This window comes from Mobula birostris, chromosome 2 (assembly GCF_030028105.1).
Source record: "Mobula birostris isolate sMobBir1 chromosome 2, sMobBir1.hap1, whole genome shotgun sequence".
Classification (NCBI taxonomy): domain Eukaryota; kingdom Metazoa; phylum Chordata; class Chondrichthyes; order Myliobatiformes; family Myliobatidae; genus Mobula; species Mobula birostris.
The window spans coordinates 191,209,498-191,281,586 of NC_092371.1; the positions used below are offsets into that span (position 1 = coordinate 191,209,498).

Sequence of the window (72,089 nt, forward strand, 5' to 3'; positions counted from 1 at the left end):
TCAGGAAGGGATTGAGTGGTTTTTTATCAAGGGTTTTGAGTCCGTGAAGGAGGGGTCACCCCTAGTTCCAGTGAGAATCTGGCGCGATTCTGGAGCCTTTCAGTCACTGATATTAAGTGATGTCTTAGAATTTGGTGACGAGACAAAAACGGACCAAGTGAATATTCTGGAAGGTATTGGCAAGGGAACAGAGGTCACACCTTTGCACAAAATAATTTTGAAATGTGACTTAGTGTCTGGACCAGTTGAGATAGGGATAGGACCTAAATTACCGATAGCTAACGTGGACATCTTGTTAGGAAATGAACTGGCAGGAAAAGATGTATACCCAGGGTTACAGCTAACAAGCCAGCCCACTGTTAGTGAGACAAGCACAGACAGCGAACTTTATCCCGCATGCGCGGTCACAAGAAGTATGACAAGGAAGGCTGCAGAAGTGAAGCGATTAGGACGGGAGGGGTCAGGTGCCTGCGATAGCAAAGACAGGGGTACAGATCCTACTGACTTATCTGAAACTTTTCTACCATCTGTGTTCGACCAGGACTCAGGTAGTGAGGCAGATAAGAGGGGTTTATCATTGTCCAGGCGGAAGCTTGTGGAAGAGCAGGATAGGGATCCTGAGGCTGCAGTTTTAAAAGAGACAGCTCTTTCTGAGGATGAAATTCAGAGGAAGTCAATGGGTTACTATCTGAAGGATGGGGTATTAATGAGGAAGTGGAGGCCACCAACAGTACCTGCCGATGAGGATTGGGCCATGGTGCACCAGGTGGTGGTTCCAAAGGGTTACCGTACAAAAAATTTAAAGATGGCTCATACAATGCCTTTAGGGGGGCATCTTGGAGTTAGAAAGACAGGGCACAAGATTATGAAATAACTTAATTGGCCGGGTATAAGAAAGGATGTAGTGATTTTTTGTAAAACTTGTCACACATGTCGAGTGGTAGGGAAACCAAATCAGACTATCCCAAAAGCGCCACTTCGCCCCATACCAGCTTTTGGCGAACCTTTCTCCAGGGTCAGTGTGGATTGTGTTGGCCCACTGCCAAAGGCTGCAGGTGGCCACCAATACTTGTTAACCATTATGTGCGCTGCCTCTAGGTTCCCAGAAGCAATACCCCTCAGGAACCCAAAGGCTAAAACAGTGGTGCAGCCACTTATTAAGTTCTTCACATTAGTGGGTCTGCCCAAGGAGATACAATCGGATCAGAGCAGTAATTTTACATCGGGTGTATTCCAACAGATAGTTACGGAACTGGGAGCGAAACAAAATTTTGTCCACGGCATACCATCCCCAATCCCAGGGAGTGATAGAGAGGTTTCACTCTACCCTCAAAACCATGACTAAAACGTGCTGTATGGAAAACGAAAAACATTGGGATGAGGGTATACTTTTACTCCTATTTGCAATAAGAGATTCGATCCAGGAATCGTTGGGGTTCAGTCCGTTTGAGCTCATGTTCGGTCATAGGCCTCGAGGACCTTTGACCTTACTGAGAGAGCAATGCTCTGATAAGGAAGTGCAAATTGGTGTATTGGATTATGTCTTAGGGTTTTGAGACAGGCTGAGCAGGGCTTGTGACCTTGCGAAACACAATCTCCAAGACTCCCAGGCTGATGTGAAGCACTGGTATGACAGACAGATGAGGGAGCTAAACTATGAGGTAGGAGATAAGGTCTTGGTTTTGTTTCCCTTGGAGAATAACCCTCTCCAGGCTCAATTTAGTGGACCTTATGAAATAATGAGGAAAATTGATGAGCTGAACTATGTTATCAGGACACCTGGTAGAAGGAAGACCACTCAAATAGTGCATGTGAACCTAATCAAACCTTATTTTGATTCTAAATCCGTATCAGTTGGGGTCACAACCAGACAAGACCCAACTGCAAAGACTAGCCCAGAGATAACGGGGGAGTGTAATGAGCAGTGTCTGGTTTCAGCTCGACTCAAGAATGCTAGTGTTTTGGAGAACATAGACAGTAAAATTAACCACCTGGAACCGAAACAACAGCAACAGATAAAGGAGCTAATTGGCAAACATTCCGATCTATTCCCAGATACACCGAGGCAGTATAGTATAGCTACCCATGATGTCATTGTGGGGCAGGCCGATCCAGTGAACCAGCACCCAACAGGATGAACTTAGAACATAGTAAAGTAGTGGATCAGGAGATCGAATATATGTTGGGCAATGGTATAATCAGGCCATCCACCTCTGTGTGGGCTTCCCCAGGTGTGATAGTTCCCAAGCCCGATGGTACAATGAGATTTTGCACCGATTATAGAAAGCTCAATGCAATAACTAAAACAGATGCTTACCCTATTCCCAGAATAGATGACTGCATTGAAGGGTGGGAAAGGCTAAGTACCTAACAAAAATTGACCTGTTAAAAGGGTACTGATGCGTTCCCTTAACCAATAGGGCTCGAGGAATATCGGCATTCGTCACCCCCTCGGGGTTGTACGAGTATAATGTGATGCCTTTTAGGATGAAAACTGCCCCTGGGACATTCCAACATATGATAAACTCTATAATTCAAGGCTTGAAGAATACTGGGGCATACATTGATGATTTAGTAGTATGGAACGACACGTGGGAGGAACACATTGTAACAGTAGAGAAATTATTTGATCAGCTCTCTAAAGCTAACCTGACAGCGAACCTTGCCAAGAGTGAGTTTGGTCATGCCAGTCACATATCTTGGTTATGTAGTGGGCCAGGGTCAACTGGCTCCTGTGAAAGGGGAAGTTCAGGCTATCACTGATGTACCCATTCCAACAGGTAAGAGAGCATTGAGAAGGTTTTTAGGTAGGGTGGGGTATTACCAAAAATTTTGCAAGAACTTTGCAGATATTGCCCTTCCACTGACAAGACCGTTGAGAAAGAATGAACGATTTGTGTGGGATGAGCGCTGCCAAGAGGCGTTCGAACTGTTAAAGGGTATTCTGTGTCACCATCCAGTGCTAAAGGCACCGGACTTCACTAAGCTATTCTCCCTAGCAACGGACGCTAGCGATGAAACTGCAGGGGCTGTGCTATTACAGCGAGGAGATGATGGTATTGAACATCCATTTATTGTTATGCAACAACAATACAGTACAATGACAAAAACATAAATCACAATGATATATAAAATTAATAGTGCAAAAAGAGAGCAAAAAATTATTGAGGTAGTTCAAGGGTTGGTACATTGTCCATTCAGGAAGCTGTTCCTAAAATTTTAATGTGTGTCTTCAGCCTGCTGTACCTAATATTAGCAACGGGAAGAGGGCATGTCCTGGGTGATGGGGATACTGAATATTGTAACTGCTTTTCTGAGGCATTGCCTTCTGAAGATCTCCTCAATGCTAGGAGGCTAGTGGCTGTATATATTATCTGCACACTATCCAGGATAATTAGGAATCTGAAGACCTTGATAGCCATTTGAAAGCAAGTATCTGAGTTGGTGTGGACAATTAACCAATGCTTGTTGGTTTATGTAGGGCATCAAGCTATTTTGTATTGCCTCCTCATTTATAACTGGCACTGATGGAAGAAACTTGCGATTACAGTTGAATGACTTGTTCTCAGACAGCCATTAACATGCAACAGTAGTAGTGAATAATCACAGCTAAGGCAATGCCAGCTGCTGTGTTATTGCAACGTTGTTTAAAAGATGTGAAGTTGCAGAGTCCATCTCTCCACAGAAAGCAACAGCAAGAAAGCTACCCTGTCACTGTAAACTTTTATTTACGTAATAAAGTACCCTTTGTGTTAATTTGACTATTTATCATCAACTTTGAAGGTGATAATAGACTCATAGCAATAGAGCTGCTAGCTAATGAAACTATTAACTTTGTATGTCATGAAGTATTGAACACCAAGTATGATTCTTCCTACGGACAGAACACATGGATGTGTACAAAAAGTTTGCCAGTGTCTTCAATTGAGATAGGACATGATGAAGCAACTACCGTTTCCAGAGACATTAGATTTTCAGAGAATCATTTGAGGCAGATAATTTGAAAATACATCAATCCTGCACAGTGCTGTAGTAATTTTTTGTATTGCACTGTACTGCTGCTGCTGAAAACAAATTTCATTGCATTTGTGAGTGATGATAAACCGATTCAGATATGAATTTCTATTGTGGACTGAGAGTGGAAAAAGTACAAGGAGACTGTATCATGGTTGGAAAAAGGAGAGGGGTGGGAGCAGGAAGCACCAGGGAGACATTCTGCAATGACTAAAAAACCAATTGTTGGAATCAAATGCCTGGTGTCTCAGGGCTGGATGTGCCTGCACCCACGCTAAACCCCTGCCCTGGAACTCCTTCTCTGCCACCTGTCCCACACCCCTCCCACAGCGCTCCACCCTCACCATTCCCAACATCCTTAACTCCCGCCAGATTTACAAACTCACTCTCCACGTTGACAAATACACTATTGTGTAAAGTTCTTAGGCATGCTAGCTATATGTCTGTGCCTTGGCACAGTACTGTATGTTGAGCTGGCCATTGCAGATAAATCTTATCAGACAGAAGTAACAATGTATTGCATCACATTATCCAGAAGCAGAGAGAACTTTATTTTATTCATTTTTACTGAGATACAGCATGCCTACCGACTCAATGAACCCATGCTGCCCAATTACACCTTTGTGACCAATTAACCTATTAACTTGTTTGTCCTTGTGGGAGGAAACCAGATTACCTAGAACAGTGGTCCCCAACCTCCAGGCGGCAAAGCATGCAGGGGTGCAGTGGTAGCCAGAGTGCACCTTGCACATCTTTAAGAAAAAAGCTGAAATAAACAAGCTAATTAATTATGTGCCACCCGGCACATAAATGTCGGCCCAGACCAGAGACGATTACCAATTTCACTTGCTCTACGCGATGTTCACTCCTCTTTCCAGGGTGCTGGAGCCTTTAGCTGTTCCATTGTTGGTTGATTTAAACGGCAGCCCAGACAGGCTGAAAAGACAGGGCTGTCAGGATCGCGGTGAAATGTTGAGTCTACACAAACTTCTAATAAAGTATAGGCGCTGCCATGCTTTCTTTGTAATGACAGTTATGTGCTGGTCCCAGGACAGATCCTCTGACACTTTTCGGAGAGAGAAACGTCGATCCTTAATGCTGAAGAATTTAAAGTTACTGACCATCTCCACCTCAGTTCCTCTAATGAAGACTGGCTTCTGGGCGGCATCCAGTTAATTAGCTTGTTTATTTTGGCTTTTTTCTTAAAGATGTGCTGGGTGCAATCTGACTACCGCTGCACCCCTGCATGCTTCGCGGCCCGGTATCGGTCTGTGGCCCGGAAGTTGGGGACCACTGACCTAGAGAACATCCTATCATACCTCAAAGCTCACAAATGAGGTCCTAGCCTTAAATACATTGGAATGATATTGCAACCCATTCAGAAATGGAGCAACTGACCATTACTGGTTCTTTACTTGCAATAAGGAGTAAGAAGAAGCTTTTGATATTCACGGCTCTGAGTTTATCAGCAAATAGTGCATTTTCATTGACTTAAAGGACTTGCTCATCAGAGGTTGGATTAATTGTGGTGACACAGTCCAACATGATCAAATGGCTACTGCCAGAGATGGACACACATGTAACTCTGTGGAACTATGCAAAACCAGGCTAGAAATGTTGGATGACCAACACAAAAAAACCCCACATAACAAGGAAAGAAAAGGGAGAGCATTGCCTGAGCTTGGTTAAAATTTTGAAAATATTGATAATTGCAAGAACAGAGATGAATATAGCCTGGTCTGAAATAGGCTGTCATCCTTAAACCATTCCCCCCCCCCCACTACTTGTGTGGGCAAATAATTAATAACAAGCCCACACTCTCATGTTGGCAACATTATGAAGCACCATGACACCTCAAATTGCAACAGCTACACTATCAAGTATTTCAGTTTTCCTTCAGGACCATCAATCCAAGGGTGGCAAGCCTATGGCACGTGTGCCCAAGGTGGCACATGCAACACTTTTGAAGGCATGTGGCATACAGTGGTGCCCCTTGATCTTTAATCTCCATCTGTACAAAAAAGATACATCATGATTAGCTTTACTGCCAAATGAAAGAGTGAATGAATTTTTACAACCCAAGAGCAATGATTTTTTTAAATTGTTCAACTTTTCAACTTGTTCAGAATGTCAGATACACAAGGAAAGAAACAAATGATAGGAGAAGAGCAAAGATTTTCAGCAGTGGTGGAGTGAAAGATAGGTATGATTAAGAAGGGTGATAGAACACCTTATGTCCCTTCACAGTGGTGTGCATTACTTGCTTTGTAAAGCACCATTTTGAAATTGTCTGTAAATGGCTTTGCTATAATAGTGAGCAAGAACAAAAGGAAACACCATTCTCGAAAAATCAGCAACAAGAATGCAGTAAAATATTCTTATGATATTTATTTCAGGTAGTTGCAAATTAGTTGCTGCTAGTCTTACGGTTTCAAAGATTATTGCTCAACATGGAAAACCACTCACTGATGGGTAACATGTTAAAGAATCATGGCTAGAGTGTGCTCCTTTCCTTATTGACAGTTTCCAGGGGGGGAGAAAAACAATATCCACTGCAATAAGGATTTGTCAGTGAGCAGAAACTAAGTAAAGGCCAGAATATTAATGATGGGAATAAAATAGCAGAACAACAAAGATATGTATATTCCATGTATATTTCTTTCCATTTTTCTTGATGAGAGCAGTGAAGTTATGCCATCCACTAGCTAGCCATTATTTCTCAATTTTGCACGGATGATGAAATACATGAAGAACTGGGTAACTCAGTAACACTCCCTGAACACACCACAGGGTATCAAATGTGTCAGGCAGTAGTAATTATCTGGTTGACAAGTTAACCTTTCAAAAATAGTTTCCATCAAAACTGGTGGTGCATCCAGCATGATTTGTAATGAGGAAGGTTTTGTCAATCTGTTTGCAAAATATATTGGATAACCATTGATAGACTTTCATTATATAGTAACGAGGTGGCTTTGCATTCAAAAGCTGGCCTTAGGGAACTTGAAGAAGTGATAAAAAGTTATAACCAGGACGATTAACTTACTTCTGGGCATGCCCTGTAAAAATGCCAATTTCAACGTTTACTGAGAGAGGTGGCTTTGGAGTACACAAGACTACTCATGTACAACAATGTTTGTTGGCTTAGTAGCCGTTCAGTCTTATTGCTTGTTTGGTGTTTGATGAAATTCATCTGTTTTTGATGAATGAAAAAATTTATTTTCATAGGTTTTATGATGTATTCATTTGTAAATTGATCTTTTATTTTGCCAATTTCTCCTCACCTTTAAATGGCTTGAACACTAAATTACAGGGTTCTGGCAAAACACTTAATGTTATGTCTGATAACATAAAAGCCTTTGCAATCACTCTGGAACTATTTAAACATGATGTGAAAATGGCACTTTTAAATATTAGCAAAACCAAAAAAAAAACACATTTAGAAGATTATGATTATGAAGACACGTAGTCCTCTTTTATTGTCATTTAGTAATGCACCAATTTATCACCAATTATCCTTATCACCAATTTAGGCACATGTTTTCAAAAAGGTTCACTGCCCTGGCCTATTCAGTGCTCTGCTAAACTAAACTTGAGACGTTGCTCCATGTATGCAGCCCAGAATCCTTGGCTGGCACATTAGAATCATGAGCCACATAACTGGTAGTGCATAGATCTTCATTGTATCGTACATGAAGAGGCTTTATGTTTAAAAGAAACACAGAAACAGGCCCTTCAGCCCAGCTTGTCCATGCTGACCCAGTTGCCCACCTGCACTTGTCTCATTTACCTGTGCTGACTTACATCCCTCTTAACCTTTCCCATCCATGTACCTGTTTCAAAGATTTCAAAGTTACATTTAAAGTCAGAGAAATGTATACAATATAGATCCTAAAATGTTTTTTCTTCACAACCATCCACAAAACCAGAGGAGTGCCCCCAAAGAATGAATGACAGTTAAATGTTAGAACCCCAAAGCTTCCCCCACCAGCTCCCCTCCCTCCTGCATGTAAGCGGCAGCAAGCAAAGATCTCCCTTCCCTCCACCATCAAAAAAAGCATCGACACCCACCACCAAGCACTCAAGTGTGCAGCAAAGACACAGACTTGAAGTTCCCCAAAGACAACTCATTCACCCAGTATCTGACATACCACAGGCTCTCTCTCTCCCTAATAAGGGAGAAAGAGGTGTCTCCGTTTCAAAGCTTTAAATGTCTTTAAAGCTTTGTGGTTGCACCTGCCCCTACAGCTCCCTGAGGCAGCTTGTTCCATATATTCATCACAAACTGTGTGAAAATGTTGCCCACGGATCCCTTTCAAACCTATCCGTGGGAAAAAAGACCGTGACCATTCAACTTATCCATGCCCCTCCTTATGTTATAAACCTCAATAAGGTCACCTTTCTACCTATTCTGCTGCAGCAAAATAGGTCCCAAACTATTTGGCCTCTCTTAGTAATTCAAACTCTCCAGTCCTGATAACTTAATTGAGATCTTCTGTGCATCTTTTCCATTTTAATGCCATCTTCCTCAAGCTGGGTGACCAGGACAGCATACCAAGTATGGTCTCACCAGTGTCTTCTTCAATGCTATATCTCTGACTGAGACTCCACTTTTAGTCTACTCTATTACTAAGGTGCTCTCAACACTCTCAAGCCCCTTACTGTTTCCTGTGTCAATCCTGCCCTGGTTTAACTTACCAATGCGGAACATCTTGTAATTGTTTGAGTTAAATTCCATTTGCCATTCTTTGGCCCACTTCCCCAGCTGATGGTAGATGCCGTTATAATCTTAGGTAATGATCTTTGCTGTCCACTATATTATCCATGGTGTCATCCGCATGCCTTTCACATCCTCATCCATATTGGTAATAGGAGATGACAAACTACAGTAACATTGATCCCTGCAGCATGCCGCTGATCACAGGCCTCCAATCAAAGTTTAAAGTAAATTTATTATCAAAGTACCCATCACCATATACCAACTTGGAGACAATTTGTAGACATTTACAGGAAAATAAAGAAATACAAAGGAATTTATGAAAAACTATACATAAATTAAGACAGACAAACAACCTGTGTGCAAAGTCCAAATAAAAAATAATACTGGGATCAGGAGCTGTAGACTCCTTGATTGTGCAACCAGCTCAGCATTGAGGTGAGTGAAGTTATCCACACTCGATCGGAAGCCTGGTGGTTGTAGGGTAATAACTATTCCTGAACATGGTGGTGTGGGACCTAAAGCTGTTGTACCTGCTCCCCAATGGTAGTAGCAAGTAGAGAGCATGACCTGGATGGTGGGAGATATTGATGATGACTCCTTGTGGCAGTGCTCCTTGTAAATGTGCTCAGTGATGGGGAGGGCTTTGCAAGTGATGGAGTGGGCTGAATCCACCACTTTTTGGAGACTTTTCCATTCCTGGACACTGGTGTTTCTGTACCAGGTTATGAATCAATCAGCCAGGATACTACCCACTGTACACCTATAGAGATTTGTCAAAGTTTTAAATGACATGTCAATCTATGCAAACTCTAAGAAAGTACAAGTGCTATTGTGCCTTCTTTGTGATGGCCCTTGTCCCAGGTCAGTTCCTCAGAAATGATAGTGCCAAGCAATTTAAAGTTACTGACCCTCTCCAGCTCCAATCTCCTAATGAGGATTGGCTCGTCAATCTCTGAACAACATCCACTTACTCAATGTCAGCAAGACCAAAGAGCTGATTACTGACCGGGGGGGGGGGGCAGGGGGGGAAACAGAGTTCTCAATAATGGGGGATCAGAGGTGGAGAGAGTCAGCAGCTTTAAATTCCTCAACGTTATCATTTCAGAGGACCTGTCCTGAACCCGGAATGTAAGTGCAATTATGAAGAAAGCATGGCAGCGCCTCTACTTTGTTAGAAGTATGCGAAGATTCAGCATGACATCTAAAATTTTGACAAACTTCTATAGATGCTGTGGTGGAGAGGATTTCGACTGGTTGTATCACAGCCTGGTATGGAAACACCAACACCCTTAAACAGAAAATCCTACAAAAATAGTGGATATGCCCCAAACCATCATGGGTAAAGCCCTTCCTTCCATTGAGCACATCCACATGGAGCATTGTGATAGGAAGCAGCATCCATCATCAGGGACCCCCCAGCACCCAAGTCATAGAAACATAGAAAATAGGTGCAGGAGTAGGCCATTCGGCCCTTCGAGCCTGCACCGCCATTCAGTATGATCATGGCTGATCATCCAACTCAGAACCCCGCCCCAGCCTTCCCTTCATACCCCCTGACCCCCGTAGCCACAAGGGCCATATCTAACTCCCTCTTAAATATAGCCAATGAACTGGCCTCAACTGTTTCCTGTGGCAGAGAATTCCACAGATTCACCACTCTCTGTGTGAAGAAGTTTTTCCTAATCTCGGTCCTAAAAGGCTTCCCCTCTATCCTCAAACTGTGGCCCCTCGTTCTGGACTTCCCCAACATCGGGAACAATCTTCCTGCATCTAGCCTGTCCAATCCCTTTAGGATCTTATACGTTTCAATCAGATCCCCCCTCAATCTTCTAAATTCCAACGAGTACAAGCCCAGTTCATCCAGTCTTTCTTCATATGGAAGTCCTGCCATCCCAGGAATCAATCTGGTGAACCTTCTTTGTACTCCCTCTTTGGCAAGGATGTCTTTCCTCAGATTAGGGGACCAAAACTGCACACAATACTCCAGGTGTGGTCTCACCAAGGCCTTGTACAACTGCAGTAGTACCTCCCTGCTCCTGTACTCGAATCCTCTCGCTATAAATGCCAGCATACCATTCGCCTTTTTCACCGCCTGCTGTACCTGCATGCCCACTTTCAATGACTGGTGTATAATGACACCCAGGTCTCGTTGCACCTCCCCTTTTCCTAATCGGCCACCATTCAAATAATAATCTGTTTTCCTATTTTTGCCACCAAACTGGATAACTTCACATTTATCCACATTAAATTGCATCTGCCATGAATTTGCCCACTCACCCAACCTATCCAAGTCACCCTGCATCCTCTTAGCATCCTCCTCACAGCTAACACTGCCGCCCAGCTTCGTGTCATCCGCAAACTTGGAGATGCTGCATTTAATTCCCTCATCCAAGTCATTAATATATATTGTAAACAACTGAGGTCCCAGCACTGAGCCTTGCGGTACCCCACTAGTCATGATCTCCTCTCACTGCTACTGTCAGGAAGATACTACAGGAGACTCAGGACTCACGCCACCAGGGTCCAGCACAGTTATTATCCCTCAGTTATCAGGCTTGTGAACCAGAGGGAATAACTTCACTCGCCCCATCACCAAACTGTTCCCACAACTTGTGGACTCACTTTCAAGGTCTTTTCATCTCATGTGCCCAATATTTATTGCTGATTTATTTAGAACCATAGAACCATAGAAACTACAGCACAGAAACAGGCCTTTTGGCCCTTCTTGGCTGTGCCGAACCATTTTCTGCCTAGTCCCACTGACCTGCACACGGACCATATCCTTCCATACACCCCCCATCCATGTATCTGTCCAATTTATTCTTAAATGTTAAAAAAGAACCCGCATTTACCACCTCGTCTGGCAGCTCATTCCATACTCCCACCACTCTCTGTGTGAAGAAGCCCCCACTAATGATCCCTTTAAACTTTTCCCCCCTCACCCTTAACCCATGTCCTCTGGTTTTTTTCTCCCCTTGCCTCAGTGGAAAAAGCCTGCTTGCATTCACTCTATCTATATCCATCATAATTTTATATACCTCTATCAAATCTCCCCTCATTCTTCTACGCTCCAGGGAATAAAGTCCTAACCTATTCAACCTTTCTCTGTAACTGAGTTTCTCAAGTCCCGGCAACATCCTTGTAAACCTTCTCCGCACTCTTTCAACCTTATTTATATCCTTCCTGTAATTTGGTGACCAAAACTGAACACAATACTCCAGATTCGGCCTCACCAATGCCTTATACAACCTCATCATAACATTCCAGCTCTTATACTCAATACTTCGATTAATAAAGGCCAATGTACCAAAAGCTCTCTTTACGACTCTATCTACCTGTGACGACACATTTAGGGAATTTTGTATCTGTATTCCCAGATCCCTCTGTTCCACTGCACTCCTCAGTGCCTTACCATTAACCCTGTATGTTCTACATTGGTTTGTCCTTCCAATGTGCAATACCTCACACTTGTCAGTATTAATCTCCATCTGCCATTTTTCAGCCCATTTTTCCAGCTGGTCCAAGTCCCTCTGCAGGCTCTGAAAACCTTCCTCACTGTCTACTACACCTCCAATCTTTGTATCATCAGCAAACTTGCTGATATAATTTACCACATTATCATCCAGATCATTGATATAGATGACAAATAACAATGGACCCAGCACTGATCCCTGTGGCACACCACTAGTCACAGGCCTCCACTCAGAGAAGCAATTCTCTACCACCACTCTCTGGCTTCTTCCATCGAGCCAATGTCTAATCCAATTTACCACCTCTCCGTGTATATCTAGCGACTGAATTTTCCTAACTAACCTCCCATGCGGGACCTTGTCAAAGGCCTTACTGAAGTCCATGTAGACAATATCCACTGCCTTCTCTTCATCCACTTTCCTGGTAACCTCCTTGAAAAACTCCAACAGATTGGTCAAACATGACCTACCACACACAAAGCCATTTTGACTCTCCCTAATAAGCCCCTGTCTATCCAAATGCTTGTAGGTTCTGTCTCTTAGTACTCCCTCCAATAACCTACCTACTACTGACGTTAAACTCACCGGCCTATAATTTCCCGGATTACTTTTCGATCCTTTTTTAAACAACGGAACAACATGAGCCAGTCTCCAATCCTCTGGCACTTCACCCGTAGACAGCGACATTTTAAATATTTCTGCCAGGGTCCCTGCAATTTCAACACTAGTCTCCTTCAAGGTCCGAGGGAACACCCTGTCAGGTCCCGGGGATTTATCCACTTTAATTTTCCTCAAGACAGCAAGCACCTCCTCCTTTTCAATCTGTACAGTTTCCATGGTCTCACTACTCGATTCCCTCAATTCCATAGATTTCATGCCAGCTTCCTTAGTAAATACAGACGCAAAAAACCTATTTAAGATCTCCCCCATTTCCTTTGGTTCCGCACAAAGCCGACCACTCTGATCTTCAAGAGGACCAATTTTATCCCTTACAATCCTTTTGCTCTTAAGATACTTGTAAAAGCTCTTTGGATTATCCTTCACTTTGACTGCCAAGGCAACCTCATGTCTCCTTTTAGCCCTCCTGATTTCTTTCTTAAGTATTTTCTTGCACTTCTTATACTCCTCAAGCACCTGATTTACCTCCTGTTCCCTATACATTTCATACAACTCCCTCTTCTTCTTTATCAGAGTTGCAATATCCCTTGAGAACCAAGGTTCCTTATTCCTATTCAATTTGCCTTTAATCCTGACAGGAACATACAAACTCTGCGCTCTCAAAATTTCCCCTTTGAAGGCTTCCCACCTACCAATCACATCTTTGCCAGAGAACAACCTGTCCCAATCCACGCTTTTTAGGTCCTTTCTCATTTCTTCAAATTTGGCCTTCTTCCAGTTCAGAACCTCAACCCTAGGACCAGATTTATCCTTGTCCATGATCAAATTGAAACTGATGGTGTTATAATCACTGGAACCAAAGTGCTCGCCTACACAGACTTCCGTCACTTGCCCTAATTCGTTACCTAACAGGAGATCTAATATTGCATCCCCTCTAGTTGGTCCCTCTATATATTGATTTAGAAAACTTTCCTGAACACATTTTACAAACTTTAAACCATCTAGACCCCTAACAGTATGGGAGTCCCAATCAATGTATGGAAAATTAAAATCCCCTACCACCACAACTTTATGTTTCCTGCAGTTGCCTGCTATCTCTCTGCAGATTTGCTCTTCCAAGTCTCGTTGACTATTGGGTGGTCTGTAATACAATCCCACTAATGTGGCCATACCTTTCCTGTTTCTCAGCTCCACCCATAAGGACTCAGTAGACAAGCCCTCTAATCTGTCCTGCCTGAGCACTGCTGAAATATTTTCCCTAACAAGCAATGCTACTCCCCCACCTTTCATTCCTCTGCCTCGATCACATCTGAAACATCGGAACCCTGGAATATTAAGCTGCCAGTCCTGCCCCTCCTGTAGCCAAGTTTCACTAATTGCTACAACATCATAATTCCATGTGTCAATCCACGCCCTCAACTCATCCGCCTTCCCCGCAATACTCCTAGCATTGAAATATATACACCTCAGAAGATTTTTACCACCACCCACAACCTTTCTATCAGCGGATTTGCTTAAACTTTCAACATCATTTATTTTCACCCCAGCCACACTGTCAGCTCTGGCACTCTGGTTCCCATCCCCCTGCAAATCTAGTTTAAAGCCTCCCCAACAGCACTAACAAACCTCCCTGAAAGGATATTGGTCCCCCTGTGGTTCAAGTGTAACCCGTCTCTCTTGTACAGGTCCCACCTGCCCCAGAAGAGGTCCCAATGATCCTGAAATCTGAAACCCTGCCCCCTACACCAGTTCCTCAGCCACTTGTTCCTCCTCCAAAGCATCCTATTCCTACCCTCACTGGCACCTAGCACAGGTAGCAATCCTGAGATTACCACCCTTGAGGTCCTGCTTTTCAACTTCCTACCAAGCTCTCTATACTCACTGTCCAGGACCTCTTCACTCTTCCTTGCTATGTCATTGGTACCGATGTGCACCACGACATCTGGCTGGTCACCCTCCCACTTCAGAATGTCATGCAATCGATCAGAGACATCCTTGACCCTGGCACCTGGGAGGCAACAAACCATCCTGGATTCTCTGTCACCACCACAGAACCTTCTATCTGCACCTCTAACTATCGAGTCCCCTATCACTACTGCTCTCCTCTTTCTCCCTCCCTCCCTTCTGCACTGCAGAGCCAGACTCAGTGCCAGAGATCCAGCTACTGCAGCTAGTCCCAGGTAAGTCATCCCCCCCAACAGTATCCAATGCGGTATACTTGTTGTTGAGATGAAAGGGCAGGCAGAGCAGGGTTGAGGGAACCCTGCTCTGCCTGCCCTTTCCTCTTCCCTCGCCTGACAGTGACCCAATTTCCTGTCCTCTGCTCCTTTGGCGTAACTACCTCCCTGTAGCTACGATCTATAATCTCCTCATTCTCCCAAATGATCCGCAGGTCATCCAGCTCCTGCTCCAGTTCCCTAACGCGGTTTGTCAGGAGCTGCAGCTGGATGCACTTCTTGCAGGTGTCGTTGTCAGGGACACTGGAGGGCTCTCTGACTTCCCACATCCTGCAAGAGGAGCATTCCAACATCCTGCCTGGCATTCTCTCTACTCTAAACAATCTGAACAAAAAAAATTTACCGGAACCTACCCTGGCCTCTGCCTGTTCTCGCCGAAGCCTGTTTGAGCCAAAGCTGTCCCACTCTGACTCAGTCCACTCCGACGATGGCCGCTGCATATGGTGGTCTGCTTTTTAAATCTTGGCGCGCTACGTCATGCGCCTGCGCAGTGCAGACCCTTCTCCCCGAGCAGTGTTTAAAAAAAAAATGACTTTTTCTACCCGATTTCTTCACTCCTTCTCAGCTGCTTGCTTCGACTATTATTATTATTTCTTATTTTTTCTTTTGTTGTCTTTTGCACACTGGATGTCCACCCTATTGGGTGCGGTCTTTCATTGATTCCATTATGGTTATTGGATTTATTGAGTTGCTCACAAGAAAACAAATCTCAGGGTTGTATATGGTGACATACAGTCTATGTACTTTGATAATAAATTTACTTTTGAACTTTTTCTTCCCCCTGTAGTCAATAATCAATATTTTGGTTCTGATGACGAGTGAGAGGCTGTTGTTGTGGCACCACTCAACTAGATTTACAATCTCCCTCCTATATACCGATTCCTCACCACCTTTGATTCGCCCAACAACAGCGGTGCCATCAGCAAACTTAAATATGGCTTTATCGTTGTACTTAGCCACCCAATTATATGCATAAAACAAGTAGAGGAGGGGACTCAGCACCTACGCTGTAGGTGAACACAAGGGGGACTGTGTTTCAGTTCTGTCCGAGGAGCAGCAGGACAGAAATGTAGGAAATCAATGAGAAGCTGTCAGCAACCCTGTTTGGGAAGAACAAAGTCACTTGTGTAGAACAAAATGCGATTTAAAAAGAATTGACACCTTAGAAAAGGCCGGATGGGAGGAAGTATAGTCAAGATGACCTATTAAAAGTTGCCCAATTGAGTCTCTGGAGAAGTTACACTTCCTCGAATTGAGTGTTTAACTGCAAAGACCGGCTCAGCCGCCGCTCGGAGCCACTGAGCTCGGTTCATGTTGGGTTCTTCCACTTTTCTTCCTTGTCACTGAAGTTCGTTTTTCCTCTCTCGGCTGCGTACGGGTCGTGCTAAAGGCCGAAATTCGTTTCAAGGCGTATCCGGAAAACCTTCTTTATTTCCATTAATTTTACAGGAAAGAGCTCGACACCGAGTGGTTTGGAACTTTTGGGGTGTCGCGATGGAGCTGGAGCTTGTGCTGACGCTGGCCCACTCCACCACTTTAATAGTGTGCATGGTGCTGAAGTTCCCGCAAATTGTTACAGTTATTCACGCAAAAAATGCCTGGGGACTCAGTGTCCGGAGTTTGCTGCTGGAACTGATTGGGTGAGTGAAGGTAACGGCGGGCTGGAGCGCAAGCTGTGCGGAACCTCGGCCGTGTGAGTAGCGGAAAGGGCTCGTAGTCCGGATCCCTTCCCGGGAGCCGGCGGGATGATTGACAGACGGAGAACACACGCCGCGGCCCGGGTGAGCGTGGAAACCTGGAGCAGCAATGACGCGTCACGGCTATCAGCACCTGAGCCGCTCATTGCCCGTGGCGTGCGCTGTAGCGGCAGTAACCTCAGCAAACCCATATCGGGTAGCCACTGTTTCATATTACCTAGAAACCAACTGAAATGTTAAAATATTTCGCACTTGAACTTAGGTACAAGTGGTAAGGTGAGATTGTTTGAACATTCTTTTCAGAGATCTGTTCTGGAGGTTGTTACATTAATTTCTGCACTTCCGTCTTAGTGATGGTTTTGTAAAGTTACACGTTTAAAACTTTGTGTAATCTTTTGGAACGTCATTTGGCAAGGATAGAGCCTGGCTGATTTGAATATGTCTTTCGTTCTTGGAATACATTTAAAGTTCAAAGTTAACTATATAGTTAGTATACAGAAAATTGATAGCCGACATATTCAAGGCTGAAATCCATAGTTTTCTTTGAATCAGGTAACATGAGGATTGGGAGGAAAGTTGAGTAAAGGCACAATGTTGGAACATTACGGCACAGTACGCGCCCTTTGACCCACAATGTTGGAACATTACGGCACAGTACGCGCCCTTTGACCCACAATGTTGGAACATTACGGCACAGTACGCGCCCTTTGACCCACAATGTTGGAACATTACGGCACAGTACGCGCCCTTTGACCCACAATGTTGGAACATTACGGCACAGTACGCGCCCTTTGACCCACAATGTTGGAACATTACGGCACAGTACGCGCCCTTTGACCCACAATGTTGGAACATTACGCACAGTACGCGCCCTTTGACCCACAATGTTGGAACATTACGCACAGTACGCGCCCTTTGACCCACAATGTTGTGCCGACCTCTTATCTCTCTCAGATCGAAACTAACCCTTCCCTCCTGCACACCTTTCTATGTGCCTAATATAACAGCAACACACACAAAATGCTGGAGGAACTCAGTAGGCCAGGTTGGATCTATGGAAAGGAATAAACAGACAACGTTTCAGGCCGAGACCTTGACCTTTCATCAGGACTGGGAATAAAAAGTGTTTGTGTGTTGCCTTGGATTTCCAGCATCTGCAGATTTTCTCGTGTTTGTGATTCTACTACTGCACTGTGAAATCTTTTTGAAGAAGTTTAAATCTGCTCTTTTGTTTTTTTTTCCCAGTACCAATGAAGGGTCTCTGCCTGAAATGTCGACTGTTTATTCCTTAACATAGATGCTGCCTAGCTTACTGAGTTCCTCCGCATTTTGTGTGTGTTGCCTCGGATTCCAGCATCTGCGGATTTTCTCATCTCTGTGCCTGTTTCTTAAATATCCCTAATGTATCTGCCTCTACCACCTCTGGCAGTATGTTCCACATGCCCACCACTCTGTGTTTTTAAAAAAAAACCTTACCCCTGATATCCCGCTATACTTTCCTCCAGTCACCTTAAAGTTATGCCCCCTTGAATCAGTCACTTCTGCCCTGGGACAAAGTCCCTTGCTGTCCATTTGATCTATGCCTCTTATCGTTCTGTTCACCTCTTTTGTCACCTCCTGTCCTCTTATTATCGTTTTGTACCCCTCTGTTGTCACCTCCCAGCAACAAAAACTTAACCTGTATAAGACCTGCTTTCTAGTCTATGCAGCATCCTGGTAAATCTCCTCTTCACCCCTTCCAAAGATTCCACATCCTGTGTATTCTGAAAAAATATCAATATTAGCTGGGAATTTACTGAACTGCAGAGTGGGCCCAACAGGTTGAATTCTTCTTTGGATATGAGTGAATATGCCACGATAGTCACTGGTTTCTGTGGATAAGTGTGTGCCTTCAGAAACACACTGAGTCTTCGCAAACCGGAAGTCCTGGATGAACCTTGTGGCACTCAAGAACTGCGATCCAGAGTCCTACAAGAAGCCCAGGTCCAGCTTACGGAAGGCCATCATCAGAGCAAAAAGGTGCCTCCAAGTGAAACTAGATTCGGAATTAGATGCACAACAGATGTGGCAGGGTTTGCATGTCATTATTTGCTATTAGGTGAAATCGAGCAGCGTAAATAGCAGTAATGCTTCACTCTCTGATGAGCTCATTGGCTTTATACTCACTTTGAAAGGGAGAATAACATTATGCTGTGTGAATCCCCACAGCATCCGGTGACCTTGTGATCTCTGTCCCGGAGGCTGACTCCAGAACATCCTTGAAGAGGGTGGACCCTCACAAGCTGTTGAGCCCCGATGGCGTACTTGTCAGTGCTGTGAAAACCTGTGCCAACCAGCTGGTGTGAGTGATCTGCGACATCCTCAACCCCCTCACTGCTGCAGTCAGAGGCTCCCAGCTGCTTCACAAGGGCGGCCATCATACCAATGCCTAAGGAGAGCTGGGTGAGCCGCCTCAGTACTCCTAGCTACTGTGCTGAAGTACCTGGGCTCTGCGATTCACTACTACTGCAACAAGTCTACAGGTGCAATCTCACTGGCTCTCTACTCTGTTTTGGAGCACCTAGACAACAGTAAAATATATATCAGACTACTATTTATCGATTACCACTTGCAATAAAACCCCATCATTCCCTCAATAGATATAACCAAGCTTCAAAACCTGGGCCTCTGTACCTCATTCTGCATCTGGATCTCCAACTTTCTCGTTGGGGACCATAGTTGGTGTGGATGAGCGATAATATCCCTTTCTTGCTAACTCTCAACACGGGTGCACATTAAGGAGCGTGCTTAGCCCACTGCTCTGCTCTTTCTACAATGGCTTAGCACAGCTCAAACGTCCTCTATAAATTCGCTGAATACACCACAGAATCACTGATGGCGATGAGGAAGTGTACAAGAGTGAGGTAGATCAGCTGGTTGTGTGGTATCACAATAGCAAACTTGCACTCAAGACCGAGAAACTGCTCATGGACTTCAGGAAGGGGAGGTCAGGTGAGCACACACTAGTCCTCACTGAGAGGTCAGTGGTGGAAAGAGTGAGCAGCTTAAAGTTCCTGGGCTTCAGCATCTCAAAAGATCTATCTTGGGCCCAACACATTAATGCAATCAAGAAGGCACGCCACTGGCTCTACTTCGTTGAGTTTGAGATCTGGTATGTCACCAGTGCTTCTTACAAATTTCTGTAGATGAGTGGAATGGAGCTTCTAGTGCACAGGCTCACAAGAGGCTGGAGATTCAGCCAGCTCCCAACGTGGCCGCAACCTCCCTACCATCGAGAACATCTGCAAGCGATGGTGCTGCAAGAAGCCACCAAACATCATTAAAGGTACTCGCCATCAGCGACGTGTCCTCTTTTCAATACCACTATTAGGCAGGAGCTACGAGAGCTTGAAGGCCCATACTCATGATTCGTGAATGCCTTCTTCCCCTCCAGCAGCAGATTTCTGGATGAACACTACCATGTCCAGAATTTATAGGTTATGTTGTTGGTCTGTGCTGCTGTCACAAAACAACAAATTTCATGTCATTTGTCAGTGATGATCTGATTCTGACAGTATCATTCTGATCAACTGGATAGAGTGTTCACTGATAATGTCTCTTTGCATGGTGACAAAACATTTGCAAATTGATTGCCAAGACTGGAGAACAACTCAACCCAAGCACCAACCACCTGAGCTGCACATCTTCCAAGTTATGTCCAGATCTTTAACCTCTCACTTTGGCAGTCTGAGATACCCACCTACTTCAAGCAGGCTTCAATTATACCGGTGCCTAAGAAGAAGGTGGTAACCATTGTTGGGTAGCAGTTGTATCCACAGTGATGAGTGTTTTGAGAGGTTGGTGATGAAACATATCAACTCAAGCCTGAGAAGTGACTGGGATCTGCTCCAATTTGCCTATTAGTGGAACAGGTCCACAGCAGGTGCCATCTCATTGCCTTCTCACTCAATCCTGGGACATCTAGACGGCAAAAATATATGCGTCAGGATGCTCTTTATTGACTACAGCATGGCATTCAGTACTATCATCCCCTAAAACCAATCAATAAGCTACAAGACCTTGGCCTCAATATTTCCTTGTGCAATTGGATCTTTGGTTTCCTCACTTGCCGAGTGACCCCAGTCATTTTGGATTGGCAACAACACGTCCTCCAAGATCTCCCTCAGCACAGGTGCACCACAAGGACCGCTGCTCTATTCACTTTACACTTATGATTGAGTAGCAAAGCACAGCTCCAATGCCATATTGTTGACACCACTGTCGTTGACCAAATCAAAAGTGGCGATGGAATCAGAAAATCTGTCTGAGTGGTGACGTCACAACAACCTCTCACTCACTGTCAGCAAGACCAAGGAGCTGATTATTGAGATCAGGAGGAAGAAACCAGAAGTCCATGAGCCAGTCCTCATCGGAGAATCAGAGGTGGAGAGTGTCAGCAACTTTAAATTCCTCAGTGTTATAATTTCGGAGGATCTGACCTGGGCACAGCACATCAGTGTAATTATATAGAAAGCAGGGCAGTGGCTCTGCTTCTTTAGGAGTTTGTGAAGATTTAGCATAACGTCTATAACTTAGACTAACCTCTATAGATGTGTAGTGGAGAGTATATTGACTGGTTGTGTCACTGCCTGATATGGAAACAACCTTGAATGGAAAATCCTACAAAACATAGTGGATACAGCTCAGTCCATCAAGGGTAAAGCCCTCCCCACCATTAAGGGTGTACACAAAGCGCTGTTGTAGGAAAGCAGCATCCATCATCAGGGACCCCCACCACCCAGGTCATGCTCTGTTCCTGCTGCTGCCGTCAGGAAGGTGGTACAGGAACCTCAGGACTCACTCTACCAGGTACAGGGCCAGTTATTACCCATCAGCCATCAGACTCGCGAACTAAAGAGGATAACTTCACTTGCCCCATCACTGAAGTGTTCTGACAAATTATGGACTCACTTTCAAGGAGTCTTCATCTCATGTTCTCGATATTTGTTGCTTGTTTATTTATTTACTTATTTATTATTATTTATTTCTTCTGTATTTGAACAGTTTGTTGTCTTCTGCACCCAAGTCAGTGCTGTCTTTCATTGATTCTAGTATAGTTATTATTCTATTATGGATTTATTGTGTATGCCCACAAGAAAATGAATCGCAAGGTTGTGTATGGTGGCATATATTTACTTTGATAATAAATTTACTTTGAACTTTGACCTACATACATCTGCACCAATATCCTGGATTCTAACCATGCTGGTCTTCCCACCCGAAAATATGAATCCATTAAACAAATGATAAATATTTCTTTATGTTTGTTTTTTTTTTAAGTTACTGAAGTCTTTGGTTAAACTGTGACAGTCCTTTTCATTCAGGACAAATTCTGTATGATCAGAAGATGTAATGAGAATTGTTTGCAGGATTAAACTGCTATACATCTGTTTGTGAGAATAAGCAGAATATGGAATTAATGAAGTCAGGATTATTCTGCCAAGCAATATTTTCCATTGCCTTGTTAGTGGCAATATTTTATTGTTATCCCTTTGGAACAAAATAGTCCTGTGAAATAAAAATGCTAATATGATTAAACAGGAAGGATGCATTTAACAGAGAGATTGCTACATACTGTTTTTGTAATGAATCAAGCTGAGTTGAGCTGGAGAAAACAATTGGCTCTGTCCCACATTTATGAACATTTCAGAAGAAAACAAGTAATAAAAGCAGAAGTTGCTCTGTTCATCTGCATGATATCCATGATCACTTGATTCCCTTAGAATTTGAAGATGGGTTACAAGCATGCCAGTACAGTGAAACACCATAAATTCAGCACACTCAGATTTTGGTGCTGTCGGGTTATTTTGCAATTATTAATCCAAAACACTTCTAATTCACTTTTCTTGGATATTAGGTTTAAAGGAAGTGAGGCTCCAGTATATTTCTATAAGTGGGGTAAACAGAACCGAGTAAGTCTCAAGACAGCTTGGGAAATTGGGCCCTTGTGAACCTGAAGGGAACAAGAAAACCAGAGCCCTGGTGAGTTGAAAGATGTAACTCGGGAATTAAGGGCCAATGTGTCAAAAGTGAACACAAATGCCGACTGATGAGCCAGATCCTCTGAATTTCTGAATGGTCCAATAAAAGATTATCATAGCTTTTCTGTATGTTGATTTGTATTTACACCTGTTTGTGAGAATATCCAAAATGTGGACTTATTGTAACATTCTGTAGTCAGATTACTCTATCAAACGTGCTTTGTACTGCCTTGTTAGTAACAGTATTTTATTGTCAGCCCTTCAAAACAAAATGGTTCTTTAAAATAAATCACTTGCGCATTTAATCTGATTGACGTGCCTTAGTTAAACAGGAATGGAATATTTAACTGAGAGGTTGCCACATATCGTTTGATATTGCTTTTCCTCAGTGTGTATTTAAAACCAAAGAATTTTTAGAATTTTAATTTTAGGTAGAAAAAATTTACCTTCTTGTTGGAACTATTTGGTACTAGATTTTCATAAAGATTATATTATGAAACTTGGGTGTAGTGTTCTCGTGCAGTGTGTTGAAACTGACTAAACACCAAGTTAAACCGGAGCCAATGAAGACAGAGTCGTAGTAAGATTAACCATTTATTGTGAACTCTTCTACGTTAACATCGTATGGTGAAAACTGTTGATAAAAAAAATACAAACATATACAGCGTCTGTTTCATTCTGGAGACCACATGCGCTCTCTTCTTTCCGTGAGTGTCTCCAGCCGCCCGAGTAGCGGGCGAGGGGGTCGCTTCAAACCGCCACCGGGCTTGAGCCCACCCCGCGTTTGAAATTGAAAAGCCGACACGCGCGCCACCCGAATTGCCGCTTCCTTAACAGAAACTGCGTTAATATTCTAACTTCAAATACTTTGCTATGAACTTATGGCGTTGCTTCTATAATGTTTCTTTGTGAGTAGAAACGGAGCTCTTCACGATCATGCTGCACGCATGACACCCACCTTCACACCTTCTCCGAACCAGAGGTTACACATAAGACGCGGCGAAACCGGAGATGACGTCATCACATGCTGCGGTATACCATAGACAATGAATTTACTTTTGTTAGACTGTAACATAATTATCAACCTTAACTTTAACTAGAAAATAGTTACAAACAGATCATTTAAAGCGTAGACCCAACAAAGTCAAATAAATGCCTTAAGGGCAACACATTGGGCGTTTAGTAGAAAAAGAACGTTATTGCAAACCAGATGTGAGGAAGAACTTCCAAAATTGTACTTGATGTGTTTCCTGCACAGGTAAATTTGATTTAAAGGTGATGGACACTGCCAGTATGGTAAAGAATGGTTTAAGAACTGTTCTCATTCGCAGTGAAGAGTGCCCCTCATATTTGGACTAAGTTAGTGGTTTGCTGTACTGGTATAATTAATTATTTATTAGTAATGCATACTTGTAAATAGCCTTTTCACATTTAGATCAGGGATTTTTATGTAGAACATTCTGTCAGAATTAAGTGTGTGTATAGAGTCTAACGGCCAAAAAAGGGCAGGATAAAGAGAAGTATTTTTAAATCTGATGGTTTGTTTACTGAAAGGTTGTTGACACATTGCAAGTGGAAAGGTTTCATCTAAATTTAGAAAGGCACAGTTAAGATAAAGCAATGGGATGCCAAAAACAAAGTCACTCCTTGTTTATGATAATGCATGAAACAATTTTAATAATGGATTTTAAATTGTTTGCATTTGCCTGTGTAAAGAATGATGGTGAGACTTGCAAGCTGACGGTGGGCAAAAAGCATTGTGAGACGTGTGAGAGATGAGGGGTAGGTTTGGGAGGGGAAGGGTGGTCAGAGGGGAGTCAGTGTAGAGAGAGAGTTTGGGGTAAGATTGTGTAGATAGATTGAGAAAGAGAAGGGCCAACTGTTCAAAAAATAGTAAAAAAAAACCTACAGCACAATAAAGGCCTTTGGCTCACAATGCTGTGCCAAACATGTGCTTCCTTTAAAAATTACCTTGTGTTACCCATAGCCCTCTTTTTCCAAGCTCCATGTACCTATCCAGGTGTCTCTTAAAAGACTCTATTCTACCTGCTTCCACCACCGTTGCCAACAGCCCATTCCATACACTCACCACTCTGTGTTTAAAAACTTACCCCTGACATCTCCTCTGTACCTACTTCCAAGCACCTTAAAACTGTGCCCTCTCGTGCTAACCACCTCAGCCCTGGGAAAAAGCCTCTGACTATCCACATGATCAATGCCTCTCATCATCTTATACACCTCTATCAGCTCACCGCTCTTCCTCCGATGCTCCAAGGAGAAAAGGCTGAGTTCACTCAACCTATTCTCTTAAGGCATACTCCCCAATCCAGGCAATATCCTTGTAAATCTTCTCTGCAATCTTTCTATAGTTTCCATATCGTGTAGTGAGGTGACCAGAACTGAGCATAGTAGTCCAAGTGGGATCTGACCAGGGTCCTATATAGCTGTAACAGTACCTCTCAGCTCTTAAACTCAATCCCATGGTTGATGAAGGCCAATGCACCGTATGCCTTCTTAACCACAGAGTTAACCTGTGCAGCAGCTTTGAATGTGCTATGGACATGGACTCCAAGATCCCTCTGATCCTCCACACTGCCAAGAGTCTTACCATTTATACTATATTCTGCCATCATATTTGACCTACCAAAATGAACCACCTCACACTTATCTGGGTTGAACTCCATCTGCCACCTCTCAGCCCAGTTTTGCATCCTATCGATATTCCGCTGTAACCTCTGACAGCTCTCCACACTATCCATAACACCCCCAACCTTTGTGTCATCAGCAAATTTACTAACGCAACCCTCCACTTCCTCATCCAGGTATTTATAAAAATCACAAAGAGAAGGGGTCCCAGAACAGATCCCTGAGGCACACCACTGGTCACTGACCTCCATGCAAAATATGACCTGTCTACAACCACTCTTTGCCTTCTGTGAGCAAGCCAATTCTGGAGCCACAAAGCAAGGTCCCCTTGAATCCCATGCCTAGTTACTTTCTTATAAGCCTTGCATGGGGTACCTTATCAAATGCCTTGCCGAAATCCATATACACTACATCTATTGCTCTACCATCACTAATGTGTTAAGTCACATCCTCAAAAAATTCAATCAGGCTTGTAAGGCACGACCTACCTTTCACAAGGCCATGTTGACTATTCCTAATCATATTATGCCTTTCCAAATGTTCATAAATTCTGCCTGTCAGGGTCTTCTCCATCAACTTATCAACCACTGAAGTAAGATTCACTGGTCTATCTCTATTGCCTTTCTCGAATAAGGGAACAACATCTGCAGCCCTCCAATCCTCCAGAACCTCTCCTATCCCCATTGATGATGCAAAGATCATTGCCAGAGGCTCAGCAATCTCCTCCCTCACTTCCCACCATAGCCTGGGGTACATCTCATTTGGTCCCGGAGACTTATCTAACTTGATGCTTTCCAAAAGCCCCAGCACATCCTCTTGCTTAATGTATATATGCTCAAGCTTTTTCAATCCACTGAAAGTCATCCCTACAATCTCCAAGATCCTTTTCAAATCTGTTGAGTTGAGTGACAGAAATATCAAAAAATTGGAAAAATAAGAGAGAAAACTAACTTTAATAGATGAATATTGGTATTGTCTTAACACTAATGTTATTTTGCACAATCTTTTATTTCCCTTCACTGATTTGCATAATTTGTTTTGTGCGTTGGGTCGTTTCAGACAATGATCTGGTGTACATGTCAGTAATCTTGATGTGATTTAAATTGCCTCAGTAGTTAGGTGGAGTTCATTGGTGTGTGTGAGAGATTTGATTATAGGCAGGGTTCCCAACCTGGTGTCCACAGACCCCTTTCTTAAAAGTATTTGTCCATGGCATAAAAAAAGGTTGGGAACCCCAGGTTATAGGGAGAGTAGGATTCTCTCTGTGAGTTATTTGAGGTCGAAGATCCCTGATGATTGGATAAGTTTAAGTGGAGAAAGTGATCTATTGAATGTAAGGCTGGTCCACTCTCAAGTTGCAGAACCAGGGTGTGAAATGCTCGTTCGTTAAGTGCGATAGTAATTGCATTTCTATTGCACCTTAACATCAAGAACCGACCAAAGGTGTTGCAAATCATTTTGATAACATATTACATTATGTGTAATTTAGAACAGAGAAAAGCATGGTCAAAGAGTTGATTTTAAGAGGTGTTAGCTGAGGAATAAAGGGCAATGAGAGAAGAGTTTAGAAAGAAAATTTTGAGTGCATGCTCTTGACAGATAAAATCATAGTTGCCTGGGGTGGAGTGATTAAAATTAGGAGTAATGAAGATGCAAGAGATCGGCTGTTGTGTCTTATTTTGTATAGAGAAATCAGAAATGAAAGCCTAGAAATGTACCGACTTTACAAAGAAACAATCTGCTTGAGGGACTCAGTGGATCAAGCAATAACAGTAGGGAGTTGGGGGGGGGGGTAAGTTTTTTTAATGCATGAAAACATGTAAACACCACTATTTTGTGCCAGTTCCTGTTAAGTCCTGCCCACTGTGATAATGGGCAAGGCACGTCCTTTCATAATTCGCACTAGTAGGGATGTTGTTTTCCTGATGTATTTTGAACATCATCAAATTTCAAAGCCATTTTAATTACATAATCACAGAAGCCAGATCAAAGGATCTTGCTTGACTGGCTAGAAATGGGGGAAAACGTATTGCTGAAGGTAGTGAAATTAAACGTAGTGAGTTAAAGCAACCCTCCTGGGTCCAGGTTTTTGGGTGTTTAAATATAAAATGCATATCCTGTAATATTATATTTAAACAATCAGCATCAATGGTCTAAAGATTGAGGCTTCTGTGAACTGCTGACTGCAGCTTGCACATTCCTTGATCTGTGAGTCCAAAGCAGATTTTCAGATGTGAAGCCAAGTGGGATGAGATTGCTTTGTTCTCCGGGGCTCTCCCCTGTCATTCTAGTTAGGATTAGAATTCTAGGTTAGATATAATGAACTGTAGTAACCGGTTGTGTCCTGCAGACTTGTCAATCATTGAGATTTAGTTGCAATTGAGTAAAGAGAAAGTATGGTAAATGTTAAAACTTTTCACTGTTTTTAACAGTCAAAGCAGAATGGAGAGAAAACTAAAAGAATGAGGATGTTGGGCAGCAGTAACTGTTCATATTTAATTAATGTTTAAATTTCCATAAGATTTAGGAGCAGAATTAGGCCACTCAGCCCATCAAGTCTGCTCCACTTTTCCATCATGATATTTACTATCCCTCTCAACTGCATTTTGCTGTCTCCCTGTAACCTCCAACACCCCGACAAAAAAAAAGAACCTATCAACCTCCACTTTAAATAGACCCAATAAGTTGGCCTCCACAGCCATCCATGGCAATGAATTCCACAGAGTCACCACCCTCTGGCTAAAGAAATTCCTTCTCATCTCTGTTCTAAATGGATGTCTCTCTATTCTAAGGCTGTGCCCTCTGGTCCTAGACCCACCCACTCTAGGAAATGTCCCCTTCACATTCACTCTATCTAGGCCTTTTGGTGTTAGATAGTTTTCAATGAGATCCCTCCCCCCACCATTCTTCTAAAATCCAGTGAGTACATGCCCAGAGCCGTTAAATGCTCCTCATATATTCAGTCCCAGAATAATACTCATGAATCTCCTCTGGACCCTCTCCAATGCCAGCACATCTTTTCTTAGATAAGGGGCCAAAGCTGCTCACAATATTCCGTACAGTTTGACCAATGCCTTATAAAGCCTCAGCATCGCTTCCTTGCTCTTGTATTCTAGTCCCCTCAAAATTAATGCTAACGTTGTATTTGCCTTCCTTACTACTGACTCAACCTGCAAGTTAACCTTTGGGAAATCCTGCACAAGGACTCCCAAATCCCTTTCTACATCTGATTTTTTAAAATTTTCTCCCTGATTAGAAAATAGTCTATGCTTTTATTCTTTTGACCAAAGTGCATGACCATACACTTCCCTTCACTATATTCCATCTGCCACTTCTTTGTCCATTCTCCCATTTGTCCTTCTACAGACTCCCTGCTTTCTCAACACTACCTGCCCCTCCACCTTTCTTTATATCATCTACAAATTTGGTCACAAAGCCATCAATTCCTCCATCCAAATCATTGACATATAACGTGAAAAGAAGCGGTCCCAATACCGACCCCTGCAGAACACTAGTCACGGGCAGCCAACTAGATAAGGCCCCCTTATTCCAACTCTTTGCCTCCTACCAGTCAGCCAGTCTTCCATCCATGCCAATATCTTTCCTGTAATACCATGGGCTCTTATTTTGTTAAGCAGCCTCATGTATGGCACCTTGTCAAAGACCTTTGGAAAATCCAAATAAGCAGCATCAATTGACTCTTCTTTGTCAATCCTGCCTGTTATTTCATTAAAGAATTCTAGCAGATTTGTGAGGCAATATTTCCTCTTGAGGAAACCATGCTGACTTTGACCTATTTTATCATGCAACTCCAAGTACCCCAAGTCCTCATCCTTAATAATGGACTCCAATATCTTCCCAACCACTGAAGTCAGGCTAACTGGCCTATAATTAGCTTTCTTCTGCCTCCCTCCCTTCTTAAAGAGTGGAGCGATATTTGCAATTTTGCAGTCCTCCTAAACCATTCCAGAATCTAGTGATTATTGAAAGATCATTACTAATGCCACCACAATCTCTTCAGCTATCTCCTTCAGAACTTTGGGATATAGTCCAGGTGATTGCGTTGCCTCTGATCTGGGCCGACAATTACATGCCAGGCGGCACCTAATTAATTAGCATGTTTATTTCAGTTTTTTTCTTAAAGATGTGCTGTGTGCCTCCCGGCTACCGCTGCATTCTCCGTGAATCGGTATCTGTCGGCGGCCTGGGGGTTTGGGTGATGGGACACTGGGGTGTCATCTCATTGTCATCTGTTTCCATTAGGACAGGCAGGTCATCTTCTTCTATCTCTGCCTGCCTCGATGTCGAAGGACGAGATTCGTCATCTGCTGTGGCTGATATAGAAGGCTTGCTTGACTGCTTAGCCAAGCGCATTTTTAGATCATACAGTTCTTTGTAAGGACTCAAACCATCTTGCAAATATGCCCTAAACCGATGTACCCTTTCAAAATTAAAGTCGTACTTTATCATTACTCATTCGGTTTCGATTGTTATCCTTTCCTCTTCCAATTGCATCAGCTCTTCATCTATCAGTTCTTAGTCATGGGATGCCAAAACCTCTTCAACATCATCTTCGTCAACTTCCACAAGCCAAACTCACTTTGTCCTTACTTCGTTCACCACGATCGAAATGCTTAATTATGTCTAGTTTTACGCTAAGTGTAACACCCTTACGAGCTCTTTTAGGCTTTTCCGATACCTTAGAACTGCTCGGGGTGCGCGCTGCCTTTTATCGCGCGCTGGTTTTTTTTCTCACGTGCTGCTTTTTCCGCGCGCTGCCTTTCTTCGTAACAGTGAAAACACCTTATGTTAGCGAAAACAGGGAACTAGTGCAGGTCTTTCGTAACAGTGAGGTTTCGTAAAGCGAACTTTCGGAAAGCGGGGGACACCTGTATCTGAAAAAAGTTTTTGTATCCTTTGTTTATATTATCCTTTCTCTATCCTCTGGTTTCCCAATCTAGCTTCCCAATCCTCTAGTATTCCACTAATTTTTGCTATATTATATGGCCTCTTTTACTTTTATGCAGTCTTTGGCTTCCCTTGTCTGCCATAGTTGCCTCACCTGTCCTTTTAGAATACTTCATTTTCGGGATGTATGTATCCTGTTCCTTCTGAATTGACCCCAGAAACTTCAGCCACTACTGTCCTGCTGTCATCCCTGTTAGTGTCCCCTTCCAATTATCTTTGGCCAGTTCCTCTCTCATGTCTCTGTAATTTCCCCTTACTCTACTGTAATACTGATACACCTAACTTTACCTACTCCCTCTCAAACTACAGGGTGAATTCTGTCATATTATGATCACTTACTTCTTAAAGTTCCTGTGCCTTAAGCTTCATAATCACATCTGGTTCATTACACAACACCCAATCCAAAATTGCCTTTTCCCTAGTGGGCTCAACAACAAGGTGCCCTAAAAATCCATCTCGTAGGAATTATACAGACCCCCTCTCTTGAGATCCAGCACGAACCTAATTTTCTCAATCTACCTGCATATTGAAATCTCTTATGACTATCATTTCATTTCCCTGTTACATGCCTTTTCAATTTCCCATTGAAATTTGTATCCCACATCCTGGTTAATGGTCTAACTGCCTTCCTGACTCTTTTTTTCAAGTTATTGCCAACCTTTCTAAGTAATTGGAGTGCTTTCATCCTTAGCATGGAAAATATTTTGGATTTTCAAACTGGAAACCCAAATCGACTGACCATAAAATTGATTTTGATCTATTTCAGGTTTCTAGTATTTCTGACTTACCAAACTTATTATGAATACCCTCTGGCAACGTATTTGGAGTATCCAATTCTAATTGCACAAGGTAATCTATAAATTAGCAAACTGTAAGTACAACAAACTGAGGTTTTTGGGATCAGGGAGAGGGAGGAACTATTCTATTGTGAAAAAGTTAAAAAGGTTTCTCCACACTGGATGCTGAGAAAATGAGGTGAATCCAGTTGAGAATATGGTAGTCATAGGAGCTGAATGTACTCAACAGCTGCTTTTTCTATTGCTAAAACTGTGACGGGTATACAAGTCTAGCAGGACGAGCAGCACTATATTCTATAGGTGCTGAAAGTTAAGTCTGATCCTTGGCCAAAATCGGATTAGCATCTAAATAGATCTGGTGTTTATGATAGCTGCTGAAGCATCCCCTCATTTCCTGTTGCTGACCCACACTCAGTCCCATGCCCAATGCCTTCTGCTGCACAGGTATAGCTTAGCTGTACTTGAGTTGGACTTGACTTTGCCTTGCTGCCTTACCAGATGCCTACCAATGGCTGGCAGCCTTGTCCAAAGAGATGTGGCAACTTGGGATAAAGAGACACAGGATGGTAGTCATTTTTAAAGTTAAATATAGGAGATGATTTTTCAAATCTGCCCCCAAACTTGCCTATCAATTGGCCTACTGTCAGTGTACAATGATTGAAGGGCAATTTATTAACAAAAGTAAAAAGAATTTATCTAGCATGAGACCCTAGAAGAGAAGTATGAATGATCAGTCAACATTTGAAAGAGAGAAGATTGGTTTTATTTGGTGTTCTTCAACAGAATCAATTTTATTGCTATTTGCTGGTTGCATTAATGGTAATGAAAATATTAATAATTAGCTAGAGACAGTTGCAAATTTGTGCCAATCTTGTCTGTAATATGTTGACTAACACTGCCATCTTTTGTCTTTGCAGATGCTGTTCTATTGATGTGCGTTCTCTTTTACAATGGAAACATTGGGACATCCTTACCCTATGCAATACTGTATCCTTTTAGTTTTATTGTACTCAAGGGATCCTTGTGTAATTCATCCTTTTTTTCAACTGTCCATTCTAGTTCTGGTTTAAACCAGATATCTTTGTAAATTATTTTATCAAATAATTGTTCCAGGAACTCTGTTATTTCACAGCCTCAGAACCTGCCAACACATTTCACAGCCAACAAAGCACTTATAAAATATATGGACATTTTGTGATGTAGCAGCCAATTTTTCAACATCAAGTTTCCACAAGCATCAATGTGATGGTAACTAGATGCTCTGTTTGTAGTGATGAAGACTGAGGAATAAGTACTGGTTAGAGTACAATCCTAAATGGAAGAGATTCTGCAATTGCTGGAAATCCAGAGCAACAAATACAAAATGCTGGAGGAATTCAGCATCAAGCAGCATCAATGAAAAGGAATAAACAGTCAACATTTTGGGCTGAGACCTTTCATCAGGACTGGAAAGGAAGGGGGCAGAAGTCAGAATAAGCGGTCCCACTGCTTTGTTGAATCCTTTGTCTGTGAAAAGCAGGATTTCCCGGTGGCCAACCATTTTAATTCCAATTCCCACTCCCATTCTGACATGTTGGTTTATGGCCTCCTCTACTGCCACTCAGGTTGGAGGAGTAACACCTCATGTTCTGTCTGGGTAGCCTCCAACCTGATGGCATGAACATTAATTTCTCTAACTTCTGGTAATATCTCCCCCTCCCCCTTCCATCTTTTTTCCATTCCACACTCTGGCTCCTCGACTACCTCTTTTCTTCCCCTCACCTGTCTATCACCTTCCCCTCTTCCTACATTCTTATTCTGGCTTCTTCCCGCTTCCTTTCCAGTCCTGATTAAGGATCTCAGCCCGAAACATGTTCTTTTCCATTGATGCTGCCTGACTGCTGAGTTCTTAGAGCATTTTGAGAGTACAAACCTGCTGGGTTTTTTTGAATCGGGCTATGGGATATTTTATGACCCAACTTATCATGTCTTTCAAAATTGACACCTCTGGCACTTTAATACGCCTACCAGTACAGCATTAAAAATTAGTTTAGAATACTTGTTCAAGACTCAGCACAGAGATTTGAAGCCACAACATTCTAATTCAAAGGTCAGAGAGCACTAAACATCAAACCCTTAAATTTGAAATGTAAAATTAGTTGTAGTTGACCTCATTCCTCATCCCTATTGCTGAAAACTGCTGAGCTACAACTTAACTCTTACTTTGATCTACTTCACTGCAGGGCTCACATCATGCTATTGTGTTTCATGTGCAGGGAACAGCAAACTGAAACATAAATATGAACTTGTTGAGAATAATAGTCTGGATATTTGTGCTGAAGTAGGATGGACCCTGTGCTGCTAACTGAACCATGATGAGCATCAAATGCTACCTGTTTAAAAACCTCCAATATATTCTTTCCATATAAATTTTTAGTAAAATCTGAAGGAGTCTTTAAGAAGACTTTTTTTGTGCTGCCTCCTTTTGCTGGTACCTTGCTGGTTAATATTGTTTACTGCATTTGGCTGTGCGACAAGAGTAAATTCTTCAAAATTACTTTATTTGCTGAGATGGTGTGCTACTGGGGGAGTGAGTGGTGTTTATACAAAGCAAATGAGTTCATTTTATTCATGTAAAAATATTACTGTGAATGCATAATAAAAGAATATTGATTTAACATTCAAAGGTTTGGGAGATATTAAATTATCTTGTATTGTTTGAACTGTGTTTTAGTTAGAATTTTAATAAATGGTGGATAATGGAGGTCTTTCAATTACTGTGCAAAGTGCTAGTATGGGCCTCATTCTAAAATTAGGAAAGTAGGCAGAGTGGTGCAAAGCTGCATAATGAATGGGAATAGAGTGAATATAGGAAAGAGGTTAACAAACTGATGCAAAATATTTGGACAAGTTCAAGTGAAAAGTAATGGAAAGCTAATAACAAAAGGAAGGACATAGAAATACAGTATTGAAAGATGGATTGGTTGTCAGATAGCAAATCTTGGATTCTGATGTTACAATCCAAGGTTCTTTCAGAAGTCAGGAAAGTGGTGGTGGGGGGGAACTTGTTGCTTCATTATCATTTTATTAAGCATTGATAGAACAAAGGAAAATTGAAACAGGGATAGAGGTCTACTAAATGAAGGGAAAGCTAAGATGGTGCTGTTTTGCAGTGCAGCTATTTTAAACCCATCGATAAGAAAAATTTAATTCAAATTTGTAGATAAGAGTTAAACAATGAGAAAGCGATTATTCAACTAATGCAGAACAAAGTTGCTTCCAGATCTATTCGGAATTATACTTTGCATAACCACTAGGGGAATACACTGAACTTGCATATTGTAACCACTAGGAAGCATTATAAACTGTTACGTGCATATAAATGCAAGCAGATCATTAATTGTTAAACTCCAAAGAAAATATCAATTAAACATTCTAATCTAAGAATTAAACAGTCAGATCCAACCCCTTCCTTTATATTCTGTGCAGTAATGGGAAAAACATGATTCCTTAAACATGAGGGTGTAGTCCATTTGTGATTAGAATTTGTGTTTTATCAGTTTATGGTTAGTGCAATAAGTACTGCAAATTCTAACTTTGCTTTACAAAGTGACACCAAACCTAAAAGCTGAAAGTTAGGTTAATGTACAATATGTTTTAGATAATGGATTAGTTGCACGGAGCTGATAATATGGAGAACGTGAGTTCAGATTACCCGCGTGACGACTGGAGAATTTGAATTCAGTGTAGAAATAGTAAAGTCAATGCGGCAAACAACACTAACCCACACTATGCATGACCTTGAGAATGAGCAATATGTTGCCAGTAATTTCCATATCTCAATCATGAAATCAGTCCGTGCAATCCTTGTGATGATAACTTGTTCAGAAGTACACGTGCCAGATTCTGACTGTAATGGTGCCCAGGTAAAGCAAGAACTCATTAAAATATTCATTTCAGAACATTCAATTTAACAGAGCAACATTTATAATTGAGTTTTGGTCATAACTTTCTGGATGATTTGAGAAATATGAATGTTTTTTGTAACTTTAAGAGATTAAACATTATTTGGTATGGAATGTCCCTGTAAGTGATGCAAATAGAAAGAATAAAACAAGTGCAAACTACGTAAGGACAAGGTTCAAATCAAAACAGTGAAAATCAATTGAGCCTTTTAGCTTGAATCAGATCAATTAGATATTATTTTGTCATGTTTTTCCTTTCTACGTCTTTTCTAAAGTGGGACAAATTTAGGGGCTTAATGTCTTAGTCTGCCAGATTTTACTCAGAATTTCAGTACATAAAGGTTCTCGACAATATTTGAGGGAGAAATCTGCCTTTGTTGTGTAGAACTGGTAACAGCTCTTAGCTAATATTCTATGTGCACATTATATTCAATTTGAATTCCTTTCTTAGTTTCTACCTAAACAATGTCCAGATTTATCATTGGCTGGCGACTTTTAACAGTCCATAGGTTAATTATAGACTTGGCTATGGTAAGTATTCCATTAAGAGTTTGTGAATTGCAGATGCCATTTGTGAGGTGGCTCTTTGCAAACGGTGGAAACACATTGAATTGGGTATTAAATCTGTTTGTATTTATTATATTGTTTATTTTAGTTTTTTTTAGCAGACTAATCCATTCATTTGAGATATCTTAAATAATTAGGTTCAGATGACAGACAATGATAGATCAGCCCATCTACAGTTGGAGAACCAAAAGTTGCTGTAAAATCAATTGATAGTGAGGCTGAGATGCTAAATTTCTTTGGAAGTTTAACATTTCCACCTGATTCTTTACACCAAGAGCAATGAATAAATGCTCAATAAATCTCAATCTTTGTCTGCTCTCCTTGCCTGAGCAAACTAGGATGGGCCATGTTGTTCAATTATAAGCAGCAGTTTGTCTGAGGTGCCAAAAAACTAAGGGAGAAGAAAAGGCCATAAACACAATTTAAAATGAGTGTAACGAAAATGTGTGGAACTAATTACTTTCAAGAAAAGAGCTTTTTAAAACATAGAATGGAATGTAACTGGGGGTTCCCATGCAATTTTCACTCAGCAGTTACAGCATTGTCCTTACGACCAAAGTACTGCAATTTATCTTTTCAGTGAGCACTTTTAAATAATTATTCTATATTCTGGATCATTATTCTTCCTTTCTCCTGAAGATGCGGCTAAATATGGGAAATTCCTTTGAAAATTAGTTAAAATATTGGTTTACATGCATGTAATCAAACAATATTGGGCCATTGTAGTGCCTTCCTTCAGAAATGTCTTTCTGCAACCACTTTTAATATTTTAATATTTCTAAAGGACAGAAATATATATCTGTTACTGCTGGCTCTTTGTCCACTTACTAGTGAGCTCCTTTGCTGCTTGTTCCAGAGCTTTGAGCATCTAATCCAAACAGAAGTTCCTGGGCTATATTGTGTGAGTTTCTGTCATTCAGAGAGAATGTTAAACCAAGGTCCTCTTTTCTCCAGAGGTGAAATATTCTAAGGCACATTTGAAAGGGTAGCAATCAATGACTTTCTTTTGACTTGACCTATATTTATCCCAACACAATCTATCTATATACTACTAAAACTCTCATGCTCTGTTTGTCTGTCTGTGACTTACAATTAGCACAAACGGTGCATTACAGCGGCACTTTTTTTGGCTAAATCGAATTAAAATGCGCTAACTTACAGAATGCAGGCAAAGTTCAGGGTTATATATTCGTATAAAATTGCTCAGTCGCCAAAATAAGCAGGCTCCCTTTTAACCCGAGACCCGATCGACCATCATGAAAATTGGGACACGTCAGCCCGACGCATGCGCACGGCCAGCCTCAGCAGCGACACCTACCGGAGCAAAAGGGCAGGGCAGCTCTATTTCGAGGGGTCACATTCTGCTAATCACCATCAGCATGTGCAGGTTTGGGACCGATCTAACTGCCACCTATCAATAAGAGATAATTAAATCTTATTGTAATGACATACTTCGAGACACCCATAAAACTCTTTGCTGCAGTCAAAAGACAGCGGTGACTATATCACATCCATTTCGGAGAGCGCCAACCACATCATCAAGAATAATCAGCATCCTTTGGTGTTATTGCTTCATATCTTCTATCCAGCATTACGGTAAAGAAAAATGGTCAGCCTAATTATGCCACGTGGAAAGGGAAGGGGGACATTATGGTCAAGAGAAAACGCCAAACGTCGGGAAGCGGCAAGGAGAGGGAGGGAACAAGAATCGGATGAGGCCAGGGCCGCAAGACTCCAGGATCAAAGAGTCAGGACAAAAAAAGATGAGAGAAGAAGAGACAGAGGAGGAGAGGCATGCACGTCTCCAGGATCAGAGACAAACAACAAACAGCAGAAGAGATGAAGAGACGGGAGATGAAAGTTCTGCACGTCTCCAGAATGACAACGCGAGGCACAAGGGTGGCAGAAAAACCAGAAATAATGCCATCAAAAGTGTCCTTCATTAAATGAGGAGCAGCTATATTTGCTTTGCAATGCGTTGTTCTTCTTTAATAAACTGAAGTTTTCTACTTCAGTTTCCAAAGCAAAGCGATACCAATAGTATTCAGGAAAATTTAATGTTCATCTGGTCATGTCAGACTGCATTACCCTTCTGTCAAAGGGTGCCCCAACAGGTCACCCCGTTGTCTAGTTAGCAATAAAAGACGACTTGCTTGTGTGCACATTGACAGCAGTGGTTTATTACATTACTGAGGTGGTGAATGGTTAAATCTTCCTCCTTCTGTTTCTCCTATTCTGATAGAGTAGGTCATGATGGCTTTCAGAGGTTCATAAATTCTCTCTCTGTCTCTACAGCCTGATTGCTATTTGGCTCCTGTAATAGAAACTTGATTAGGATTTGAAGATCAGCGATAATAGAAATGGAAGGGGGCTCACTTTCAAAGCCAGAAAATGGTGCATGTCAGGAGCAATTTGTGACCTATCTTTAAAATATTTTCCTCTTATTGATTAGTTTCAGGACTGTAGCTTCCTTTGTGTCAATAAAGAATAATCTATTTTTAATTTCAAAGTAAACTTGTTATCAAGGTATGTATATGTTACCGTATGCTACCTTGAAATTCAATTCCTTGCAGCCATTTACAGGAAAAAAATACAACGGGATTTACAAAGAACTGTACATAAACGTAGACTGACAAAGAAGAGTGTGCAGATAATAAAGTAACACTGAGAACATCTTGTAAAGAGTCCTTTAAGTGAGTCTTTAAGTCATAGTATCAGTTCAGAATAGTGGTGATTGAAGTTATTCACGCCAGTTCAGAATCCTGATGGTTGTGCTACCAGCAGTTCCTGTACCGAGTCTGAGAAATTAGTGAAAGTACAGTGAAGTGATTTTCCTTTAACTTCTGACCTCCATAGCTTAGCAAGGGTCTTGAAGTATTTGACATAAATCTCTATGGAGAGTATGTTTCAATACAATGGAAACAATTAATCAGCATTAATATTGTTTGCAGTCTTTCTTGTAAATTTTGAACATTATAAGGGAGATTTCATTCAGACCTCTACTTGTGCCAGTAACACAGTAAACCAAAAGATTTAAGGAACTTGGTCCCAGATTGTCCTACTCTATTTGGCAAGCATTCTACCATAGGCTTTGATAAGTTAGTTGATCAATACGTGGAGATGGAAGATGTACCATCATCAGACTCCCTGTCCTGAAACTGGAAAATGGTTGGGGAAGTGTTTAGGAGGGGGAAATCCTCTTTTTAAAAATGATTACAGCTGGAAAACTGGAATATGTACCTAATATATCTTGGCCTGCCGTTCACCCCCTCACTAAGTTAAATTTCCCATAGTCACTCTAGAGAATTCTCTATGGTTCTCCTTTCACAACCTTCCTAAAATTTCTGTTTGGTCCTCGTGATAATGCCGAATTCCTGTATTAGGTCTCCATATTAATCTCTTCTTTCACAAGGATTATCTTCTTGGTCTTCCCTCAATACTGGATCCTTTCATCCCTACAAACCCCCGATGGGCATTTCCTTTACAATTCAAAGTTGCTGGTGAACACAGCAGGCCAGGCAACATCTCTAGGAAGAGGTACAGTCGTCGTTCACCAGCAACTTTCATGTGTGTTGCTTGAATTTCCAGCATCTGCAGAATTCCTCTTGTTTGCTTCCTTTACATTTTCCTAGGTCCTGACATCTTTCCTAGAATATGCTGTTCAGAATTGTTGATAGTACTCCATTTGATGCCTAAGGGTTTTTGCACGAATTCCTTATTTTTGAATTCAGTTGAACAAAGCAGATTTTTAAAAAATTCAAGCAAGCACTAGAAACAGTAAATTTTAATGGAGTGGGGCCAACAGAAGCAGGTGAGTTCAAAGGGTACTGAGCCCAAATGGGTATTTGGTAACACAGGACCTGGGGTTCTCGTGAGAAGCTCAGAAACCCACACCCAGCCAACGGACAGGGAACAGGGCAAATTTTACCTGATGAATAATCTGTGAAACTACTAGGATTTCCTAATGACTGAATAGTGGATTTTCTGAGTTTTACTGTATTTCGTAACTTCAACTGCCTCAGCTTGCCCTATTACCTTCAAGGGTTTGTGTACTCTCCTGAATTCCCTGTTCTTGCATCACCAAAATATTTGTATGCTACTCTTCAGTGTTTCTTTTCAAAGTTAGTGCATTGAATTGCAGAATCCAACTAGTCTTCTGAAGCATCATTCATCGTCAGAGTAAGCTTTTGTTTATGAACCAACTTTGAAATTGTGTAACTTGTACAAAGTCCATGTCACGTATGTAATAAGAAAAACAGCGGTCTAGTAGCACAGGCTCTGATTATATAATCAGAAATTTTAAAGTTCAAAGATGATTTATTATCAAAGTGCATACTACCCTGAGATTCATTTTCTTGCAGGCATTCTCAGCAGATACAAAGAAACACAATAGAAACAATGAAAAACTACTCACAAAGATGGGCAAATAACCAATGTGCAAAAGAAGATGAACTGCAAATACAAAACATAATAATAAATTTAATAATGGATTTTTTAAAGATCTATGCAAAGTGAGGGGTGTCCTGAAGACTGGTAACCAGAAACCTTGATGTAAATGTTAAAATTCAGGAAGATTGTGTTATTTTATTGTTTCCTCCAGTCTTCATGCATAGTTTGCTCTGAGCATCAAAATTTTGTAAAGGCAGCTTAATATTGCATACTCACACTCATTTGGAAAGATTGAACAGAACAACTGTCAGTGGGATGAATGACTTGATGACGAACTGCTCTAAATATCTTCATTAGAGGCAAGCAAGATAAAAACCTAAACATTTTGTTTTGGCTCTGACTCCTAAATTCATCTGTAATATGGAGCTGAACATTTTTTAAAAAATAAATTCTCTATAAATGTGGGTTAATAAATGAAACTGCACAGAAGATGGTTCAGAAGTGGTAGTTCTCAAATTTTCAGTTTGATACACTACAAATTTGGGAGAGTTTATAAATTGCATCATAGAATATAAGATTTGGGAGATCATGTTGCAACTTTACACTATTAAACCAAACTTGGAGCATTGTTTGCAGTAAGTATTATTTACTGATATATTAATATCAATAAATATTTGGTGTAACAACTCAGCTTATTAGTCAATGCAGAGTTTCCTTGTTAATTCAGCTTTTGCTCAAACACTTGTGTGTCTGTGTGTGGGTATGTTGGGGAGAGTAGTGTTGAAAGAACAGAAGGGAAAGTCCATGATAAGATGAAGAGCAGGAGAGAGTGATTGGCATTGCTTTCCCATGTACCTTCAGCCAAAGTGCAAATTTCTCCTACTTTTGTGAATTCTGTGATTGTCAGAGACAGTTTTTTATAACGGCTGTTTTGATATTAATATTACCATACTCTGCTAAAAATAATTAGAAAAATCCTAATTTATACAAAGTAACACTGGGATAATTTGATTCCCTTCAATATAATTTGTCTCAGTCTTTCTGGCTATTTGCCATCATTTTCCTTTGCTCATACTATTTCTTAATTTATATCACATTTCATTAATGTAAATTTTAATCAGTGCAGAGCAAATGTACAGGAAAAAAAGCCAAAGTCTGGATGTAACAGAATGTGGAAACTTTCCATATGCTGTGATCCCAAGAGGTTGATGATGTATTCTCTTTAATTAAAGATTCCTGTACTGTTTCACAAGCAGCTGGATGAATTGACGTTAAAAATTACTTCACTCTACTGCCTCCGTCATGAATGTCCTTGTCATTAATTCCAAGCAGTTTTCTATCTAACATGCTGCAAAAATATAATAATAACTTCAGTTTTAAAAATAGTTTTCCCTTGTATTATCAAGTGTTTAAAGGGTTATCTGCATGACCTTGATTGCCATCCAGATTACTTTTATGAAAAGTGAATTCTAAATGCAAGACAATAGTAATTGATTATTACAGTAACATTCAAAACTGTATAAAACACATCTTTGTTCCATATCAGTTCACATATTTTAATTACAGAAAGTCCTATTGGGATGATTGATAATCAAATGTAATAAGTCTTTCAGTGTCAGTTAAAACAGGTTAACGAACGTTTAGAAATTGATTGCCCCATCTCCCTTTTACTTTACAGTCTGTCCCCATCTTTTTTCTCTTGCTTGCTGTTTTATTCTATTGTTCTTGTCTTAACCTTTTCTCCTATTCTTTTGTTTACTATTCTCTGCACACGAAGCCTAAAAAGGTGATGTGGACTTTGGAAGATGGGGGAAACCCTGAAGTGGAATTCAAGTGACGAAGTCAGGTTTCAAATGTAGCAAGTTGGTTTTCAAACCGTGGGCTTGCCTGGGGTTTCATGATGTCAGATTTGACTGAGAGTTAGCCTTCAGAAGGCTATGGATTCAAGCCCTTGTCCAGAAATGTAAGCATGGGAGCAAATGTTCAGCTCTGATTGAACACCTGTCCACTCCAGTCCGTGTAAAAGATGCCTTTTTTTTTAAAAAAAAAGGAGTATTTCTCTTTGCTGACCTTTATCTATCCTCAACTGGCATCATGTAAAATAAAATTGTCTGGCTATTATCTCACTGCAGCTTAGTCATAGTCATAGTCATACTTTATTGATCCCGGGGGAAATTGGTTTTCATTACAGTTGCACCATAAATAATAAATAGTAATAGTAATATTACTATTAGTAAATAGTAATAGTCATAGAAATAATAAATGATAATAGAATAGTATAGAAAATAGTAATAAATAGTTAAATAGTAATATGTAAGTTATGCCAGTAAATTATGAAATAAGTCCAGGACCAGCCTATCAGCTCGGGGTGTCTGACCCTCCAAGGGAGGAGTTGTAAAGTTTGATGGCCACAGGCAGGAATGACTTCTTATGACGCTCTGTGTTGCATCTCGGAGGAATGAGTCTCTGGCTGAATGTACTCCTGTGCCCACCCAGTACATTATGTAGTGGATGGGAGACATTGACCAAGATGGCATGTGGGATCTTGTATTAAAATAACTACAATTCAAAAGTGGCGATTGGGATCAAAGTGACATTTTATTTCCTTTTGAGTTTTAAATCAAGTTTTTTAAAAACTGTTCTATTTCAATTATTTTATAAACTGCTAAGTATTTTCCAGTAATATTTCGCAAGTTGTCAGAACTTAGGTTTGAGTTCATTGGACCCTCACTACCAGTACCAAATAACAGTTTTACAGAATATGTATTTAATATTGCCAATGATAAATGTGCTTCATTGATTGAAAGTTGATGAAGAGTTGGAGAAAAGCACTGAATGAATCAAAAATCATTGAATCTCTCATTATTAGAATAAGAATAGTAATACTGTGTATTCTTAATTCTCTTTTGGCTTAGCATTTATATGTAGTAGTGCAGCCCTTTAATTGATTAACTTTTTTAAAAACTGCATTCTTCATTGAAATCTATGACTGTCTTGGGTTCAGATTTGATTTGCACAGAGGCAGTACTTGAGGATTGGCTAGTGACCTTTTTTTGATTAACTTTTTTGTTGTAGAATCTATCCACATATATCAGTGCATTAAGTAAATATGCTCAACTGCAGTCTCTGTGGACAACCCGGAACTCTGATCAAGTTAGTGCACTGACATGGAGTTTTGCAATCTATACTACTTGCGGTAAGTGTGACTTTAAAATGGATTTCATTGCTTGGCAGACAAAATGTAGAAACATAGAAAACCTACAGCAAAATACAGGCCCTTCAGCCCACAATGCTATGCCGAACATGTCCTTACTTTAGAAATTACCTAGGGTTACCCATAGCCCTCTATTTTTCTAAGCTCCACGTACCTGTCCAGGAGTCTCTCAAAAGACCCTATTGTATCCGCATCTACCACCGTCGCCAGCAGCCCATTCCACACACTCACCACTCTGCATTTTAAAACAAAACCTGACACCCCCTCTGTACCTTTTTCCAAGCACCTTAAAACTATGCCCTCTCGTGCCAGCCATTTTAGCCCTGGGGGGTGGGGGGGAAGCCTCTGACTATCCACATGATCAATGCCTCTCATTATCTTATACACCTCTATCAGGTCACCTCTCATCCTCTGACACTCCAAGGAGAAAAGGCCAAGTTCCCCCAACCTATTCTCATACTGCACGCTCCCCAGTCCAGGCAACATCCTTGTAAATCACCTATGCATCCTTTCTATAATTTCCACATCCTTCCTGTAGTGAGGTGACCAGAACTGAGCTCAGTACTCCAAGTGGGGTCTGACCAGGGTCCTATATAGCTGCAACATTACCTCTCGGCTCTTGAACTCAATCCCACAGTTGATGAAGGCCAATACACCGTGTGCCTTCTTAACCTCAGAGTCAACCTGCGCAGCAGTTTTGAGTGTCATATGGACTTGAACGCCAAGATCCCTCTGATCCTCCACACTGCCAAGAGTCTTACCATTAATACTATATTCTGCCATCATATTTGACCTACCAAAATGAACCACCTCACACTTGTCTGCGTTGAACTCCATCTGCCACTTCTCAGCCCGGTTTTGCATCCTATCAATGTCCCGCTGTAACCTCTGACAGCCTCCACACTATGCACAACACCCCCAACATTTGTGTCATCAGCAAACTTACTAACCCATCCCTCCACTTCCTCATTCAAGTCATTTACAAACATCACGAAGAGAAGAGGTCCCAGAACAGATCCCTGAGGCACACCACTGGTCATCGCCCTCCATGCAGAATATGACCCTTTACAACCACTCTTTGTCTTCTGTGGGCAAGCCAATTCTGGATCCACAAAGCAAAGTCCTCTTGGATCCCATGCTTCCTTACTTTGTCAATAAGCCCTGCATGGGGTACCTTATCAAATGACTTGCTGAAATCCATATACACTACATCTACTGCTCTACCTTCATCAATGTGTTTAGTCACATCCTCAAAAACTCAATCAGGCTTGTAAGACCCACCCTACCTTTGACAAAGCCGTGCTGACTATTCCTAATCATATTATGCCTCTCCAAATGTTCATGAATCCTGCCTCTCAGGATCTTCTCCATCAATTTACCAACCACTGAAGTAAGACTCACTGGTCTATAATTTCCTGGGCTATCTCTACTCCCTTTCTTGAATAAGGGAACAACATTTGCAACCCTCCAATCCTCTGGAACTTCTCCCATCCCCATTGATGCAAAGATCATTGCCAGAGGCTCAACAATCTCCTCCCTCGCCTCCCACTGTAGCCTGGGGTACTTCTGATCCAGTTCCGGTGACTTATCCAACTTGATGCTTTCCAAAAGCTCCAGCACATCCTCTTCCTTAATATCTACATGCTCAAGCTTTTCAGTCCGCTGTAAGTCATCCCTACGATCGCCAAGATTCTTTTCCGTAGTGAATACTGAAGCAAGGTATTCATTAAGTACCTCTGCTATCTCCTCCAATTCCATGCACGCTTTTCCACTGTCACACTTTGTTGATCCTATTCTCTAACGTCTTATCCTCTTGCTCTTCATATACTTGTAGAATGCTTTGGGGTTTTCCTTAATCATGTCCGCCAAGGCCTTCTCATGGCCCCTTCTGGCTCTTCTAACTTCATTCTTAAACTTCTTCCTGCTAGCCTTAATTTTCTAGATCTCAATCATTACCTAGTTTATTGAACCTTTCATAAGTTTTCTTCTTGACTAGATTTTCAACAGCCTTTGTATACCATGGTTCCTGTACCCTACCATCCTTTCCCCGTCTCATTGGAACATACCTATGCAGAATGCCATGCAAATATCCCCTGAACTTTTGCCACATATCTGCTGTACATTTCCCTGAGAACATCTGTTCCCAATTTATGCTTTCAAATTCCTGCCTGATAGCTTCAGATTTCCCCTAACTCCAATTAAACATTTTCTTAACTTATCTGTTCCTATCCCTCTCCAATGCTATGGTAAAGGAGATAGAATTGTGATCACTATCTCCAAAATGCTCTCCCACTGAGAGACCTCACACCTGACCAGGTTCATTTCCCAATACCAGATCAAGCACAGCCTCTCTTCTTGTAGGCTTATCCACATATTGTGTCAGAAAACCTTCCTGAACACACCTAACAAACTCCACCCCATCTAAAGCCCTTGCTCTAGAGAGATGCCAATGAGTATTGGCGAAATTAAAATCTCCCATCACGCCAACCCTGTTATTATTGTACCGTTCCAGAATTTGTCTCCCTATCTGCTCCTTGATGTCCCTGTTACTATTGCGTGTAACCCAGTAGAATTATTGACACCTTCCTGTTTCTAACTTCCACCCACAGAGACTCAGTAGACAATCCCTCCATGACTTCCTCCTTTTCTGCAGCCGTGACTCTATCTCTGATCAACAGTGCCATGCCCCCACCTCTTTTGCCTCCTTCCCTGTCCTTTCTGAAACATCTAAAGCTTGGCACTCTGAGTAACCATTCCTGCCCCTGAGCCATCCAAGTCTCTGTAATGGCTGCAACATCATAGCTCCAAGTAAAATAGACATATTTCAAACCATCGGTCTGAGTGCATCCCTTCTCTACCAACTGCCTATCCTCCCTCTCGCACTGTCTCCAAGCTTTCTCTATTTGTGAGCCAGCCACCCCTTCCTCCGTCTCTTCAGTTCAGTTCCCATCCCCCAGCAATTTTAATTTAAACTCTCCCCAATAGCCTTAGCAAACCTCCCTGCCAGGATATTGGTCCCCTTCAGATTCAAGTCAACCCATCCTTCTTGTACAGCTCATGCCTGCCCCAAAAGAGGTCACAGTGATCCAGAAATCTGAATCCCTGCTCCCTGCTCCAATCTCTCAGCCACACATTTATCCTGCACCTCACTCTATTCCTATACTTGTTGTCGCGTGGCACAGGCAGAAATCCCGAGATTACTACCTTTGAGGTCCTGCTTCTCAACTTCCTTTGTAATCTCCTCCCTCTTCCTACCTGTGTTGTTGGTACCAATGTGTACCATGACCCCTGGCTGTTCATCTTCCCACTTCAGGATACTGTGGACGCGATCAGAAACATCCCGGACCCTGGCACCTGGGATGCAAACTACCATCCGTGTTTCTTTCCTGTGTCCACAGAATCACCTGTCTGACCCCCGAACTATATAATCCCCTATCACTGCTGCCATCCTTTTCCTTTCCCTACCCTTCTGAGCCACAGAGCTAGACTCTGTGCCAGAGGCACAGCCACTGTTGCTTCCTCCAGGTAGGCTGTCATCTCCAACAATACTCAAACAATATTGTTAAAGGGGACAGCCACAGGGGTACTCCCTAGTAGCTGACTCTTGCCCTTCCCTCTCCTGACCGTTATCCACTTATTCTGTCTCCCGAGGCCCCGGTGTGACTACTTCCCTATAGCTCCTATCTATCACCTCCTCACTTACCCCGACCAGACAAAGGTCATCGAGCTGCATCTCCAGTTCCCTAACCCAGGCCCTAAGGAGCTGCAGCTCAACGCACCTGGCGCAGATGTGGCCGTCCAGGAGGCTGGGCGTCTCCCTGACTTCCCACATCTGACACCCAGTACAGAACACCGGCCTCGCAGACATACTTCCTATTCCTATTCTTCACAAGTAACTTACCTCACCTCGACCCGTTATCGCCGATGCCCCATTAAGCCAAAGCCCTCCTACTCTGACTCCCTCTACTCTGATGCTCGCTCTGTAAAGCTGTCTTCTTTTTAAATTCTTCCTGCCAGTCTAACTCGCTGACATCCACGCACCTGCGCAGTTGTGCCTAGGTTGAACCGCTGAAGAAAAAATGATCTTTTAAATTCTTCCTACCAATCTAACTCGCTGATGTTCGCACGCCTGCGCAGTCATGCCTCGATCAAACCTATGAAGAAAAAATTATCTCCTTTTAAATTCTTCCTGCCGATCTAACTCACTGACATCCGGGAGCGTGCGCAGTCATGCCTTGATCTAACCGCTGAAAAAAAAATTTTGGCAACATTGTTTTAGATTGAACAGTGAGCAAAAGGTTGCATATTGCCAAAGGCAACTTGAAGTGCAACTCTACAATTAGGCTGATGTGCTATTAAAATATGTGAAAAAGTAACATTCCTAGGGCCACGGGGGAAGTCTTGGAGATTGGAATTCACTTCATTCCTTTTATGAAACACCAACACAGACCAATTGGCTGAAGGTTTACCTATGCTATACTAATTCAGTGATTTAGTTATTACAATAACTAAACTAATAGGCAAGAAACCAATGAAGGTTAATAAGTGTAGGCAAGGTTTGTGAGTACTCAGGACTGTGAACAACACAACTGCAGATGGGTAGAACTGTGACAGACCACAAAGGTGGAAATGAGAAAAGCAGTCAGTATATTGGGATAGACTATTGCTGTGAAAGGAAGTTACTACAGCAGGATGTGGAAACACTGTACGTGGTGAATGTGTTTTTCCACAACAATTAGCTGTGGATTCTCTCCTAAATTTGATGCAATTATTAATCTTTGAATTGTGACCTTAATTTTATTATTCTTACACAGCACGAGTCTTCACTACACTGATGACCACCCAGGACACTGCAGGTGAATGGGCTTTTGATATGTATACAGTCGTCTTATCACAATTCTAATTTGAAATTTCAGAATTTGCAAATTAAAATAGATTAACTCTTCCATTGTGAAAACATCACTTTCATCCAAATAGCAAATATAATGGTTCGTAGAATGTAAGAATTTCTGATGTACTGCAAAGGGAAAAGGTTCCCAGATGAAAGAAATTAATTCTCTAAATATCATAACTAACCATAGTGAATAATACCAAAATTACCATAGTATTTTTATGTGGTTTACAAAAATATGCATCCTTATTTGGTATACAGTTGAGTAGTCTGTCTTTTTGACCACAGGTATGTAATTCTATATTATATGGCTCATCGCTAATTACTCTTAAAGAGAGTCACTTAATGGGTTACTTTGGGAGGCTTTTAAGAGTCATTCGGTTGCACTGGATTCACCTATAGGCATAACCAGGGATCGTCGTCGTTAGGTCACATCTGGAATCTGCAGTTGGCAGACGATTTCCCTCCACGCCACTCTGACATATTGGGAAATCATGTACGTGGCAGATTACAGCAGTGGTTTGCCTTTGCCTTCTGCCAGGTGAGTTTAAAGAGGACACCACCTCTTGCAGTGGATGACCAGGACGTCTAAGTGCCTTGTCGTGCTCTTAGCACTCCACAAAGCCTGCTGGCCTGCCTTCTTGACCGTTGAACCATTAATCGGTCTTTTCTGCACAATCCGCCATAGCCAGACTTCACACGCTGGGACAGGCAGATCCCCTACCTCACCGAGGGTCACCCAAGACCCCTCGGCTACCTGGTTCGGCCTGTCTGCCGAGACAATTTACTGGGATGTGGCTGCTGCGCATGCTACAGCTACTTGGAGCCAAAGGTGAGAGCTGAGCTCCAGGTGGGGACCAAAGGTGGACGAGCTGCCCTGAAAAAGGGCACGGCAGGCCTCCCCCCACCAGAGGTGCTACCCCTCCCTAGACACCCCATACACCCCGGGATAGAGAAGACAGATTTTCTTTCCAGACAGGGTATCAGTGACGCAGATGTGTTTGGGCACTTCTCTGGTTGGTTTTTGATCACTTACTTAAACTAGCTTTTTGTATCAAATAACTAATTGAATTTATGTTCTCCAGTCAGATGTGGACTCATTTCCATCTCGTTAATCCTGGTCTGTGGATTACTAGTCTAAATAACATAACCGATACACTACCAGGTTCTCTTCAGTAACAGTTTTTTTCCATTAATAATACAAGGAGTTGGTGCCTGTTCCTTACTTTGCAGGTAGTAAGCTTGAGGAGGACATAATGTGGTAGCAACTTTTGAGTAGCACTGCCAGCTGAATAGAAGTAATAAGAACATTCTTTTTAAAAAATAATAGCCTGTTGACTTATTTCAGAAAGCCTAAAGCAGTATATATACACTAAGCATAATTACCCTTGTCCAGCTAACAGAGGTGATGTGGTTATTTCAAATAAATGGAAATTGATATAAAATACTCTTGATAATTACAAACTTCTGTAATAAAATCCTGTAACTTATATGCATTTAGTTTGTTAGTATTTAAATAAAAATGTACATCTTCTAAAAAGGCTCTGATTTCCTTTTCAGTGATTATACGTTATGTGGTGCTGTGCTTGTTGAATGTATGGGTGTTGACTACCATCATCTACTACAGGAAGACTGGAAAGAAACAAGCATGAACATGGTGAGCAGCTGTATCTCAGAATTGCACAACTGGATTGAAACAGAAATCTTCCAGCAACCCTTTCTCATTGTTCATTTGAAATATTTTGTAAAGGCAATCAACCTAAATACCCCCCAAGAAATTCTCAAGACATTGTGTGGTTGGCAGGACATAGTTTGCAGTCTTGGCAATGTATGTGCCTGTGTGGTCTCTTCTGGACCAAGGCTAGAAACTGATTAAAATAGTTGGCAGGGTTTCTCTTTATTCAGTTTATCCATTGGTCTTTCGTAGATGCTACTCACATATATTGTAGCCAGCAGAAAGTGGATGAGAATAAATTCTGATGAGCTTTTTACTTTTTGAATAATACAAAGGAACAGCTGTACTCACTACAACAAGTCCATACGAAATGAAAGGCAGATGGAAGCCTTTATTCCCATTGATACAGTGATTATTAGTATAATCACAAATACTGATTTGTAACAGTTAAACCTATAAAATAAGAACATCTAACCCTTTAATCCATGGTTCATTATTATTTATATCAGAATCCTCCAAAATTAACCCAAAGCAATTACAATGCAAAACTAAATTTGGATTATTTTATTATATATTATATCTGCACTACAGATACTAACATTAAACATGCTTTGTTTCCTTTATGAGCACTTAATATTGCAGCATATTTAATTTGTAGCACAACTAAGTAAAAATGCTGTCCTACCAAGCTAACCAGTGTAACCCAATTCATCCTCCTACAGCTGTGATCTCTTTTCAGTTCTTCCCTTTTCCTTTGCCCTTTCATCTTAATTGATAGTAGGGCCAGAATTCTTAAGATTAACATTCTAGCCCATGGCAGCTACATGTGAACCAGCAAGAGTGATGTATTCAACTAGGATCATTTCCAGAGTTTATTTGGAAGAGGCGCTGGAGCCACGCCAGAGAATTATAACTTGTTAGGGAGGTAAAAAAGAAAACCTTTCAGGAGTAGGTGAGGTCAACAGTATTCAGTCACAGCAACACCCTCACCCTCACCAGCTTTCCAGGTTTACAAAATTGGGAGCCAAGTGTATTTAGATTGTGTTTGCTTAACGCAATAAGCACACACAAATGTTTCTAAACCTAATTACAAAAGTTTAAAAACCTAAATCTAAAAAATATAGGAGAGGAATTTGGATCAAAATTGAATGGCAAAATAGTTTCTGTGAAGAAATGGAAGTTATTTTACTAAAATGCGTGGTCAGTTGACAGGAGGAATAGTGACGGATGTGAGGTGTATTTTAGATTTAATTTATACATGGATGTTATTTAACAATGTAAAACTGATTATTTTTCATACATGTAGCACAGAAATCTAGCTGTTATGTATAAAATAGTGCAGTCCAGAATATAGCATTTTTTAAATATTATTGGCAGCTTTTGAAATTGTGGAATCAAAGTGATTCTACTAAAAAATGAGGAATTTGGTTGATGAAGAATTTGTTTTTATAAGGCAGCTACCTTTAAGATTATTTTAATAATTTATTTAACCACAGGGATACCTAACTCTTTAACACCACTTACTTTGAACCTTAAATTAAGAGAATAGTTTTTCTCATTGCTATTTTATCCTTAAAATTCAGGGTTTCACTTCTTTGAAACATTGTTTTACTTCTCAGATTCTAAGTTCAGGAAAGTCCTTGGATGGTTAATGGGTTCCTTTTTCCTCTCTGTGGCAAATGCATGTAGTGTGGCGGGGGGGGTGGGGGGGTGGTGGTGAATATTCCAATCTGATACTCCAAGGACCGGCTGGACTGTTGAATGTGGAATGTTTTGGATGAGTCCAAACCTCCATCCACATTTTCAGGTAGAAGTTCTGATGGCTATTGTTTATACCCATTGGTTATCCTTGCAGTGTTTCAGCTTGCTGTGCCCATATTGGCTGCTGCATTTCCAACAAACATGAATGTATGCACTGTGAAAACATGAATTTCTGAAAGACAGCTAATAAAAGCATTTATTAGAGCCATTATGTACTACCTTCATGCAATTAGTTGATTGCAACAGTTTTCAATTTTATCATGTATTGATGCAGTGTAGGTGAAGAGAAACCACTTCAAAGCCATTTTAGTTAACAAATTTGAAGGTGGGGTGAAAAACTTTCACAGCTTTATCATGGCCTAAGATAGACGGAGTCAGTTTTAGAAAACCTAGCACATTTATTTTTCAACACAGTCCCCTCCTACGTTTACACACTTAGTCCAGTGGTCGTGGAGCATACGGATCCCTTCTTTGTAGAAGTTGGCATCTTGGACCTCCAGGAGATGAGTTATACAGCTCTCATTACATGCACATGCAGTTCAACTCTTTGAGTGATTATGCAGAAAGTTTGAAGTTAATAGCTCATCTCCTTCTACCCTAGGCCATGAACTTATCAATCACCCCTGCTGTGGACCACTTCTGGACGTCCAAGATGCCAACTTCTCCAAAGAAGGGATCCGTATGCTCCGCGACTGCTGGACTAAGTGTGTAAATGTAGGAGGGGACTATGTTGAAAAATAAATGTGCTAGGTTTTCTAAAATTGACTCCCTCTACCTTTGGCCATGAACATATCAATCACCCCTTGTATAATTGACATTTCTTAATTTTTTTTCTATCACTTGACAGTTGACTAAATTGGATGAAAATATGAATTCAGTAGATTCATTTTGGGGTAACCACTTTGGATGAGTAAATAATTCAGACATTTTGATTCATGAATGCAACTAACATTGCATTCACTTTGTTGTAGCTCTGCATTTGCTATTTGGCTTAGAATGGTGCTAGAAGGCACTTCATCCTGTTTCCACAGGTGTAGGTCTCTGTGTTGCACAGTGATCTTATGTAAACTATTTTCCTTTTTTCTCCCCATAATGTATTGTTAAAGTGGGAGTTGGGTATACTACCCAAAGGACAACTTTAAATATAGTTATATGCTTGCATTTCTGCAAATAGCTTTACAGCTTAACAGATCTAGAATTATTAAATTGTATTTTTTAATCATTTTCATATGGAAAACAAATGCTTAACTAATATATACGTTTGTATAAAGCTTAACTACATATTGGATCAAATTGTTTGGAAACTCATTCATCCAGTGTAATTTTTCATTTTACAATGCTATTTTTCTTACATAAATACAACATTTTGACTAGACTAAATCATTGTGTACTTTTGGTTTATTAGTACCATCTGCATCAATGTCTCACATTTGATGAATCACTGACTGGGGATTCGTTTTCTATTCCGCCTCCTCCCACAGATTATCCTGGTGATCTATTTATCTGTAAATCTGCCACAATGGAGAAGGAATTAGCGCAGTTTTCTGCATGCATCTTGTTCACCAGGATGGGTGGTGAAGGGCCTGTGTAGACTGAATTGTTTGAAAAGTCAGCTTTGACATTTCCATTTTATGGTGGCTCACAAAAATCTGTCTGTTTTACATCTAATACTTTTAGCCAAGCTCATCGATCACAGAATAGAGGCCTAAATGTGTGTTTAATCCTCCATCCCTAATGAAATACATTATACAATGAATGCTTATAATTTAACAAAAATCAAAGGTGGATAATAAAGTCCTTTAGATAGTAGGATTGGCATAGGAAGCATTTCCTGATGAAGGTTCTTGGCCTAAAAGATCAACTGTTTATTCCTCTTAACAGATGCTGACTGATTGGTGAGTACCTTCGTTTCTGTGTTACTCTGAATTTGCGGTATCTGCAGGAACTAGAACGAGGGGACATTGCCTCAAGGTTCAGCGGAGAAGATTTAGGACGGAGATGAGGAGAAACTGTTTTTCCCAGAGAGTGGTGAATCTGTGGAATTCTCTGCCCAGGGAAGCAGTTGAGGCTTCTTCACTAAATATATTTAAGATACAGTTAGATAGATTTTTACACAGTAGGGGAATTAAGGGTTATGGGGAAAAGGCAGGTAGATGGAGCTGAGTTTACGGACAGATCAGCCACGATGGGCCGGATGGCCTACTCCTGCTCCTATTTCTTACGTTCTTATGAATCTTGTGTTTACAAACGTTACTGGGTCTATGCTACATGACAGAAAAGAATTGAAAGTAAAAGAAATGTTAAAAGTAATTTCCACCATTTCTGTAATGTAACTACATTAGAAATCTAATTGGATGATTTCAGAGATTGAGTTATGCAAAGCAGAGTATGGATTTGCAAGGTAACAGCATATTCAATGGGAAAGCTGGTGATGTTGCAGAAGTTTGCAGGAATTGGAGAAACAAGGATTATTTTATGAGGTGAGGGAAGATAGCAGCACCTTTTGAAGAGAAGATGATAGAAGCTGAAAGAAGTTAAGTGTCAGGTTAGTTTATTCATTCATAGTTGAATGTTGGCAAAACAGGCATTCATTGTCCAAACTAAATTCCATTCTAACTGGAGTGGCTTGAAGACCTAACCTTATTTGGTGGGTTTGTAACGTGCAAGGCCAGACTGGGTTTTCTTGCCTGAATTGACATGTTGGAAAGGGGCGGGGGGGGTGAAATAGATAATTAACAATTGATTGGGCATTATTTGTTTATTTTTTTTAAATGGGACTACTTAAACACTAACTGGACCCACATTCATTGTTTTCCAAAAGTGCCTTGGAGAGACTGAGATTGAATCACTGCAGTCCTGCTGGTGAAGTCCCTATCCAGTGATGACGAAGGACAGCAAAACAAGGCAAACATAGTGCATTTTATAGGACAAACTCAATGTATACCAGTGATGGAGGGAGTGACTATTTAGATGGTAGACAGGTGCCAATCAGAAGTGCTGCCTTGTCCTAGTTGTCCGCCTCGTTATACAGCACAAAAAAAAAGTCCCTTGTCCACTGAGTCCAGTTCCCATTTGCACTCATCCTATTTTATTCTCTGTGCATTCCTAACAACTCCTCTCCCCCCCCAAGATTCCACCAATTACCCCTATACACTGGACAATTTGCAGTGGCTAATTAACTGGGTGGTGGGGTGGAGATACGCCTCTGTAAGGTGGTATAAGGTGCTCCTTCCCTCTGCTAGCCTGCATGTCACCTTTGGGTGAGTGTAGCACCTGCTAAGCCTCTCCCTCCCTCAAAGAATGGTGTTAGTGGCAGCTTGTGATTTGTGGGGTATGGAAACCAGTAGTGGGGAAAGTCATTTGAACAAAACCGGGATCAATACACCAGGCTTTGATCAAGCTCTTTGATTTCCTTTGTTTAAAAAAAAATCTCAACAAGGGGGAAAAATAAGATGTGACTTTGTAAGCCAGCAAATAGTGATTGAATGATATCATTTTTGCACTAAGTGCAAAGATTAGAGTTAAGGTAATGTTCTTATTTTAACAGATTGGATAAACTTGAATGACCATGGACTATCACAGTGAAAATGAAGCAATGCATTAAACAGGATTTGATGAGGAGTGGGATGCTGGTGATGATGCAGCTGTAAAACATGGAACATTAATAGAGGCACCATGGCTGTAACATTTGCTTTGAGGAATTTGGGCTCCATGTTGCTGAGCTGCAGCTATACAGCGTGGGGAAAGGGAGGATTACACTCTGCTTTAGCAGAGTGACAGTCACAGCTGTCAGTTAGTCGATCCGCAAGAGGAGGAGACAATTACAAATTAGGCAAAAAACAAGTGATGCAGGAGCCTCAGCTTTGCCCTAGTCCCAACAGATATGACACTGGTGCTGCCTGCAGAAAGTAACATAGGGAAGGGAGGGGGGCATGCGTGGCTGGTGGTAAGAGCATGTTGTAGCTGACAGGAATGTCAAGGAATATGGTGGATATGTAAGCTGGTGGGGTGAAAGCTAAGAACCACTGGAACTTCATCTGTGCTCTGTCTCGAGGAAGATGGAGTAAGAACAGAAATGCAGGAAATGCTGGTGAGGGCTCCATCAACCGTAGTGGGGAATATCTAAAGCACGGCTGAAAGAATGGTGTTAGCGGCAGCTTGTGATTTGTGGGGTATGGAAACCAATACTGGGATCAATACACCAGCAAGTCAGCTAGAGCTATAAGCAAAGCAGGTTGCAAAGGAAAGCGATTGGATAAGGGCAAGGACGATTGGATAATAATTAAGCAGGTAGCAGGGTGGGGAAAGTGCACGTAAGCAAAGTTAAATTAAGGAAAACCAGGAAAAGGAAGTGTGCTGGCGTACACAAAGCATATGATCAAATTAACAATAACACAAGCAGTTAGAAATACATAAGATATTAGAGACTGTAGATTCACAAATCTGTAGCAACAATCTGCTAAATTAGCATCAGAAATATCTTGTCAATAATTCAGGTCAAAACCTTGTTTCAAAACAGACTGTGATAGAGGAAGATAATCAGTATAGAGTGGAAAGGAGAATGGTGAGAGAAGGGATGGTCAGTGATTGGTGGACCAAGGAGGCATGTTGACTCGGACCTCTATCTCCCACTTATCAGATGTTGTTTTCCCTCCAGCAGCTGCTCCCAACTGTCACCAAGTCCGATCTGAATCTCTTGACCCTTTTAATTTGCATCTAATATGATAGGAGGAAGCTGTGAAATTAGTGGATGAATTGATTATATTTTCCTAGGATTCTTGGAAATCCTAGGTGCTCAAGAAATATAAAGAATGTAAAAAGAATCTTAAGAAAGAAATTAGAAAAGCTAAAAGAAGACATGAGGCTGCTTTAGCAAGTAAGGTGAAAATAAATCCAAAGGGTTTCTACAGTTATATTAATAGCAAAAGGATAGTGAGGGATAAAATTGGTCCCTTAGAGAATCAGAGTGGACGGATAGGTGCGGAGCCAAAAAGAGATGGGGGAGATTTTGAACAATTTCTTTTCTTCGTTATTCACTAAGGAGAAGGATATTGAATTGTGTAAGGTAAGGGAAACAAGAAAGGTAGTTATGGAAAGTTTGATGATTAAAGAAGAGGAAGTACTGGCGCTTTTAAGGAATATAAAAGTGGATAAGTCTCCGCATCTGGACAGAATATTCCCTAGGACCTTGAGGGAAGTTAGTGTGGAAATAGCAAGGGCTCTGACAGAAATATTTCAAATGTCGTTAGAAATGGGGATGGTGCCGGAGGATTGGCGTATTGCTCATGTTGTTCCATTGTTTAAAAAGGGTTCTAAGAATAAACCTAGCAATTATCGGCCTATGAGTTTGATATCAGTGGTGGGTAAATTGACGGAAAGTATTCTTAGAGATGGTATATATAATTATCTGGATAGACAGGGTCTGATTAGGAACAATCAACATGGATTTGTGCGTGGAAGGTCATATTTGACAAATCTTATTGAATTTTTTGATGAGGTTACTAGGAAGGTTGACGAGGGTAAAGCGGTGGATGTTGTCTTTGTGGACTTCAGTAAGGCCTTTGACAAGGTTCCACACGGAAGGTTAGTTAGGAAGGTTCAATCGTCACGTATTAATATTGAAGTAGTAAAATGGATTCAGCAGTGGCTGGATGGGAGACGCCAGAGAGTAGTGGTGGATAACTGTGTGTCAGATTGGAGGCTGGTGACTAGTGGTGTGCCTCAGGGATCTGTACTGGGTCCAATGTTGTTTGTCATATATAGTAATGATCTAGATGATGGGATAGTAAATTGGATCAGTAAGTATTCAGATGTTACTAAGATAGGTGGTGTTGTGGATGATGAGGTAGGTTTTCAAAGCTTGCAGAGAGATTTAGACCACTTAGAAGAGTGGGCTTAAAGATGGCAGATGGAGTTTAATGCTGATAAATATGAGGTGCTACACTTTGGTAGGACTAATCAAAATAGGACATACATGGTAAATGGTAGGGAATTGAAGAATGCAGTAGAACAGAGGGATCTGGGAATAATGGTGCATAGTTCCCTGAAGGTGGAGTCTCATGTGGATAGAGTGGTGAAGAAAGCTTTTGGTTTGCTGGCCTTTATTAATCAGAGCATTGAGTATAGGAGTTGGGATGTAATGTTGAACTTGTATAAGGCATTGGTAAGGCCAAAGCTGGAGTATTGTGTACAGTTCTGGTCACCAAATTATAGGAAAGATGACAATAAAATTAAGTGAGTACAGAGGACATTTACTAGAATGTTGCCTGGGTTTCATCTCCTAAGTTACAGAGAAAGGTTGAACAAGTTGGGTCTTTAAATTCTTTGGAGCGTAGAAGGTTGAGGGGGGACTTGATAGAGGTATTTAAAATTATGAGGGGGAAAGATAGAGTTGACGTGGATGGGCTTTTTCCATTGAGAGTGGGGGAGATTCAAACAAGAGGACATGAGTTGAGAGTTAAAGGGCAAAAGTTTAGGGGTAACATGAGGTGGAACTTCTTTACTCAGAGAGTGGTAGCTGTGTGGAACGAGCTTCCAGCAGAAGTGGTTGAGGCAGGTTCGATGTTGTCATTTAAAGTTAAATTGGATAGCTATATGGACAGGAAAGGAATGGAGGGTTATGGGCTGAGTGCAGTTCGGTGGAACTAGGTGAGAATAAGAGTTTGGCACGGACTAGAAGGGCCTAAATGGCCTGTTTCCATGCTGTAATTCTTATATGGTTATATTGTATAGATTATGAAATAGTTCTCACATCGGAGGGCAGCCAATAAAAAGGGAGAGATAACAAGCAACCACAGACTAGTTAGTCTGGCACATTGTTTTCCTTTACACAGTGAGGATAGAATTTAGACCAATATTTGATAAATGTTATATATTCTTCTACCACCACTGCTGAGATAGTTTAGTTTTGCCTCTGGTTTTCATTTTGAATCATTATTCCAGTTCTTGGATCTTGTTGTTTATTTCATGCTAATTTAATCTGTTTGTCTTAATGTTTTTGTTCTGATGAGGGGTATAGATAGAGTAAATACAAGCATGCTTTTTCAACTGAGGTTGGATGAGACTACAACTAGAGGTCATGGGTTAAGGGGCAAAGGTGAAATTTTTAAGGGGAACTTCTTCACTCAGGGGATGGTGAGAACAAGCTGCTGGTGAAAATGATGGATGTGGGTTTGATTTCAACACTTAAGAGAAATTTGGATAGATACATGGATGAGAGGGGTATGGAGGGCTATGGTCCGGGTGCAGGTTGATAGGACTAGGAAGATTATATTTCAACACATATTGAATGGGCCAAAGGGCCTGTTTCTGTGCTGTAGTGTTCTCTGACTATGACCCAAGGATGTGCTGGGGGCAGCCTGCAAGAGTCACCACATAATTATCTAAGGAATAAAAACAATAAGCATCGTAGACTTGTTCTGGTGCCAGGTTTTTGTAATCAGCAGACACTTAAGACCATGCCTTTTCTTTAATTTCTGCAACTAGCCTGCTGAATATTCCCAATTACCTTCAGTTTTCAGTTTATTGTGATAGATCTTTGCTTATTTCATGAAAGGCATGCTGTTATGTTCACTCTGATGTTAACAATACAGGATCAAGATCTTCAGTTTTGCTTTATGCAGTGCTCTTCTATTTTTCATTAACTTCTGTTCATTATATATGTGAAGTCACTTCTCATGTCAATCACCTGGGAACACTCGCAGCCATTTGTGCAATTTTCCACTCGTGACATCATGTCAGCACTCAAAAAAAATTTTGGATTTTGGAGGCTTTCAGATTTAGGAATTTCAGACAAAAGAGATCGTAGAGCCAGAATATTGTGATAATGCTGTAATTTCATGTTATTACTTCAGATATGTCATCATTTCACACCCCTGAATGGTTTGTCTTACAATAAACTTAACAAACTGATTATCAGAGCAATTTTCCACTGATATTTCACAGAGATAATTTTCTTTATAAAAAGAAGCCTGACTCTCTTTTATCACAAGCGAATTCAGAAATGATTGAATGATGGACATTTTTGACAATAGAGGGGATCATTTGGTCTTGTGTCCAGTTCAATTAAAAAAATCCCCCCCATGCTGCTTTTCCGTGATGTAAAAAGCTCTTGCTCCTCAATATAATGTTAAAGCTGAGGGTTGCCTTTCCTTAATGAAAAATATAACATGCCACATTATGTTTTTGTACGGCAAGCATCACATTAACCAAGACCAAATCCTGGCTTCCATTATGTATGTGAGCATTGTGCTGGGAAAGTAGGGTGTTTTAAGGTTCTTCTCTATAGTCAGCTTTAGATGGCGTGAGCATGAGCTTGTGCAGATGCAAAGACGGCACAGGTCCAGGATTCCTTTGTCACATAATAGCCAACATCCATCTTCACTTCTCTTACCTGAATTATCATCACTTGTCACTGAAAAGGAAGCGGCCATTTAATTTCTTATTCAAGCATTTCATCAAATTGTGACCAATCTGTGACTTAAATGCACACACTCTCCTCTTATCACTGATTCCTTAATAAATCCATTGAACAAATTTAATTGCAGTTGTAAAATCAAGATTTGCCTGCAAATCCAACATATCTTTTTCAAGCTGTGACACCCAGAAACAAACATGGAGTGGATAATTTCTTAACTTCCCTTCGCTTGACATGAAAACCAGCAATTCAACAGCCTTGACTGCTGAAAACAAATCCAATACTGGAAATGCCCAACCTATCAGATGGTGCATGTTGAGAGGGGAAAAAAACAAAGGTCGTAATTACACTCAGATAACAAGACTGAGCACTGAATTGAAATAAGGGACAAGTAGAAATGCTGTCACTCTTGGGAACTGAACTGAGATGTTCCACAAAGCAGTCACCCACTCTGCAAATGTTTTTTTCTGTTGTTAAAAAACACTCTGCAAATGTTTTTTTCTGCTTGTGAGCACCAATGCAAAACACTAGATTAGAAGAAGAGTCAAGAGTTACACAACACAGAGCGGGCCTTTAGCCTAGCTCGTCCATGTCACCTAAGTTAAATGTTGATTAAGGCTTGTTTTTTTTTTGAGCCCCTGGATGGTGGGAAGTAAAAGATTAGGTTCTGCATCTCCTACAGTTGCATGGGAAACTGCCTCAAAAGAGAAAGTGATTGGTAGAAGCAGAAGAGTGGACACAAGAGTCACAAAAGGTGTCTGCGCTGGTCAGCAGAGAGTCTGAGAGCAAAGGTGAAGGAAGTAGATAGGTATTGTCAAAATTTTGTCAATTGTAGTAGAGGGGAAGCTACAATTTTAAATGCGAGAAAATCTACAGATGTTGGAAATCCAAATCAACACACATTAAAATGCTGGAGGAACTCAGCAGGATAGGCAGCATCTATGGAAAAGAGTAAACAGTCGACATTTTGGGCTGAGACACTTCTTCAGGCCAATTTCTTGGTTTTCTAAGTTCCTTCACCTATCTACCAAGTGTATGAGTCTCGAAACATTGGAATCACTTCACCCTATCAGAGATTCCCTTTGTCCTGTCTAACTTCAACATATGATTGGCTAATTGGTCTATATAGCTTGATTGCTCATACTCTCCATTACTATATAGTGGTGTAGCCTTTGCAATTTTCCAAACAAAGCACCAGTGTTTGATTTCAATTTGAAAGTTCAAAAAAAGTAAGTGCAATATTTCCACTCTTTTTTGATAACATTGAGATGAAAAACCAATGAAACTGTGGAATTTGTCACAATAGTGATATTAATGTCTTTATTATTTATTAATCTGTCCTTATTTACCATTGCACCCCAGGGTGCTAGGCACCTTGGAGCTGGTTGGCATGTTCTTCCTCTACCGTTAAGAGGATAAATATTTATTCAACACGTCCACCATTAGCTTACTACTCTACTGGGCAGTACCGGCAGTCCTACAGTTACTAATGTACCTTTGTAATTGTTATGGTGGCCAGCCTGGGAAAGTCACCATACAACCACCTACTCACTGGTCTCACCTGCTCACTTGTCCCTTGAATACGCCATTGGTAGAATTGCCTAGCTCTTTTATTAGCTACTGTGGTAGTGATTCAACCTTAGCTGAGATCTTTGCCACACCTGTACTACTAATTGGTGGAAGGTTTCAGAATGAGGAAGACCCAAGGAAGGCTGGGATTTATCTGGTGGGAAAGGGTATTTAATAATTTATGGTTCCTGTGAATCCAACTATCATCCTGTATCAATGCGCACCAGAGACAGGCAAAGTAGTAAAAGTAAAATGAGTTCACATTGCTCGCTTCTTCTCAGAGACCTCTGCTTTTGTTGTGGGATATGCAGTATACTGTTGAAAGCAAGGTGGAGGAAGAGGTAGTGATGTAATAAAGTTCGGGGTCCCCTTTTCCAGCCCATATCCTGTTTGATCTGTGAAAGCTATTCTGGTGAATTCACAAAACTGATTTTTCACTCCTCCTCCCCAATCAACACCAGTGATGCCATTTTGTACAGATGACTTGTGATCTATTATTGGGAAAGCAAGTGATTGTATGAGAAGCTAGTTTTGGAATAGAGGAGCAACTCAAGACACTATAGCTTAAGCCTAAGTAAAATGACTTACATGATGGGTGATCCAATAATAAATAGTTCACATTTTGAAAATGAAGTGAAATCAAAACTTGACATTTCCTGCTATTTTCTTACTTTCTTAACAATTACTTCCAAAAGCAAGAAGATTAATACTTTCATGCTGAAATTTTAGCTGGGAATTAAATTTCTGTAAATTAAAGTTTGCCTCCAAAGGACCTTGATATATGCATAGCATTTCAGCTGATAAGGAGGTTGTGAGGCAGAACTATATTTAACCATTATGCAGTTAATGAGCTGGTCACCAAGCAGGGCTTGGTAATGTCGGCTCTTGGATTATATTCATTAGAGTATAGAGAATGAGAGGGGATCTCATAGAAACGTTTCGAATGTTGAAAGGGTTGGACAGAGTAGATGTGGAAAGGTTGTTTCCCTTGGTGGGTGAGTCCAGGACAAGAGGCCATAGTCTTAGAATTAGAGGGTACCCAGTTAAAACAGAGATGAGGAGAAATTTTTTTAGCCAGAGGGTCGTGGATTTGTGGAATTCATTGCCATATATGGCTGTGGAGGCCCGATCATTGAGGGTGTTTAAGGAGGAGATTGACAGATATCTAATTAGTCAGGGTATCAAGGGATATGGGGAAAAAGCCGGAAATTGGAACTAGATGGGTGAATAGTTTAGCTCATGGGGGAGCTGCGGAGCAGACTCGATGGGCCGAATGGCCTACTTCTGCTCCTTTGTCTTGTGATCGTGTGAATAGGCAATAGGCTACTTCGTTGTTTTACCAAGAATAAAAATATCAGGTTGGGGATGGCATCTTATACTATTAAAGCTAGTTTATTTGAATGTTTCCTGTATTACAGGGGTAAAATTAGACAGCATGATAAAGAGATCCAATAAGTGAACATAAGGAACAGGTGCAGTAGTAAAATAGACAATTCCAATTAGCCGCTCCATTGAATAAGGTCGCAACAGATCCGATTGTGGCTTTAATTACCATTTCCTGCTCTCTTTCTCAAACTATTTGACACATGTGAAGTTTAAATGTCTGTCAATTCTGACTTGAACAGATTCAATGACTCTGCCACCCACAGCTATCTGGGCAGAGAATTCAACAATTTCATGACCATCTGGGTGATGAAATTCTTCCTTTTCTGTTTCTGAAGCCAAATGTTTGGGCCCATGGAGGATCGGATTTGAGAAACCTCGAAGAAAAAAGAATCACAGGAATGAATAATACCCGGTCTCATTTAGCATGTCAACAAGGTGGCATAAAGCGCATCTCCTGCGCAAGAAAACCATCACAGTGGTACACCTCCCCCACCCCGGCCCAAACGGAGCGACGGGGCGGTTTCGTGTCCTAAAAGGGCGTTAGGGGAAATAGAAGTTGTGGGGGGGGGGGGAGTTAAAATTCTTGGGGAGGAGCGGTAAGCGGCACCCTAACTTGAGGCGTGAGACGTGGTCGACTGTTAGTAGTCCAATCACAAACGAGAAAATCTGTTGATGCTGGAAATTCAAGCAACACACACACACCTACAATGCTGGAGGAACTCAGAAGGTCAGGCAGTTTCTGTAGAAAAGGGTACAGTCGACTGTTCGGGCTGAGACCCTTTAGAGCAGGCACTTCCAAGGAAAAGGCTGAGGAAATGGAACACTGAAGAACTCTGCAGGCGGTGAGCGCTCGTCGTCACAACGCGTCTGAAACTCAGCAATCTCATCCGACCTTACCAACCAAACATACAGTATTGGGAATGCATAAATTAGCAACCAAGGTTGCCCACCAGTTCCCCTTGACTCGTGATAGGCATTCCCAGTTCGTTTTTTTAAATTTTAATTTAGCCCCGTTAATGATGGATAAATACATCTTAAGGAGGTGAAGCCTTGAATTATACTCCTGCTAAGAAACAAAAACTACAGAAAGAGCGTCAATACAATGTTACACACCTGGAGTATGGTTTTAATCCGTTCTCGTCAGACCATCAGCCCCGGGGAGCTGGCCAAGCACGCCGTGTCTGAAGGGACAAAGGCGGTGAGCAAGTGCACCAGCTCCAAGTGAAGACAACCTTATTGACAATGGCCACTCGCTCACTCAAGAGTTGCACAATAATTAGACATTGATTTGATGTAAATTTGGAAATTTCTTATTGATGAGCTAATTCAAATTCTATCTACAATCAGAATTTGCAATCCTCTATTCAGTACAATCCCGATTTCTCCGTTACGTTCCCTCCGACTGCACAGACACAGAATCTATATTCCCCTCCTTCCCCATCAGTTCTTCGCGGTCACATTTACTACTGTATATCTGAAGAGGACAATTAATGTTGTTTCTGGTTCAGTTGCTGTGAGGAATGCGGCTTTTAACTTTTGTCCCATTTCGGTAACTCTTCTTTACCCCGTTTCAATGCAAGAACTGAACACGATCACGGTTCTTTCAGAGTAGATTGTTATAACTCCACTTTCTGAAGAGCGGCCCGTTGATAACCTGCAACACACATAAAAGTTGCTGGTGAACGCAGCAGGCCAGGCAGCATCTGTATCTCGGCCCGAAACGTCCACTGTACCTATTCCTATAGATGCTGCCTGGCCTGCTGCGTTCACCAGCAACTTTTGTGTGTGTTGCTTGAAATTCCAGCATCTGCAGATTTCCTCCTGTTTGCGTTGATAACCTGACTGCTTTTACACAATGACCATCCGCGAACAAAAGTTGAGAATCGGTTTTGTTCCGATCGTATCAGTTAAAATAAATCGGGGAGTTAAATCCCCAGGCGCTGTTGCAATATTAATTACACTTGCTTAGAGTCTGTCTGATGTCAATAACGGGGCTAAATGTTGAGACCGAATCGACAAACAGTGCTGCAATGGTTTAAACAGACTATGTTTGAACAAGTGCTTTTTTGAAGTCTTTTTCAAATTTCTGAGTTTATTTCTCGCGCTTCTGCAGTTGCTATCTCTTGATTGGAGTATTTGTTCTTTCCAATTAGATTAAGCTTTGTTTCAGCAATCATAAGCGCTCCACTACATTCCCACAGAATGTAAGAAAGGCGAGTTCTCTGCGAAATAGTTGCTGAGATTGTGGAACTGTCTGGATAATGGAAAGCTAGCGGCAAAGATCGGTCCCAAGTTAAATCTCGCTTGTTCCGGGCTGGACTGCAGTTTCCGGTGGGTCGTGTTCACGGACTCCTGAGAAAGGGCAACTATGGTGAACGGGTGTGTATCATTGCTTCTTGTAACGTTTTCAAACTGATAGCAAAGTGTGGAAAATCTAATACAATTGGTGAAAGATTAATAACAATTTGGCCTGTCCCCTAAAACCCTCACTAATTTTTATAGATGCACCGTAGAAAGAGCATTCTTCTAGGGTGCATCACAACCTGATATGAAAGTTGTCCTGTCCAAGACCGAAGGAAGCTGCAGAAGATCGTGAACACCGCGCAGCACATCACACAAACCAATCTTCCGTCCGTGGACTCACTTCACACCGCACGCTGTCGGAACAGTGCTGCCAGGATAATCAAGGACACGACCCACCCAGCCAACAGACTTTTCGTCCCTCTTCCCTCCGGGAGAAGGCTCAGGAGCTTGAAGACTCGTATGGCCAGATTTGGGAACAGCTTCTTTCCAACTGTGGTAAGACTGCCGAACGGATCCTGACCCGGATCTGGGCCGTACCCTCCAAATATCCGGACCTGCCTCTCGGTTTTTTTGCACTACCTTACTTCCCATTTTTCTATTTTCTATTTATGATTTATAATTTAAATTTTTAATATTTACTAATTTTAACTATTTTTAATATTTAATATTTGTAATCCAGGGAGTGTGAAGCGCAGAATCAAATATCGCTGTGATGATTGTACGTTCTAGTACCAATTGTTTGGCAACAATAAAGTATAAGGTATATCAGAAGTGCTCATCACTGTGCCCAAAATGGATAGCAGTACTTTAAAAACAATTCCTCTGAGTAATAACTGTAGCTCGTTGTATTGATGAAATGAGTGAAGACATTGAATATCATCAATGCACAGATATATATATATATACACACACACATACATATACACATATACATACACATATATATATACATATATGTACACATACATATATATAAGAATTTGGGATACAACTCGATGAGTCAACTATGCGAAACAACGAGGCATTGCTAATGGCATATGTACAGTTTATCAAAGATGTAAAAGCTTATGAAGAGATTCTCTTTTGTTAAAAGTTAAAAACCACTATCACGGAGAATCAATCTCCGACGAGCTCAAACTACAGTATATTGAGAATAAAAGTATTCCGATTAGGAACATGATTTCTTGTGTAACAGATGGAGCACCATATATGACAAGTCGCCATGCTGATTTAGTGGCATTTATGAAAAATAATCAAAGCCTGTTTGCAGTCCATTGTGTAATTCATCGTTAACATCTCGCTGCCAAAAACTTCAGCCAGAGACCATTTTCATGCATGACTCTTGTAATATCTATCAACAAAATTAAAGCTCATCCATTAAATAACAGAATATTTTGCCAGTTATGCCAAGCTAACCATGCAGAATTTGAACAGCTTGCTTCTTCACACTTAAGTGCGTTGGCTGGAAAAAGGCTGCTGCTTAAAACGTTTCTTTGACCTTTTTGACTGGTTGAATTTTTGCTCAAAGTCAACAAGAACTTGGGAAACAAGACTGAACTTCTACGTGGAGATGTGGCATACCTAGCCCGTCTGTATTACAAAATGAGCATTCTAATTATGAAACTGCGGGATCAGAATTCCATTTTAATCCAGACAAAAAGTGCAGTGTTAACTTTGATCGGAAAATTGGAAATATACAAGGAAGAATGTTCTCACAATTTAGGGGGATGTTGGGCTAAAATAGGTTGGGAAACACTGATGAGCTAATGATGAATACAAATTAACTTTAGGAAAACACCTATGTCTTTTGTTTACATATTCAAGGAAAGGGATACAAGATTTTATTTTCAGTTCATTTATTCATTTGGGATGACCATAAGACATAGGAGCAGAATTAGGCCATTTAGCCCATTGAGTCTGCTCCGCCATTCAATCATGGCCAATCCTTTTTTTCTCTTTTCCCCATTTCCCAGCCACTTCCCCATAACCTTTGATGCCATGTCCAATCCAGAATCTCTGTCTTAAATACACCCAACGACTTGGCCTCCACGGCTGCATGTGGCAACAAAATCCACAAATTCACCACCCTCTGGCTAAAGAAATTTCTCTGCATCTGTTTTGAATGGACGCCCTTCTATCCTGAGGCTATGCTCTCTTGTCCTAGACTCCCCCACCATGGGAAACATTCTTTCCACTTGTATTCTATCTAGGCCTTTCGACATTTGAAAGGTTTCAATGAGATTCCGCCGCCCCATCCTTCTAAATTCCAGTGAGTAGAGACCCAGAACCTTCAAATGTTCCTCGTATTATAACCCGTTGATTCCAGGAAGCATCCTTGTGAACCTCCTCCAGACCCTCTCCAATGCCAGCACATCTCTTCTAAGATGAGGAGCCTAAAACTGTATACAATAGTCAAGGTGAGGTCTCAGCAGTGCCTTAGCATCACATTCCTGCTCTTGTATTCTGGACCTCTTGAAATTAACACTAACATTGCATTTGCCTTCCTCACCACCAACTCAACCTGCAAGTTAACCTTTAGGGTGTTCTGCACAAGGACTCCCAAGTCCCTCTGCATCTCAGATTTTTGGATTTTCTCCCCATTTAGAAAATAGTTTGCACATTCATTTCTACTACCAAAGTGCATGACCATGCATTTTCCAACATTATGTTTCATTTGCCATATTTTTGCCCATTCTCCTAATTGTCCAAGTCCTTCTGCAGCCTGTTTCCTCAACACTACCTGCCCCTCCACCAATCTTCGTATCAGCTACAAACTTGGCAACAAAGCCATCTATTTCATCATCTAAATCATTGATACACAGCATAAAAAGAAGTGGTCCCAACACCGACTCCTGCGGAACACCACTAGTCACTGGCAGCCAACTACACAAGGTCCAAATATACAACATCCACTTCATCCCCTTTATCTCTCCTACTTCTAATCTCCTCAAAGATTTCCAACAGGTTCATCAGGCAGGACTTACCCTTAAGGAAACTATGCTGACTTTGTCCTGTCTTGTCCTGAGTCACCAAGTACTCCATCACCTTGTCCTTAACAATAGACTCTTAACATCTTTCCTACCACTGAGATTAGGCTAACTGGTCTATAATTTACTTTCAAAAGATCATTTCTAATGCTGCCACAATCTCTAACGCTACCTCTTTCAGGACCCTAGGGTGCAGTTCCTCTGGTCCCGGTGACTTTTGTACTTTAGGGTCTCTCAGCTTTTTGAGCACCTTCTCCCTTATAATAGTAACTGCAACCACTTCTTTTCCTTCACACACAATATCTGACACACTGCTAGTGTCTTCCACCGTGAATACTGATGCAAAATACTCACTTAGCTCATCTGCCATCTTCTTGTTCCCATTATTTTTCCTGCCTCATTTTCTAGCTGTCCTATATCCACTCTCATCTTTTTTTTTTACATACTTGAAAAAGCTTTTACTATCCATTTTGATATTAATTGCTAGCTTGCTTTCATATTCCATCTTTTTCATTCTAATGATTTTTTTTTACCCTCTGTAGATTTTTAAAAACTTCCCTATCCTCTATCTTCCCACCAATTTTTGCTTTGTTGTATGCCCTCCCTTTTGATTTTACATTAGTTTTGACTTGTCAGCCATGGTTATATTATTTTGCCATTTGAGTACTTCATTTTTGGAACACACATGTCCTGCACCTTCCTCAATTTTCCCAGAAACGCACACCATTGCTGCTCTGCTGACATCCCTACCAGCAGCTTCTTCCAATTTACTTTGGCCAACTCCTCTCTCATACCACTGTAATTTCCCTTTCTCCACTGAAATACTGCTATATCAGACTTTACTTTCTCCCTATCAAGTTGAACTCAATCATATTGTGATCACTGGTTTCTAAGGATTCTTTTACCTTAAGCTCCCTAATCGGCTCCAGTTCAATACATAACACCCAGTCCAGTATAGCTGATCCCCTAGTAGGCTCAATGACAAACGGCTCTCAAGAACCATCTCACAGGCATTCAACAAACTCACTCTCTTGAGATCCATTACCAACCTTATTTTCCCAATCAACCTGCATGTTAAAATTTCCCATGACTATCGTAACATTCCCCTTTTGACATGCCTTTTCTATTTCCTGTTGTGATCTGTGGCCATCTCCCAGCCAATGTTGGGAGGCCTATATATAACTGCCATCAATGTCCTTTTACCCTTGCAGTTTCAGAGCTCTATTCACATGGATTCAACATGTTCTGATCCTATATCACATCTTTCTACTAATTTGATGCCATTCTTTACCAGTAAAGCCATGTCCCCCTACCTTCCTATCCCTTTGATACTTATATCCTTGGACATTCAGCTCCCAACTACAACCATCCTTCAGCCACGATTCAGTGATGGCCACAACATCATACGTGGTAATCTGTAATACTGCAACAAAACCATCGACCTCATTTCTTATACTCGATGTATACAACACCTCGAGTACCATATTTGCTGCCCTTTTTGATTTTGCATCCCTGGTGTACTGATACTCACCCTGTTGGCTGTGACTATGTCCCATCACCTGCCTGCCCTTCCTGACAGTCTGACTGCATGCTATATTTACTTTTTTACCATCCATCCTATCCTGAGTCTCATCACTCCGGTTCCCACTCCCTGCCAAATTAGTTTAAAACTGCCTGCAAGAATATTGGTCCCTCTTAGGTTCAGGTGCAACCTGGCACTTTTGAACAGGTCATACCTGCCCCAGAGGAGATCCCAATGATCCAAGCATCAGAAGCCCCGCTCCCTGCACCAGCTTCTCAGCCACACACTTATCTGCCAAATTATTCTGTTTCTACCCTCACTGGCAGGGCAGTAAGGCACAAGGGACAGGCAACAATCCAGAAATTACTGCCCTGGAGGTCCTGCTTCTCAGCTTTCTACATAGCTAAGATCTCTTTTCATGACCTCTTTGCTTTTCCTTCCTATGTCATTGGTACCAATACTGACCAAGACATCTGGCTGCTCTCCCTCCCTCTCCAAAATGTTGTGGACACTATCTGAGATGCCCCTGACCCTGGCACCTAGGAGGCAACATACCATCTGGGTGTCCCGTTCATGTCCACAGAATCTCCTGAATGTTCCCTTCACTATTGAGTCCCCTATCACTACCGCTCCCTTCTTCTATTTCCCTTCTGCACCATGGACCCATGCTCAGTGCCTGTAACCCGGTCACCGTGGCATTGCCTTGGGAGGTCATCCCCCACAAAAGTATCCAAAGCAGTATACTTATTTTTGAGGGGAATGGCCACAGGTGGGCTCTACTCTGTCTATTTACATTTCCATTCCTCCTGACAGTCACCCAGCCACTCACCTCCTGCAACTTTGGGGTGACTACTTCCCTGTAACTCTGACCAATTTTCTCCTCACTATCCTGTACAAGCCAAAGGTCATCTAGCTGCTGCTCCAAATCCCTAATAGGTTCTTCAAAGAGCCGCAGCCAGATGCACTTCACGCAGATGTAGTTCCCCAAGAGACTCTGGGTCTCCTAGGACTTCAGCATCTGGCATGAAGAACACACAACCACCATTTGCTGTACCAGGTACAATAAGAAAAAAAAACAAAAACAAAACCTTAACAGAAGCCTACCCAGAGCCAACACCCTCTCCGAGCCAAAGCCTACTGGCCTACTCCTGACAATGGCTGCTCCACTTGTCCCTCCTGTACTTTTAGTTAGTATGCAGTGCTCTGCTCCTTCCACTGATAGGGCTTCTGCAATGCTTTCAGCTGTAACCATTGTTCAGTTGGTTTCTATTAGGGGAAGAATGTTCTCACAGTTTTCTGTACGGAAAGTATGGCACTCTCTTTCACAGATGGTGATTTGCACGAGGATTGCTTATACCTGCAGTCACTGAAGGAGGATTTTCAGAATCAGTTCAAGGATGTGAACGATCTGGAAATTCTGGACTAGGGAATTAACCCATTTTTTTGCAAAGTAGAAGAACAGGAAAAGAGCTGGCAGAAGAAATTATTGAAATTCAAAATGATGAAGCATCAAAAATGTTTGCTTTTGTGATATGTGGCTAGATTCTCATATGAAGTTTCATGGTCTTTGGAGAAGAGCCAAACTGCTCTTCATTGCATTTTCATCCCCCTACTTTATTGAAAGAGGCTTCAGTGCAGTGAACCACATACTCATAAAAAAACAGAAACTACTTGGACATTGTTAATTGTGGAGACATAAAGCTTTTGCTGTCACAACTTCAACCAGATATTTCAACTCTTACTAAAAACCATCAAGTTCAAGGATCACATTGATATTAAAGCTGCTGTACAGTGCACAGGTACTATGTAAGCTAGGTTTACAGACAAAAAATTAAAACAGAATCACTTTTCTCATGTTGGCATATGATAGGCATGTTTTTACGCTATGGTGGTGCCAAGTATGAAAGTGCTTTACAGAGGTGTTGACAAGTATGAAAGTGCTAAAAAAAAAGTTGGGAAGCACTGATAAGCTAATGATGGATACAAAATAACTTCAGGAAAACACCTACATCTGTTGTTTACATATTCAAGAAAGGGACACAAGATTTTATTTTCAGTTCATTTATTCATTCGGGATGCTTCCAGCTGTACCCACGGTTCAGTCTCTTTCTATATCTACCACCAAGACAGGTCTTAGCACCAATTGCTTTTCACAAGGATCCTCTCACAGTGCATCCTTGTCTATTGTTGAAAATATAATAAATAGTTTTATCAGCTGAACGGTTGTGTTTATTTCTCTTAGCATCAGCACTAAGCTAGCCTTCTTTTAGTTTAGGATTA

General features: G+C 41.3%; 2 protein-coding genes across 3 annotated transcripts in view; one reads left to right on the forward strand and one right to left on the reverse strand.

Annotated features, from left to right (window-relative positions):
• Window positions 1-16,355: 16,355 nt before the first annotated feature.
• On the forward strand, window positions 16,356-52,996 carry slc66a3 (solute carrier family 66 member 3). 2 transcript variants are annotated; one of them, XM_072251233.1, is made up of 8 exons: window positions 16,363-16,696; window positions 31,154-31,236; window positions 32,102-32,171; window positions 35,602-35,659; window positions 43,160-43,280; window positions 48,113-48,154; window positions 49,750-49,846; window positions 52,227-52,996. In XM_072251233.1, exons 1-7 carry the CDS (start codon window positions 16,551-16,553, stop codon window positions 49,839-49,841), a joined length of 612 nt encoding a protein of 203 aa, XP_072107334.1. In that variant the 5' UTR covers window positions 16,363-16,550; the 3' UTR covers window positions 49,842-49,846; window positions 52,227-52,996. The 2 variants fall into 2 exon arrangements, with proteins under 2 accessions (XP_072107335.1, XP_072107334.1); XM_072251234.1 differs by lacking the exons at window positions 43,160-43,280; window positions 48,113-48,154; window positions 49,750-49,846; window positions 52,227-52,996 and adding an exon at window positions 40,057-43,147 and having other exon boundaries at window positions 16,356-16,696.
• An 18,869-nt stretch (window positions 52,997-71,865) lies between these two features.
• Window positions 71,866-72,089, reverse strand: part of LOC140193983 (rho-associated protein kinase 2-like) — a 264,425-nt gene continuing 264,201 nt past the window's right edge. Inside the window, exon 33 of the mRNA XM_072251236.1 lies at window positions 71,866-72,089. This exon is cut by the window's right edge and continues 2,139 nt beyond it. The gene's annotated coding sequence lies outside the window, so the exon portion shown is untranslated.

Excerpts from the sequence above, each read along its gene's own strand:
- slc66a3 (XM_072251233.1), top strand. The coding sequence starts at position 16,551 with ATGGAGCTGGAGCTTGTGCTGACGCTGGCCCACTCCACCACTTTAATA. Across the intron at positions 32,172-35,601 it reads TCCTTACCCTATGCAATACT|ATTTATCATTGGCTGGCGAC; the intron begins GTATCCTTTTAG and ends AACAATGTCCAG. Across the intron at positions 43,281-48,112 it reads TGCAATCTATACTACTTGCG|CACGAGTCTTCACTACACTG; the intron begins GTAAGTGTGACT and ends ATTCTTACACAG.